Below are 68,513 nucleotides of genomic sequence, written 5' to 3' on the forward strand. Positions count from 1 at the left end.
TGCTAGCGGTTTTGCTTATTTTCCCGCCACTTGTGTTTTTCATAGGCTGTGTCCACCTCACATTTAAATAAAGCTTTAATCTCCTGTATTAGAAAGAAGAAGACTATTTTATTTTCAATCAATATCATTAGTGATAGTATAGATCTAAGGCTTGTTTAATGGAAGCCCTACATGAATACAATTAGGGTCTTGTTTAATTAGGTTTTCTACTATCTATCGCAGTTATTACTTCGACCACATCGAGAGAGAGAGAGTGAGAGAGTCTGAACATTAGACTCAGAGTAACATTAAAACATCATTGACTGGTGAATAAATTAAACAGGGCGTATTCACACCAGGAAAGTCCTTTAGTTTGCTGGCTTTGGTCCGGACCAAAATACAATGTTTATATTTTTTGTTTTGGTGCAGTTCTTTTTCACATTGCAGTTTATGTGTGTTTTCCAGCATACTTTTTATGTGGGCGTCTGCCCAAATAGCCAATAGACATTCATTCCCCTCTTTGCTCCATGTTGGGCCACGACTGATTTTCCCCCGACGGTCCGACAACGTGCTGCTAGTCTTGGAGTTATTGCTAATCAAACAATAATTCCCATAATGCGCGCAGCTGAGCGGGTGCCTTCTCCGTCCAAAGAGGCGCATGATTTTTAGACCTGGATCGGACCGAGGTGGGATTCAGGTCTCTTTCACATCTCAAGCGGACCGCACCAGGGTTCGTTTGGAAGCGAACCGAGACCACCTCTCCGGCTGGGTCTCGGACCGGCTGTCACACCAGCCCAAAAGGTCCACACCAGGGAATTTTTGTGTGTAGTTCGAACCAAACAAGGCAGGTGTGAGTTAGCCCTAAGAATTATCCTCAGAGCTGAAAAGCTTCAAAATAGGGAAAAAATACATTTTAAATTCGACCAGAACAGATGTTTGGACACCCTCTTGGGGTATTTTAAAGACACTTTTTCTCAAGGCAGTATGGTCACAATCTCTTTGAACTTTATGGATCTAATAAATGAACTGAATGTTTTAATTTGTTCAATGAAATTAAAAACATGATTATGATTAGTTTATTTTATGTTAAATATGATAAAGGTGAAGTGTAGATAGATATTTTTATTGTGTTAAAAATACCAAAAAAAATACCACAACCCTAATGGTAGTGAAAATGACCTATTTAATTAATTTAATGTTCAATGTTGTCATTGATTCACCAACTCTGCGAGGCAGGATTTGTCAGGGTGGGTCGTACATGTATGCATAACATGCTCTCCATTTAAGCTTACTTTCAAAATGTTTTTGCATTTACCCTCCACTTTTTATGCACATTTTTGACGGACAGCTGTGACTTTTGTAATCCCCCTGGAAGAAGTGTCCCCTCTGAGGCCCGCCCCCTCTGAGGCCCGCCCCCTCTGAGGCCCGCCCCCTCTGAGGCCCGCCCCCTCTGAGGCCCACCCCCTCTGAGGCCCGTCCCCTGTGACGGCCGTCCCCTCTGAGGCCCCGCCCCCTGTACGGCCCGCCCCCTGTGAGGCCCCGCCCCCTGTGAGGCCCCGCCCCCTGTGAGGCCTGCCCCCGTGGGTTCCTGAACGCACCACCAATCAAAGACTCTGATTGAAAGTAACCAATAAGCACTCATCCATATATACCCTCTGATTAATAAGTAGGTGCTGATTAAAATACATTGTTTATAAATACAGTAATCTTAGCTTTGGGGAGACTTGTTTTGAAATATGTGATTGGGTATAATTAAAGTATGTTTGATTAGCATTCAGAGGTAAGGCTGTTGTTACCATTGCCAAAATACATTTTGATTGCCTTTGAGTAATATGTTTTATTGGCAGGGAAATCAAAGGGAATATTGAATTTATATAGTTTTTGTAGTATTTAAATGTAACCAAAAAGAAGAAGATCTACCTTTTGAACAAGCCTCATCTTTTCTTAAATGTCAATATAAAAAAAAAATATCCCTGAATCTTTTATAAGATTGACAGTGTAAGAGAGTGACAACTAAACACAAAAAGAGAAGGCTGCCTGCTGTTGCGCATCAGCCCAGTTTCTACTACATGATGCCAAAATGTTTTACACAGCTTACGAAAACGTTGCAAACTATGTGTTATCCCATTCCTCACACTTGCTTGTTCGTGGACTTCTTCCCCTTCCCTCCATCTCCATAAAACCAACAGAATCACGCTTGGCTTTCAGATTTTGATCATCCTTGAAATATGGTATTCAAGGCATTACTCTTCATCAGAAAGGCATCCCTGTTGCTACTGTGCATCACATGACCACCATTCAGTCTGTGACTCTAGACTAGAGAGGCAGTCGTACTGTTCCGTTGTACCCGGTACACTCACTACATACGAAAGCCTGTCTGCAGATTGCAACAGAGGAACACAATCCCGGCAAAAAAGAACCCAGCTGTTTGCACCATGGTTTCATCATTATTTGTGGGCAGACTGTAGGAGATGAAATACCACACTGGTGCGCATTCGCTCGATAAAAATGATCATGGGGGTGCAACTTACAAAGTACTTATTAAAAGCAGTGTGTCTTGGAATCCGTCGGAGTTGGAGATAGAGCAGCCATCTCCCCTCTTGTGTTCACTGAGCTGCAGTGACACCAATGATCCATGCCCACAACCCATCCATCTTCATGTTGCATCACTCAGTGTGTGTGTGTGTGTGTGTGTGTGTGTGTGTGAGGGGAACGCTTGTAAATGCTAGACCCTGGTGGATGCACGCTGCTGTGCTCCTCGGTGGAAGCGACGAGGGGGGGCCGACATGGGGGAGCCATCTCTCCAACCCTCCCCCACCTACCAATTAATACTGCTACCGCTGGTGGTTTCAATGGGGGAAAACATCTCTATCTCTTACCTCTTACATCAGACCTCCCACGACCACCATCACCACCACCACCAGAGAACCATGAATCCTACCTGCCAGTCCCCTGTCTACGTAGCAGGGAGGCAATGTTAGTTTATATCGATCTGGTAGCATATGTGGCACAGCTGTTGCCGGGGGAAACCCAGCGCTGGCTGAGGGCTTCTCTCGACGCTCCCCTTGGCAGCGGTACAGTTGGCAGGCAAGCTGGATCCGACGCACTCTCTCCTCCGCAATGCAAACACCCAGCATGGAGAGAGAGACATGTCAGAACACAGGGGTGAAAGAGAGAGAGAGAGAGAGAGAGAGAGAGAGAGAGAGAGAGAGAGAGAGAGAGAGAGAGATAAAGGGGAGGGATAAAGGAACTTTTACAATGCCTGCCACTCCATTTGGCGACCCAACTTTTCCATTTCTGGACCTTTTTTTTGAACAATCTCAATCTTCAGGCGAAGGACATGAAGGTTTGAAATATCTTTGAGTGATTTGTGCTTGTACTTGTGTGTTTACGTACGTGTGTGTGACTGTGTGGCTGTATGCGTGTTAAAAAGTATGAGAATGGCAAAGTGGTATAATGGGGGGTACACCAGCCATAGCTCAGGATCTTTAAGGTGGGCCCACCAATGCGTGGAGAGAAGTTAGAACCATATGAGCCTTAGTCTATGGGAAAAGGTCACATTACGGCAGCATCTGCTGACGATTAGTGGCCATTAATTGGTATTAATCGGCACTACCAGTGTTAACAGCATTGAAAGATAATTAGCTTGAAGGTCAAACAGGGGATCAAATATACATGTCAGAGCTGTGCTACATCCTCCTGACTGCTTGAAGAGGCGGTGTCGGCAGAGTTGTGGTGGTGATGGTAGTTGGGGAGTGTATACACACCCACACACACACACACACACACACACACACACACACACATACAAACACACACACACATACACACACACACACACACACACACACACACACACACACACATACACACACACACACACACACACACACACACACAAACACAAACATGAGGAAACAGTGAGCCATGCTCACATTAGACAGCACACGAGTACAAGACACAAATATGAAGATCAGAAATAGCTCTCAGCTGGCTTCAGGACTGGGGCCATGGTAAACAGAGAGCAGCAGGACTCTGGCCTTGGTGGGCGTGCATCCATGGGGAAGGAGGAGTGATTCGGTTGGACCCAGCTGCCACACCTGTACAAATACAGACACACAAAAACAGTGCCACTAGCCATCTTGCCCAGCTGTGGGACAAATCGGCGCTGGAAGAGTCTAACTATAGAGTGCAGCTTGAGTTCAGAGTTTTTGATGTAGTAGTGCGGGCGGATTGTGTACACAAAACCATGTTTCAATGGCCAATCCTGTATTTTGCAGTGGCAATTGCTGTGTACTAGTCCAGCAATATCCGTGTCAATAATGATATACAATGTTGTGTGCCTGTAATCTGATGGAGCATTGGCTATAATTCCCTAGGGTATATTGTGAATACAATACAGTTATGATACACTACCACTTTGTGTGGGGTCATTTAATTCACTGAAATGCACAAAAATGTCTCAGGAAGATTCTGAGACCATGGAAATAAACAACAAAACCTAGATGGATGAGCATAACATTATGTTTGGTTTTTAGCTTTGTTTATTTTCATTTTATGCATTCTTTCCATAACCCCGGCAAATCTGTTTCGGCCTCTGGTCATTGCCATCTGTACTGCTTCACAAAGATATCTCTATCAAAATAATTACAAAAACTCTTTCCATACAAACATAATTGATAAAGAATGTTCGATCAATTATTAATATTGCAAGACTGAGTGTAAAACACTCAGTCTTGGTGTAAGTGAGACTAATATATTCTTTACCTCCTATGAGCAATGATAGTTTCTATCGTCCATGTGAGGAACTCTGAAAGATAGAGCAGAAGGGGGGGTTACAAATTCACTGCACACTGTGGGCCCTGCAGCGAGCCACAGATAACAAAATGAGACTGAAGATGTCCTCCTGCCAATCCAATCATATGGCTGAGAGTAGGAATGAAAAGGAAGGGATTCATACATGGGATCGTACACGAGGGCTCTATGGTTGTGTGTGTGTGTGTGTGTGTGTGTGTGTGTGTGTGTGTGTGTGTGTGTGTGTGAGTGTGTGTGAGTGTGTGTGTGTGTGTGTGTGTGTTGTGGAAGGGACAAAAAAAGGGAAAAGTCGATATTGGGGAAATGCTAGTACATTAACATAAAAATGTATAACTTCCTAGCTGTATATACCCCCTACTCCTTTTTTATAATAGACCAGTTGGGTTGATTTGGGTGAAGAATCTTGCTGGAGTACATTGGAATTGAACTATGATCTTACTCTTTTATATTTATCTCAGCCATTGCTAAAATATGCTGAACTAAACCAATTGCGAAACACACTATAATGTTTTCAGACAAAATATCTATCCATTGAAAAACTAAACTAAATACATTATATACACAATACGCAATATATATACAATACTTAAAATAAATTGTTTGCAGTATTTGTATCTATTTATTTTAGATTATCCTGATCATTTCGTGCTTTACTTACATTTCTCCCACTTGCACATAAGGAACTTTGGCATAGCAAAAACAGCGCAGCTTGAGTAAGTAATAATAATGCACACTTAACAAATATGATTATCTTCCATACAAATATTCTTGTCTTCCCCACAGTTGGGAGTTCCATACTGCTCCGCATTCCCTTCAGCAGAAGGATTTATGCTGAAACATTGAATGCCTTGCATTGAAACAGTACAAGAAATAAACAAATGGCGGGAAAACATTTGCATTGTTTACCAGAGGCATCCATGAAGCTCTCACCATTCCCAACATTAATCAAACCACATGATGATGACTGCAAATTGCCCGAGATTTTGTTGACATGTCTCCTCTGCAGTGTCTAGCAGGGGTGTTGCTGCCATTTACCCAGTCAGAGGCCCAGTGGGGTGGGGGGGGGTGCTTCCACTCAGCCATTCCCTTTAATGTCTGGCAATTAAGGAGCATCTTACTGCAGAAAGAAAGGAGGAACGAGAGAGGGTGGTGGGGGAGAGAGAGAGAGAGAGAGAGAGAGAGAGAGAGAGAGAGAGATGGTGAGGGTGACTAAGCAACTGAAAATAAAGTGGTATTCAAAGTGAGGAGAATTAAGAAGAGAGAAAAGCATCAGAATGAGGCACTAGCAATAGATACAGACAGACAAACAGACAGACAGACAGAAGTAGATACAGATAGACAGACAGACATACAGACACAGACAGACATAAACTGATACAGACAGACAGAAAAAGATACAGATACAGATAGACAGACATATACATACATACAGACAGACAGACAGACAAACGGACAGAGCTCGACAGACATTAATGATCAAAATTAAGCAAAATTAAAGGGAAAAAAAGCATATATATGAGCAAATTATAAATATTTTAATGTTTAACCCATATGCCTTATTGATACTGTTACTGTATTTTTCTGCATAAATCCATCTTGACTCATTTTCCTTCTCATTAATGCTTTCCGTATCTATCAGTGTGACAAGCCCAGCATGTAGGTTTTTTTTTCCCTCAATGGGAGAAATTAATCACACACACATTTGGTATAACAAGAGAACATTTGAGCTTTTGTTCTTTTCTCCTCATGCTGCTTTCAGCGGCCATATCAAGACAACACTTTCTATATTCACTCATTTAAAACAAAGCTGTTGCTTTGTTTTAAATGTCCGGTTGGTTATTATAGTCCGGGTGGTTAATATAGTGGCTCTACAGTAAAACACCTTAAACGCGCCTTACTTTTTATTTTCATAAATCATCGGATACATTTTCAATTTCTATTCATATGAACAGCAAAATATCTATATTATAACTGAAACAACAAAAAAGTCCCCGAGTGCTTGATGAAGTGTTTGTGAGCCCACCAGCTCTGCGTGAATCTGTCTGCTCTAACTAACCAAACTAAAACCTTCGTTTGCTCCACCTCAAACCAACTGAACTCCAGTCGGTCACTGCCTTTAGCCTTTCATTTTAAATACTTAAAAATACAAAGAGGCTCTTTGTATTACAGAGATTATTTTCAGTAGGCGATAGAAAACAATATATAAAAGGGCACTTACATGTAATTTCATGTCATCCATGTCATGTTGATAAGGCCTTTTAGTTGAACTCGCTACAAAGTTCCCCTGTGTCAATTTCCTGCACAACAAAACCCTTCATTGACAAATGTCACTTGGGCACTTGTGCTCCCATTAAGGAGTGGTGTTAAAGGGCTCACTATCGACCACGGTCTCATAGTAAGTAATGCATTAGCCGGCACATTATGAGAAGATTACATCTAGGTCTATTAGTTACTGCTGTGTGGCATGCAAATGGCCTTCCCAGGGGAGAGCAGGAAATCATTTTAAAACTCCAATAAGTTGCAAGCAGGGGCGAGTTACCCAGTAATCTACACCCCGGGCAGCAATGAGGCTGCATGCAATTAACGGGAAATAGACTTCAACACAGTAAACAAAAGAAAAACCCAAATCTCACTGTTAAGTGATAGGAAACAGAAAAGAGCAATGACATGGGAAGATTGACCAGCGGATACAGATCAGGGAGAGTCACAGCCATGGCCCAAGCCAAACCATTGGTTTAATAAGTTACTAACAAAGGAATAGTCAAATACTTACACAACACAGATAAATCTACACAAAAACGGCTTTCTCTTCAACTGCTAAATAATTATTGTTTTCTTCTCCTTGAGAAGGAAACAGGATAGATTAGACATCCCTCGGGATTATTTACTTTAGCATTATTTATAGATTTTACTTTTATATTATTTATTTTATATTTCTTATTTGAAGAGTAGTACATCATTTTGGTTTCCTTCTGAATAATTTCCAAGGGGGGTGGGCCATCATTGTTGTGACGTTTTCATGGTATTCAATGTGCTTGTTTTAAAACTCCGCCCATTCCTCTGAATGGAGGAAATACCCGTCAGTCGTCGAGGCTGACGTGTAAACCAGGAACCCGACTTCACTACGTGGAGAACTGGTGTTCAAAGTGGAACAAACCCGTCCGTCTGTTTATCATGAGAGTGACCAAACGTTAACAGTTAATTTATAATGCAAAGATTCACCGCGTAGACAACACATACTGCAAGAACCAGTAGTTTCAGCGTACGTATGTTTCTGATTGCAGTTCTATTGCTCGTTTACGTTTTAAGGTTATTTAGATATGACCGATGTTGCATTGGACTAAGGGAATAATCATAGCACATTCCATTACAATAATGCTCATTAATTAAAACGTGTGTGTTGTGCGCACAGCTGTGATAAGCCTACAGCCTTAAAATGCCTGTTTAGAAAGACGACAGTTAAATTAAGATACCAGCTTGTTATTACTCAGAGGGCGTTAATCATGAACAACGGCAGCAAAGGGCTGTAAACAAAACAATAAACTCTTGCAAACTATTTTAAATTCTGACTGAATCTCTAGTGGTTGTCCTTTTTTGAAATGTGTTTCCCCTCGAAAAGTAGTGTTTGTGCACTATTAGCCTCCTCCAGCACACGTCAGGTCCAAGTGCATCCTAGGTAAGTGTGTGTGTGTGTGTGTGTGTGTGTGTGTGTGTGTGTGTGTGTGTGTGTGTGTGTGTGTGTGTGTGTGTGAACTTGGCCAGCCATATTGAGTGTGCTCTGACCCTGTTGAACAAACATTACATCATGACCAAGAGGAGATGCCCCTTTCCATTCGGTCCTGCTGACTTGACATTTCTATGGTTTTTCCTATTTTTTTTTTTACCTATTTGGACCCTCACCTCCTTGCCTGTCAGGTTTCCTTAGGTATTCATGTCATCATCTATGACAGCTTGGATCAGCCAAGTGTCAATTGATGAGGTTCCTTGATAGATAATAATTTTTAGTTTGTTGTTTAGTCTACAATAATCATTATAAGGTAGGTTCTACCTTACACATACGATGGTGTTTATGATTAAACATTTGTCAGTTCTGGCCTCTGTTGAAAGATGGTGGGCTCTGGGGCCGAGGAGACCCTCCACATGTCGATAAAGGGTGCGTTCCAAGGTAACGCAAACACATACAATTCCTTACTTTAATGGGATTATACACTTTCTAAAACATACGTATGAATATTATATTCCATTTCTGCCAAGTAAGTTCTGCTAGATGCCACTAATTTCAATACACTGCACCGTTAAGGTGTGATGAAGGAGCAGGCTGGGTGTTGGGACGTCTTGCTCAATGTCCACAGGTAGACTTTGGGGTCTTCACATGATGGCCGGGAGGAGCCGTCAGCTCACACCTGATGCCAGCCACGCTTCTTGAACATGCAAATTCATTTTCTCTCTCTCACTCTCTCGCTCTCTCTCTCTGTCTTCTATTTCCCGGTCACGTCCCCAGACCCTCAATGCCACCCTCCCGTTCTCCTTGAATGTTTGAAGATACCTTTTTTTTTTTTTTTACTTTCCTTTCAGTTTTCGCTCTTCTCGTCTTTCACAATTTCTTTCTCTGCTGTGTGCACCTGAAAAGATTTATTTTTCTCTCTCTTGCTCTCAAATGGAATTTCTCTTACTTTTAATTCTAAAATGCATACATAATTAAAAGGGGGCAGTTGTCCTGTAATAAATGCTGAAATGATCAGTTATCAGATCAGCAGAGTGTTGAGGTCAGCAGTGTTTTCAGGTCCTTCATGTCAGCAGTGTGTTGAGGTCCTTCGGGTCAGCAGTGTGTTCAGGTCCTACAGCTGGAGAACAGGTCAGGAGGGTTTCAATATCTCCAGAAACCGCAGGCTTCAACTCACACTCTCTTTTTCCACTATTTTAACAAAAGGCCAGCAGTATAGATCGATGAGGTGTTGTTGCTGAGCCTGTTCAAAGTACAAAGAGCAGTGGTCACTTAAAAAGCAGGACACACTGAATGAATGTTAAAGCACACACATAATACTGCAATGTCAATATGCAAAGGGGAGTGCTGAATAAATATTGGCCCATTTGTTTTGGTCTACGATCAAATGCTTGTTATCCAAAGGGCTTCAAGTGTAATCAGATACATGTAATTGAGGAGCAGGTTATGCTTCTTGTTCAACAGATGCCTAAGAACTAGTTAATATGTGGATCAAACCCAGTTCCTATCGGCTGGTAGTTTAACTCCCTAGCCACCAGACAATCGCGCAATGTATTCTCTAGTCACCCGTTTAAAATAGATGTGGGGGAACCATTGTTTTGAGCGTGTTCTTTCGCCCTCCTCCTATTCCTTTTGATGTCGCTTGTGAGTTGTCACGGTATTCAAAGACAGTGTGAATAGAAGTGATGTCAGGGTAAATGAAATGGATAGGAAGTAGGCAAAACACATGGATCTAGCAGGTGCATGTCAACTATTAGCCATCTGCTTCATCAAAAACAGAAGAGTCTCTCTGTTTATAAATTATTGTGAATCAAATTAACTGTGGTTAGTTGTTGGTGGGGTATTACAATGCTGTTTGGTTTTCTGGTCACTGTTCCATATTGGGTTTCCAATCTATTTGTTATTAGTCCACTTCTTTGTAATTTCCCAGAACATATTCAAAGTCTTTAATATTTGCATTTTTATTTATATTGCGATGCAGTTGTATCTGACATCTCATTTAACAACAACAACCATCTGTGCATTAATTTGCAGCAATACACATGTGAAAGACATATTATAAACATTTGTGTCTTTTTTCACCAGATTTCTTTAGTTCACAAAGTGAGGAATGAAAATGGGGAGGAAGGATGCCAGTGCAACCAAATTACAAGTGGATCAGTACCGCAAACAGATCGGTAAGTCTACTACACTGTCCTCCTGTTATTAGTTTCATAGAATGTGTTTCACCAACAGGGGTCGAAGCATATGGCAGATGTATATTTATTAGTGCTGTCAAGCAATTAAAATATTTAATCGCGATTAATCGCATTAATGTCATAGTTAACTTGCGATTAATCACATTTTTTTCTATTCTAAATATCCCTTGATTTTGTGCTGCTAACCTTTTAGTGAGATCAGAGAGTGTTGAGAAGGACAGTAAGAAGAGAGACCCACAGTGAATTCAACCCGGTCCACTTGACATCGGGTAGGACAGTGGAAGGCCTACCGTAAAACTTCAATAGCCCAGGCTTTTATTTGTTTCAATCACTGAACTTTCGAACAAAACTCTTGCTCAGCAAAGATGAGAAATACTATTAAATTTATTATTTAAACCAGTATGAATATTCCTACCGTACGTAGGCCTATACACATTACCAGGCTTTCGATTAACGGCCACACACACACACACACACACACACACACACACACACACACACACACACACACACACACACACACACACACACATGGTGGCGGAGTGGTAATCGGGAGAGTTCCCGGTGGGCCGTTAACGTTTCGGGGCTGTCGGGCTGATTACTGCGGGATAACAATATTGCTTTTATAAAAGTTCCTTGCAGCGCCATCCGGCAGCCTGAGCTGTGCGCCCGCAACCTCTCACTCACTCAACACACGCAACACTAACAAACTGTCAACTTGCAACCAAGTCGATTTTGTCTAGAGGGGAGTTACTGAGCGGCCCCTCCCGAAGTGGTACAGCCCAGGTGGGCCGTGAACTGCAATTGGTCAGAAAGACATAACAGCTAATGACAACATTGAACTCTTGTGCAGGCTCGAACAGAGTGACACACAAACACACACACACACTTTTAAGGGTTTTTTCACCCGCTCCGTATCCTTGCTTGCCCCAACAAGTTTTTGCGGCGTGCTTGTTGTTTTTTTTCCGGTGTAGCTAGATCCGGTATGGTGTTGTAGTTTTTCTAACGTGACTAGTTGTTGCTAGACAGCAGTTGAAAAAACTACAACGTTTGCCAAGCCAAAAGAGCGTTAATCACACGATACAATAAATTAACACTGTAAAAATTGGTTTGCGTTAACGCCATTAATTACGCGTTAAACTGACAGCACTAATATTTATATATTTCCAGGCCTTTTGCTGCTTTTATTATCCTCTGCTTCAATGGATGTTTTGGTCATACGCAAATGAAGATTGAATAATTCATGCATTGATCTGCAATATGATTGGTGGCTTAGATGTTGCTATGGGTCATTTCATGAGTTCTATGGGAGACTAGGTTTGACTTCCTTTGCTTTTCTTTTGTATATTACTAAATACAAAAATCAAATCTAATGTTGGTACTACAGAATACCTGTCCAGGTTAAAGCAAACCATCCCGAATTTCGGCACTTTAAAGGCTGAGAGTGAATCTGGTGGGTGAGAGATCATACTGCAGATTCAGTTCATGGGTGCATTCCAAAACAGTCAGGGCAGTAGTGAACCTATCTGTCTGAAGTGTTGTTGACACTTTTAAAACTGGACGCAGACGATGCTCGTTGCTAGATGCCAGATGCCAAGCTGGCCAGGGAATCACGTCTAAACTGAAGAAACACCGGGCCAAATCAAATTAAATCGAAATACTAAGTATTCTGTATTTGACAGCCTTAAGTTTGATAGGCGGCAGCTGCGGGTAACGTTAGCACGCCTGCAGCTAGAAGAAGAAGTTCAACCCTCCACAGATAAGGAAACAGAGGCATCGACATCTCCAGGTAATTCATTAGATAGTTGGATCAATGGTTGTTGCAGATAACTGTGCTCTTTAACGTCTCGGTTGACGTTAGCTTAGCATACTTACAAGTGCTAGCCAACACTCCTGATATTCAAACAGGCTGTTTAATACTCTAAAACAATGTGAGACTTTTGGATATGTCGTCTGAAACTGTCATATATCTATTCAATTCAAATATATTATTGTTGTAGTTATAAGCATCAGTAATCATCAGCTGGGGAGTCGTGCTGTGAACACTCTTGCTTTCATCAACAGGTCACCATGTCCCACTGTCAACCGGCACTGGTGTCACAGTGGGAGCCTCAGAGGTTACACCCTCAACCAGGCGCCGGAGACGTTGTTCCCCCGCCAGAATCACTCCATGTTCCTCCTCGATCTTGTGGAGGATATCACTTGTACCTGAACATGATCCACACGACAGCAGTCCCGTGCTTCAGGGACAGACTGTGTCAAGCTCCAGGTTGTAGAGACGGGTTTGGGTGATGGAGAGGGGTTTTATTTTGTGTGGTGTTCAAAAAAATGTAAATAAATAACAGTATTGAAATTGAAAAAGTTTGAACTTATCTTCTATGACTGAAGTTAAAACATTTGTTTTACAGAGAGATCAAAGTACCAAAGGAAGGTATCGTTGGGTTCTGGTACTGAATTCCAGGTATCGGTAACATTATCAGTTAAAATGTGATGGGTACCACCCAACCCGATTGACTTGTTCGGCTCATTAGTGCTGTGGTGCTCGAGTTGAGGGGTTGTGGACAAATATGTGAATCTATGTTTTCCCAACTGATAAGCACGGCTCCACTGGGCATAGCGTCAGAGTCTGTTCTGTCAACGTTAAATACTGCACTGATCCAGGGGACATTCGCTGTCTTCCATTTGCCTATCCGATCACAAGAGCAATATGCTGGGAATCAATCACTGGCGCTGTCCCCTTCAGCGTGCCAGCTGTGGCGTACTGGAAACAAGGGCTCAGATCATATGTATATGTCTCTTATTAGGTTGTTTTTGTTTTCGCTGCACTGCGGTGAGCAGCCACGGCTTGGCCAGTAGCAAACTGGAACATGTTGAAATGCAGAGAGAAAGGGTTTGGTTAAAAGTCTTGGCTGTGTTTTTCCGTGAAGGTCATTCTGTCATATGCAGAGTGAATATGAGGGGCCACCTGGGACAGAATTCATACTTGGTCTTACAAACACTATTATAATCTCGCATATGCACCACTATACTCATACACACACACTATTATACTCATTTTACATGTATGTATGAGAGAGTATAGTAGTGTATGTGAGAGACAGGGGCGTAGGAATGAGTTTAACATTGGGGGGGACACATATCGGAAACCTGACAGATCCGGTATAATTTTTAGGTGGGACAAATGCGGGGGCGGGCCTTAGCGGGGGAGATCTTGTGGGGATTCGCCTTCGCAGGATTTGTTGTGGTTACCGGCGTTGTCGTGGTTACCGGCCATGTGTGTGTTCCAACGGTTTATTAGCGGTGGTATCTAATACATCGCTGTCTAAGCAATACTTCATTCACTGCCTCCTCCGTGGCCATTACAATTGAACCACGACATGGAGGAGAAAGGGCGTTGTTGACGTTTGCGGACTCCCGGAGCTCCTCCGGCGGGGACCGGGAGCTCAGCTCCGGGGGCCGGCGGGTCCTCCTGCACCTCCTCGCAGGAGGAGCTCCGGGAGTCTGCAAACGGCAACAATCCCTTTCTCCTCCACGTCGTGGTTCAATCTGGACTTCAGATTGATGTGGAAGGACCAGAGACGTCCGAGAACCCGACGCAGTTGTTAAGATTCAGGATCATCATCCGGAGGCGTGCACAGCTTTTGGCCGTTATATATTACATTATATTATATTATGGGGGGATTATTTGTTTATCAACACGGCGGATGCGCGCGCAGGAAGATGGCGAAAAGAAAATTTGTTTGACCTGTTGCCATGGTTATCTCCGTGTGGTTCATTTGCAGTTGCGGTGTTAATTAGCGATTTTGTCAGCTTACTGTTAAATTAAACTGTAATCAGACAACGCGGTTATATGCTATAGACCCTATAGTATCTGTGGTATAAAGGTTGGGACGAATTTCGTATTATAAATATGTACACTTTATGTTGAAAGTATAGACCAGGGCTGCCCAATTTGGGACCGATTTCATTTGGCCCGCGCCTTACCCACTGTATATATTATTGTTTTCCGCCATCAGCGCTCGGAATCTGCGCTCGCTCTCATTGAATATTATTTATTGGTGTACTTCCATTCCTGACCCTAGAATAACATTGTGATACATTGATGGTAGGGTAGCGCTGTTGAGCTCCTATCCTGTTCAGCTGCCTCCCACATATTTGAGTAAATATACTGAAAATTTTAAATTTTGGCACACGAGCCTCCCCATGATTACATTTTGGCCCTCCACTGGGAAGAATTTGGGCCCCCCTGGTATAGACCGTATAAAATTATAAAAAAAAAAAGTATAATTTTTTTTTTCTAAATCCCTGTGTTTTGAAAGATCTTTTAATTATTTTACACATTTTAAACATCTATGATCATATCTTAAACATCTCTGATCATATTTTACACATTTTAAAGATCTCTGATCATATTTTTTTGAAACATTTTTGAAACATTTTAAACATATTTTTGAGACATTCCAAACATCTTTGTGCATTTTTAAGTACATTTCTTAACACATTTTAACATTTTATTTAAGCATGTTTTTGCTTAACGTTTTTAAAATACATTTGAACATCTTAATCTGTAAACTGCCAGTTTAGCCTCCTTTTTAGCTCACCTCAACTTTAGTGGGCGCAATGAGTTTGCGTAGCTGTGTTCGAAATCGTTCCCTCTCACGGTTACAGTGCACTATATAGGGTGCTCGCCATTTTTTAGTGGTGTTCGAATTATCAGTGGTAAATTTCATGCACTATATAGTGGACATAAAATACCCAAAATGTTAGTGAACATACGATTTTCCCTACATGTTACTCCCGTATACCACAATGCAATGCAGTCGTGTTTTTCCGGAGGAGAAAAAGAAGCTGAATAACCGCGAAAATGAATAGAAATGTCAACAATTTATTTGGGATTTAACATAGAAAATGTAGCATTCAAAATTAAAAAAAAAAAACCTTGATCAAGGAAATGTAACATTCAACATCAATCCGTTTTCCTCGTGGGTGCCCGGTTTGTTTACATGATGTGGGCGCAGCTGTCTGCCTTACACAAATACCCGGCGCATTTACTAAATTACGTTTAGAAATGTTCAGCGTAGTGTCCGAATTCTCGTTTGTTCGTTCCCTATATAGTGCACTATATCATAAACACTATATAGGGAATAGTGAGTGAGTGAATAGGGAATGATTTCGAACACAGCGCGTCTTCGTCTTTGCGTTTTTTTTGCGTTACTTTTCCTGGTATCTTTTTTTCTCACGTTGCGCCCCCCCTGAAGAACTCTGGCGCCCCCCAGGGGAGGCGCACCTCACAGTTTGAAAACCCCTGCTATAGACCCTAGAGCAGGGGTCGGCAACCCTAGGCACGCGGTCCACCACTGGCACGGGGCAGCATAATCATTGGCACACTTTAAAAAAAAAAAAAATCTACATATATATATATTTTATTGCTAAAAAAATTTCACAGCACAATGCGGCAGCATAATCATTACTACTGATTTTTTTTTGCACTTTATTCTGTTGGGCATTTCCTCCCAGTGCAAATATGTTTAAATTAGTTACAGAAAGCAGTGTTCTGAAATGGGATCCATTAATAGTTTTTAAACCTATGTTGTGAGAAGCCTAATAGAGAAGAAAATATTTCAAATATTGATAAGTGGCCTGTATGCATCGCCTGCACATGGTTTTGCAAAGCTGTACAAGTCTTAAAGATATTGATGTGGATGGTTCCAACATTCTCATATATTCTCGTTTTTTCTATTTCTCACAGTGCAAATATGTTTTTGAATGAGTTTCTGAAAATAGTGTTTTAAGATGGGACATATGTAATTATAATTTGTAAGCCCATGTTGCAAATATAACAACCAAAAAAACATTTAGTTTATGGAAATAGTACAATTCCAGGTCTTCTGGAAATGTTTTTGGTCGCTGTGTCATGATTCAGCTTAATTTTTAATATATTGTTGCTTAAGGCACACTCATTAACGAGAAAATGTCAAACTGGCACTGCATGTTGAAAAGGTTGCCGACCCCTGCCCTAAAGTACCTGTGGTTCAAAGGCTGGGACGAATTTCGAATTATAAACATGTACAATCCATAGGGTTAGCTCTCTGGCTCATAGCTCAGCGGACTAGAATACCTCCCGTTGCCAAGTCGTAGCTGTGGTCCGTCCTTTTCATGTGAAAAACTTTATATTTGGATTGTAAAACACATGAAAATATAAATGAATGATCTTAATTTCTTTTCCTTGGCAAGTGACCATGGTATAAGCGGAATAAAGCCATTCGAGATGTCAAAAACATCGTAATTAAAGGGGACTACTTTTTGAGGGCGATGAACTCAAACAGAGAATACATTTAATAAGCATGCAATCCGAATAAGAAAAGGCATAATTATTAAAGTGTTTGAATTGTTTTAATATGGTGGCTAGCAAGAAGTAGAATAAATGGGATAATCAGTCTTATTAGAAGGGTTTGTGCAACCAACCGCACAACAAGACATGATTGCGGCTCTTGTCGCTCTCATCTCTTTCTGCCAACGACATGCGCTTAGAGCGGGGAGTGACGTAGAGTGACGTAGACTGATCATCCCTGCATACAGATAGATAGAGAGCTCCAGGACCCCCGTTGGAGCTCCCGGAGTGTTCTAGATTAGAATATTTTATGGAACGGATGATATTATGACTGCGTCAGTTTTTCCGATGTCTCTGGTACTTCCACAACACGTAGAGACTGGCCATGGTTGAGAATGAATTTGGCGGTCACAAGAGGAAGCCTCTCTCAAACTCAGGCGGCCACGCGAACAAGCGACTAAATATTATTTTGATGCGAACGCAGCATACCAACATCGCTGGAGATTCAAGAGTGAAAAATGACAGTGCAGTATTTTGAGCGCCAGAAGCTACCGCCTCTTCCGTCAGCCAATCAGGAACTGAGGAATCAAACTCACTTCTGTTTCATTCAAACTCACTTCCTCTCTTGCATTTACAACTATACTCTCTCACACACACTACTATATTCTCTTGCATAAACATACTCTCACACACACACTACCATTCTCTCTCACACACACTACTATATTCTCTTGCATAAACAACTATACTCTCTCACATACACTACTACTCACTCTCACATACACTACTATACTCTCTCTCACACACTACTTCATTCTCTTGCATAAACAACTATACTCTCTCTCTCACACTACTATTCTCTCTCACATACACTATACTCTCTCATACACGACTATACACTCTCGTACATACATGTAAAAGGACTTTAATAGTGTGTGTGTATGAGTATAGTGGTGTACAGCGAGATTATAATAGTGTTTGTAAGACCACGTATGAATTCTGTCCCAGGCGGCCCCTCATAGTCACTCTGTGCACACGACAGAATGACCGCCACATCTGGTGGACTTTATAACGTGGAGCTGATGTGTCTTAAAAATGTACACATTTGAAATCCTCCTCAACAAGTCCATCTGTGATCTGCTCTATCTATACAAGGGGTCTCAAACTCGCGGCCCGGGGGCCAATTGAGGCCGGCGGGATGATATTTTGTGGCCCCCTACTTGACATCAAAGTTTAGCGTTAGTGTGGTCGCGCGTTGTTGTCAAACGCACATTTTTGCTGAGTGGCTTGCCACGCTTTTTTATCACTTGTGATAGGGTGACAAGATGTCCCGGTTTTGCCGGGACAGTCCCAATTTTGAGTTGCGTGCCTTGAGTGTCCCCGACAAAAGCCAAAGGACGCTTAAATGTCCCGGTTTCCACCAACCGCTATGAAATGTCCCCTGTTGTCAGCGATTACATTAGCCCGATCATTAACTTGGATTGGGTCAGTTGTGCTCTTTTTTTTTGTGGAATACTTGATGCGGCCCAGCCTGACCCAGACTCTACCTCCAGCGGCCCCCAGGAAAGCTGAGTTTGAGACCCCTGATCTATACTATGGGCACAAACACAGCAGGAACTACAAAGCAGGCCAATCGCAGGCCTTATGGCTGTCAGTCAACCAGACGTATGGCTATTCAACACACAATTCATAATTAAATCCTTCGAACACAACGATGGTATTGCCAGCAATGACTTCTATTCCCTGTTTTTGTTGTGCACTAGACAAATAAAGAACTCAATCTTCAGGTTTTTTTTTTGGAAGGTTTATTCTTAAAGATGGAGGATTACGGAAGTGACATATTGTGTTGCAGGACGTTTATGTTAATTTATGTATTTGTTTAAACATAGAAAAATACAAAATTGTCCAAAGGACACCAAACACAACGTTTTTGGCTGCGTCAACTTCATAATACCCCATTGAGTAATTCTTCATCTTGTTTACTCTTCCAAACAGCAAGGGCTTGATTCTCATAATGCAGCCCTAACGGTTTTCCAGGCTCTCATTGTGGCGGCAAAATGGGATTATTTAGCCCACAGAGATCCCTTAACCGCACGGCATTGTGCTAAACTCGGCAGGTTCGCCAAATACGAGACAGCACATAACAAGCTCATCCCTACTTCAGCATCCCCTGCCAGCACTACTGGATGTCCCTTGCTTTTCTTTCTTTCTTCCCTCTGTGTTTTTATTTTCTTCTTCCAAAACACATCTCATCAATTTGAAAAATCAGGGACAGGGTCAGGGACGTTTAGGTGCTTTTTGTCATTCTGCCTTTCTGCCGACTCCCCATGTTGTGTTTTTTTCTCATTCTTCTCCTTCGTTTTCATTTGAAAAGAACGCAGCTTACAGGCAATTTCTGTGAACTGCTGAACAGCAGGAAATTTAAAAAAGGAATGATAAAACTAGTTGGGGTGGGGTAAATAGAGCGAGCGAAGAAGATGTCATGAGAAAGTGTTGTTTTGTGTGTTGTTTTGTACAGCAAGAATCTGTGTCGTTCCAGGAATGAAACGGGGTGTACGTGGTAATTTGAAATCATAAATGGGAGGGTAATTCGCTGCCCATCAGCGGCAGTCGGCGTTAGTTGTTGAGCTAAATCACCGTCACCGCCAGAGTCCCTTTATCAATTCACATCATCATCAGAGACAGAACTCGACACACTAGTTAATACCTACTCACTGTAGTGAGCTTCTGGTATCCCCCTTGGGCACCCTCGAAAAAGACAGAAATGCTTTACTCACTGGGTTAGCTGGTTGGGCAACCATTGTTGTTATTTACCGAACAACTTGTAACTACAACTTTGGAAATAGTCCAAGCCTGTCATTTATATATTTCTTTCACTCTTTTAAATGGAAATAATAAAGTGATGATAATTAAAGACCAATGTTCTATTTCCCCCTGAACAGTTAATGACCAAATGAGGCGCCCTGGCTTAATGTGAATTAGACACAGACTGTTGGGCAAGTCACAAGTCCCACTTGTGAGGTCGACATGTTGCTCTTTGGGTTCTACTAATAATACTAATAATCAAGGTATTGTTCGTAGTAGCTTTTTAACAGCTTATTATCTGCAACTGTGTTTTTAGGATTTTTTCGACATATTCAACTTTTTGACATATTCAAAATGGCTCCCGAAATTAGATTTTCCGACGATTATTCCGGCCGTTGTTTCTCAACCTATAGAAATACAGACAGCATCTCATCAAGCTATCAAGACATCATGAACACTCATAGTCATGGAAGGTTCTGTAAAAAAAAAGGCAAATAACCATTGATTTCAGTAAAACTGTCTTTAAGCTACTAGATATTAAACTACAACAATGGAAACATTTTTGTTGCATTTCCTTCGTTTTTTTTTTTTTTTCGTTTTTACCCGCAAGCGTCCTCGTGTAAATGGGGCCTAAATGACACACACTATGGTTAAATATGGACTCATCTTTTTGTAAGTATCAGTGGCGGCTGGTGGAATTTATTTGAGGGGGGGCTGAACGTTTGCATTCCAATCCCCTGTAGGGGGGTCTGAGAGGATCCTCCCCCGGAAGATTTTTTGGTGATTTTCACAACCAGAAGCATTCTGGGGCATTCTGACAAAATAATAAAGGCAAAATAGAACATTTACTTACAAAGACAAATGGGGCCAGGGAACTAAGTTTTATGTTAATTTATTTGCCTTGTAGAATTCAGCAACATTAAGAGTGCAAATACATCAACAAAAACTGTGAATTACACACAAGGTAACATTCTCTGTGTGTGTGTGTGTGTCTGTGTGCGCGCGTGTGTGTGTGAGTGATTGAGAATGGGTGAGTGTGTTACGGCCAAGCCATTGTGTTGGTAACACAATGGCTTGGCAATATGGTAATATATCTACAGTATGCATTAGTATGCATTTAGACAAATACAATGAAATATTCCACAAAATTCATGTAAATGTGCAAACTTTTGTGTGTGGTTGTTCAAGACACACTTAAGGCATGATACCGACAGAGGTTTGCAGAGGACTACATACAGTACAATATGCACACTGAAGGCCTGATGCCACCATAGGTTTGCAGAAGACTATATGCAGCAGGCATCTCCAAACGGCGGACCGCAGTCCAGGTCCGGACCAAGTGACGGTCCGTTTTTTTATTTTATTTTTATTTTTTAAAATATTTCACTATACAAAGCATGATTATGTTAATACAGACATTTCTCACTGAAATACAAATTGAAAGGCAGAATAGTCCGTAATACAGCATAAAAACAGCAAAAAGTAATGATCTTCACAGAGCGAAGATCATGCATTCGAACTCCCCCCCTCCCTCCGTCTGTGACGGCATGTGTGTAATAGCGTCACTCAAAAAATAACCAATCAAATCGTTTATTTACCGGAAGAGCGATTTGGATTGAGAAAATGGCTTGCTCAAAAATAAGGAAAGTTGACCACGAAAACAGACATTTTAAAGATGAATGGACTGACCAATACATGTTCATTCTCCCGCAAGGCAGTACTAAACCTTTGTTGTGTCTTTTATGTGTTGAAACCATGGCACTGATAAAAAGCGGGAATATTAAGCGGCATTACGAATCCAAACACAGATCTTCGAGGAAAAGTATCCCCAGAAGTCAGAAGTAAGAGCATGGAAAATATCCGAGCTGAGAACTCAGTATGAGAGGTCTACACGAGTCTTCACACACTCATTTACAGGCCAGCAACGTGCAAATGAATGCTCACTTAAGATTGCATGGATTTTGAGGTAACATAAAAAAACTTTCAGTGACGCGACTGTTGTGAAGGAGTGCTTGAACGCCGCTGCCGAGACATTACTTGAAAGTAAACAAAGGAAATGAATTGTGTGAAAAAATAAGCAAATCCCGATGTCAGCTGCAACGACAACCAGAAAATCCGAAATGTTATCAGATGACGCACTGTCACAGCTTGATGCGGCTGTTCAGAGTGCCCTATCCTTAGCCATTGATGAGTCTTCAGATGTAACGGATAATCGCCAGCTTTTGGTTTATGTGTGATTTTTTCATCAAGACAAGAAAGAGATCTGTGAGGACCTGTTGGGTCTAACACCACTTGAGACACACTCAAGACGAGAAGATATTTATGAGGCTATTAAGGAGATGCTGTCAAAGAGGGGGATTGATCTGTCAAAGGTTGTCTCAGTCAGTACAGATGGGGTACCTGTTTTGCTTACTTGAAATGTAGGCCTAGTGTACCTGTTTTGCTTACTTAAAATGAAGGCCTAATGCTCTTTTTGTGTTTATTTGAAATATAGGCCTGGTGTACCTGTTCTGCTTACTTGACATGTAGGCCTTATGCACTTTTCATGTTTACTTGAATTGCAGGACTTATGTACCTGTTTTGTTTACTTGAAATGTTAATATGCGTTACTTTGTCTTACTTGTTTTTCATGGTTAAAAGTAAGCTATTTGGAAATTGAAAATAAATGCATCTGAAATTATAAGGAAATATGCTGTGTTGATTGTATTTGACAAAAGTAGGCTATTAGGACGTGGTAGGTTAGAGGTTCAGACCTTTCTTGGAAGGTATTTTAGTAACTGGACCTTGTTCAATTTTAATTGAAGACCCCTGATATACAGTATGTACACTGAAGGCCTGATGCCACCATAGGTTTGCAGAGGACTATATACAGTACAATATGCACACTGAAGGCCTGATGCCACAATAGGTTTGCAGAGAACTATATACAGAATGTACACTGAATAGGTTTGCAGAGGACTATATACAATATGCACACTGAAGGCCTGATCCCACCATAGGTTTGCAGAGGACTATATACAGTACACTTGAAAGGGGTGGGGGGAGGTTGTGAGGGTCTGCAACCAGCGTCCATCTCACAGGATAGAGGGGGGTTGGGGGGTTGTGAGGGTCTGCAAACAGCGTCCACCACACGAGTGTGAGTTTTTTCTCTATAGATAGCATAGCCAGAGCATTGAGGCGATCTTGTGCCATAGTGTTCTTAAGGAAAGTCTTTATCCTCTTTAAGGTGGAGAAGCATCTCTCTGATTCTGCTGTTGACATTGGTGTGGTGATGAGGATCTTGAGAAGACTTAGTTTCGCTGAATGTGTCTTGTGCCCAGCCCTTGAAGTCCTCATGCTCGTAGATCAGGGACAGTTCTGTTTTAAGTCTGGCTTTGTCCAACATGGGATAGGCATCAACCGTGGTTTCCAGCGCTGAATCTGGGAACTTTCTGCTGTGTTGTGGGAACAAGTCACCTTGCAACAGAGTAGCACTGATGAGATGCTTTGTGAAAGAAAACCTCTCCTTGGCATGGCTCACAATGGTGTCACAGACCTATAAAATAATAACCGCAGAAAACATGTCCCAGTTCAACAATACAATAAAATCAGCATATTCCTACCAGTTATTTTTTTAGTAAAGCTTACAGTAATAATTAAAAAGCATGAATGTGGGAAAAAAAGACAGATGTCTGCATTCTCCAGTAGATATACAGTATGCATAGTATGTCTAATAATGACAACTCTGAATACAAAAATGTGCAAACAAACACAAATACATATAGGCTAGTGGAATACAGAAATAGAAGTTAGCATGGCCGGCTTCACACAGTTGTTCATATGCATTCTTGCTCACTCGTGTTTTTTTTATCTGTTCTGACAGATCTTTCAGGTCTGTCACCCCTGTCTGTGTCCACGAACTATCACACACACTTGTTTTAAAAAGTATACAAGGAAAGCAAAAAATTGCACCGGCATACCCACAGCTAGTTAGCCAAGCCCGAACCAAACTCTGGAAAAACTTCTCTTGTAGGCTCCGTCCTTTTCTCTTGCTTGTTGGGTTATGTTCACTTCTGGCTTGTCTGGTCTGAGTTCTTTTACTTGCAATTTTTCTGCAAATGTTCTTCTTTCGAAGGGATTCATGAGCAAAGACTTAACTGAATTTGGTGCTAGCTGAACTCACAGGGAAACAGTGGTAGCAGTACTCAAAGTCGCCATGTTGCTGATCTCTGAGGTAATGGCAAATGCGCAGTAACGTGCAGTGGACGGTGCACTGTGTTGGGGGCTATATTTTCATAGCCCACCAGCCATTAAATTCGACGACGCTGATTGGCGAAATTATGTTCTTTTCTGCTTAGCAACCGGGGAACCATTGGCTAAAAATTCAGGCTTGTTGTGCTGAGCGAACTGTAGCCCCAGGGAAGACACCTACTTCACCAAAATGATAACGTTGAACATGAAAGTGAATGAAGATGTAATTATGGAGGATTCTGAAGATATTCTAAAGTAAATGCATTATTCGAATGCAATTAACATAGATTATTTCTCAAAATGAGAAAAATTATTAAAAAATATATAAATTAAAAAATAAAAATAAATAAAAATCCAACAGGGAGGCAGGTCGGCGGGAGGGCGGTGCCCCAGCGCCCTCTATAGGCGAGCCGCCACTGGTAAGTATCTATTGTTTCTTAATGACGCCTTCTTACAATAACTGAAATAGTTATTTTTGTTTTCATTCCATACCAATGGTATGGTAGGATCACAGTTTTTGCTGAAGAAACCTTTGAAGCTGTTTAAAAAGCTGGGTGAACCAAGCTTGGTTCACCCGGGTAAACCAAGCTGTCATTCCTGGTAAATGACAAACTTTCCAATGATCGCCTTGCTCAGGTTTTTTTTTTATGGATTCATATACTGTATAGTATTCATATACTATACTTAGTAGGTAAAGGGGCAGCCATTTCAAATCTGGAGCACAAACAGCGACCTTAACTCCATCCGCCCTGCTGAGCGGATGAATAGCATGCTATATCGAGTATGGACCTTTGATTGGGGGTTCAGTGAGATCCATGTAGCTAATGACACATAGCCACCAGAACCTCCGCAATCCAGCACACACCTCACAAACCAATGTCTAGAACGGCAAGTAAGCAAATCTTTAACAGGGTGGTAAAGGAAGGTGTAGTGGCCGTTGGAGACGATGATGATAAGAATGATGGCGGGAACAAATACCAGCTACGCTTTTGACATGCACAGTGACACACACACACCCACACACCAACACACCCCCCCACACACACACACTCACACTGTTGGCAGGCACTCTCCAGGCTGTCTGGCGAGGGGGTAATGATTCCTCCGGGAGAGAGGAGTAGAGCTGTATTGTTGGCTGCCGTGGCGGAGGACAGCAATGCCTTTTCAGCGGAGCGGGCAGAATGGGAGCAGGGTGTTAGAGGGGGGTTGAGGCAGGTAGATAACGGCTGACAGGAGGTGCCTACAGAGCCGATGCGTCAACAGGAATCAGGGGGGATAGTGGTGACAAATAGGAGTGTGTTTGTGTGCATTTGTATGTGCGTGTGGCCACTTGTGGATTGAATAGCCAGTTGAAAAGATCTCAACAAACGACGAAACCATCCCAATCATCCTGATTGGGATGGTTTCTTTTTTACACGTAGCCCCAGCGTCTGCCATCCTCGATGGAAAGGGTTTCCCTGCAAGGGTTTACCAATCACACTGTTAACAGTATAGCGCAAAGTTGGATGAATCTAACTCATCTCTTCTTCTGGGTGGATAGAATTTTATCCGTGGTACTCGTGGGAATGCATTTGACTGTGAGCTATTTGTCATAGTGGGGTGGGGGGGGGGGTTTATCGGGGTTTCACAGAGACACCATCCGTTGTTCTGCATGTGTTTTCACAGCAAACCACCCGCCAACTGAAAAACCCTTTCTGTGAATGGCCTTCAAACACCTGAAGCGCCCCTTCAATAACATCCATCCTCTCCCCCCCACCCACCACTACACTTCCCTCCCTCAATCCCTCCCTCCATCCCTCCCCCCTCCCTCCCCCCTCCCTCCTTCCCTCCCTCCTTCCCTCCCTCCCATCCACCACTACACTACTGACTGATTCTCTCTACTTCTTTCTTTCTTTCTTTCTTTCTTTCTTTCTTTCTTTCTTTCTTTCTTTCTTTTTCTCTCTCTTTCTCTCTCTCTCTCTCTCTCTCTCTCTCTCTCTCCTTGTTCACTCCATCTATGCAAATTAGAGCCTAATTGCCTTGGAGTAACAACTTGAAATGGTCCTCGCTTGTCACTTCAGCAGCTTGGTGGAAACCTTAAGGCTGACCCTGAGTTCATGTATGTTTGTGTGTGTGTGTGTGTGTGTCTCTCTCTCTGTCTCTCTCTCTCTCTCTCTCTCTCTCTCTCTCTCTCTCTCTCTCTCTCTCTCTCTCTCTCTCTCTCTCCCACAAACACACTCTGCTCGGCAAGCTGTCACCTTCCTAGCCTATTGTTAGCAAAGTTCCTCTTCCTGGAGAGTGTTTGTTCCTAATTAGACGGAGACAGTCTGTTCTGCCTCTTGTATCTCTCTCTCTACCATAGTACTCATACACACAGACACACACACACACACCTCTACCTGCATATGGTGCCAGGTGGCCAGTTTGCCCACAAGATGCTCCTCCCGGAGATGAGTTAGCGGGAAGGCAGCCAAGCCCAGGTGAAGCCCAGTGCTGCCCAGGGCGGGGTATGGAGGCATTCTGTTGAGCATCTGCACAGTAGCACACTGCAGGACTGCTGGAAGAACACACAAACAAAACATCCTCATTCAAGTATTGAACCTATTTACTGGCATAAAAACGTGATCATTGAAACAAATGGCTTCTTACTGATTGTATGGTATAGTCTGCGTTTCTGAGCTGGTGCATACTTTGATAGGTGCTCTGTTCTTTTATTTAGATTAGGTTAAGGTCATTGCAGTGATGCAATTCAAGTGATTATATGTATCGAACGGTTTGCTTAGTCATAAATCTTTCATGTATTGTGCAATGCTAAAACATTAGGGAAAGGGAGCTAGGGAATGAATGGCATCAAATGTGACAGTTAGGGCTGTAGTCAAGAAAAAATGAAAACTAATGTTCCACTAGGGCTGGGTAAAAATATCAATTCATCAATGCACTGCAATTTATTTGTTCTCAATTCAATTTCGATTCAGAATTTTTTTGAAATCGATTATTTCCATAAAGAAAAAAAAGAAGCATACTCAGTCATTGTGATCTAGAAGCGAGTATGCCTAAATGTACATGCCCTTTTACATTTGTCCATGTTATGATTATTACTTTTATGCTGCAAGTTGAGCTCAGGAACAATACTATACCATGGTGCATTTCCTTTTTGCTAGTTAAAGCACAATGAAATGGTTAATTAATTTTGAAATGTTTAATTCTAAATAATATTTAGGTATTTTTGTCATCTACACGGATTATTGAATCGATATCGAAGCAATTGGATCAATATCGAATCGAATCGATATCGAATCGATTCAAGACCTAAAGAATCAAATTGAATTGAATTGCAAGGTACCTGGCAATACCCAGCCCTATCTTCCACCAATCAATTGGTAGATTGGTGGAAATTCTGCATGTTTTCTCTAGATAACCTAAGTCCTCCAACTCTATCATGGGCCGGATTGATAAACGGTGCTGGTCCCGTTCATAATATGGGTGTTTGGGTTTCCACGCAGAATTCCAGATGTTTTAAAACCTGTGAGTTGGGAATATGAACATGAACCCTAGACACCACACGTAGGCAGGGTTGAGGTCTGTGGGACATGGCTACACTGTGAGCAAAAGACGGAGGGAGAGAGTGCATGCAGAGACATTACGATATAGGCGCTTTGGAGAAGGCAGACGATGGGGGTAACTGACAACCCTTGGCCGTGTGATGCCCGGGATTGCGGTGGCCTTACCCTCCTAACTCCACCCTAAATTAGTTTCTTGTACACTGCTGCAGAACACGCCGACAAAGAAAAACGCAATTTGCAGTGGCAACCGGTTTTCCAAATGTAATTGAATCAATGTACTTTTTCGCCACTCTCCCCATTCTTTTACCTTCCTTTTGTGTTGTAAACAGATGAAACTAACACTTTCTGAATGAGAAATTTTGTTATTGAGAAATCCAGGCTTTTATAGGCATTCATAGAACTATGTTTGGTACATGATGGGAGTTGAAGGGGTGTGGACTCTAAGCTCCTTAATGTGCCAACAAGCTAACGAAAATTGATATGTACACAAAAAACGCCTACCATTGGGCTGTGAACTGTTTGAACGTCTGGGAATGTCCTAAACATATTTAAGTCTTGTTCTGTGTTTAATCACGATGGGAGGTGCTGCGATGGATGCCAAGGTGCCATTTTTATATGTTCACACTCAAAGCCATCAAGGGTTGAACCCTAAAGTGGACAGAGGATCTTAAAGGGGTAATATCATGCTTTTTCAATGTTTCCCTTTGCTTTAGACTGTTATATGACATATATATATACATGTTTCACCTCTGCTGAGCTGGAAAAATCAAAATCGTAGCCAGGGTGTGTATTCGTGCCCACAGAGAACGCCCATCAATAAGGGCGTGAAACAGCTTGCTTGCGCTCAAACTTTTCTTCCGTCACAGAGTGAAGTCAGACTGTTCAGTGGGCGGTGCTGAAGTGCCGAAGTCCCGCCTCCCGGCTGCCCGCAATTTTTACAACTTCTCGGGGGTGTGAATTAGCCAACGCACACGCAAAGTGCGTTGGCTAATTCTTCTGTGACCAATCACAGAAGAGTGGCTGTGCTGACCAATCACAGCAGACTGGGCTACTCGGGAGGGGGGCCTTAAAGCGACAAATAAAAAAAAATTAAAAGATGCTGAAATTGGTTTTGCAGAAATGAACAGTGTGAGAATAATAAGGGGTATTTCTAACATACAGGCAATAAACCCTATTCTAGTGGTACCCTCAAATGCAATTGTTAACCCTAAAAAAGCATGCAATGGGATCTTTAAATCAGGCAACTTGAATAAAAAACAAAGGATTGCTTTGTACCTTTAGATTATCTGCCGTGTTGATGGCAGTGATAAGAAAACTGGAAAAGTAGGCTTATAATTAGTTCTGAGCAGTGGCAAAGCTAGCCCTGTTTTGAGTTGGTTCATGCCACCCAAAATTCGTTTTGGCCTACCCCATCGTTTAGTCCTCGCATCTTATATTCTACCGTTAGTTTTTTTGCAAATGTTTTGCAAATCGTTTTGTATAGAAATGGAGAAAATAAACAGGATCAAATGGGCTGGTGAAGTCAAGCGCGACGTTCCTGCATGAATCTCTTATCTCTGAATTGTGGGTGGGCGTCTCCTGTTTGACAAAACCAAAAATGCAGCACAAGCGCACCTAACTTGCTTTCTGCTGTTCTATTAGTTTTCGTCTGTCTAAGAGGCTATCTTATCAGAACCATGAATTGACTATATCCAGCTGTGTTATAACACTAATGACCAGGTTTTGCTTAATTTTAAAACCGTGACATAATCAGAGGTCAAACGGAGGTTAAACTGTTATAAAAAAGGTCTGCTTATCTGACAATAAACCAGCAGACTGTTCTGTTCTCTCTCTCTCTCTCTCTCTCTCTATATATATATATACAATGTGTTGGATAGATAGATAAATAGATTGATTTAAAATGCAGCAGAATGCAGGAAATCACATAGAATATACTTTTTTTTTTAAAATTTTGTTTCACCAGTAAATCCTTGATTTCAAGCATTTGTTTGGTGTATATATTTGTTTACACGGATATAAAATGTGGATGTTGAGGTCATTTGCTCTTAGCAATCAATCAAACATCCCCTTTTGATTCCCTGTCTTTTGTTAGGCAAACAAGACAACAAAAAGACCAAGTCTGTCCTGAAGGCCACACAACTGAAGGCAGATGCCACGAGGAGTGCTTTCGGGATCAGGGTGAGAATCACTTCCTCTCTCTCCGTCTCCTTCCATCTATCTCATTCTCCATTGCCGCAATACTTCAAATCTATCTACCGATAAATGGTTCCTGCTCCCTGCCTGGTTTGTGTCTGACGTTGTCCCGTCTTGTTGGCCTGCCAGCCTCCTCTATGTTCTCTGCCTTCTCCTTGTGCCTCCTTGTCCTTTCTATGGACCTGAGTTTCCGTTGTCCGGTAATTACTGGTCATTGACCGGAAAAAAATGAGAAGGACCGAAAAATTTTAATGTCTCCGGTCAGAATGACCAATTCTCTCTGCGCAATTTGAAGTGTGTTTGAATATGCTACAGTGGTCATTTGTTTAGCCAATTCATGTAAAATAAAGAGGGTTTTGATTGTAGCGTAGCCTGTGTGATGAAATAAATAAGTTTTTACATTTCGTGCACTCGCTCAAATTGATCTCTATAGTCTACCATAACTTAAGGGCGGCAAGCTTGCGAAAGCCGGCAGCAAGCTTTGCGTGTAGGCCTACCGGTATTTAACAACCATGGCGAATCGAGCTATAATCACACACTTCTTCAAACCAACAAGCAGCAGCTGACATCACACACACACATCCGTTTGTGTCAGAAGAGGCGGCTGATGCTGTGCCCGTGGCTCCAGCAGAAAAGAGGAGGAAATCGCTGGCGTTCAGGCCGGACTGGAAAGAGAAGTTCCCCTGGGTGAGGTGCGATATTGTAGAGGATGAGAAGAGGCTGTTTTGCGCTCAGTGCGAAAAATCCGGGAGGAAGAATGGCTCACTCGGGGGGTCCGCAAATATGAGATTATCGAGTTTAACAGAGCACAGTCAGTGCAATGATCACATTTCGGCTGCCAACCTAAAACAGCTGCAAATGGCCATGAAAGGCCAATGTGAGAAAGCCGCCGACTCCTTCAAAAAAAAGATCTGCTCGCAGATGAAAGTTGTGTTTCACAGGGCCAAACGCGACATCCCGGGTCATCAGTATGTGGGGATGACAGAGCTTCTGAGAGCAGTTCAGGCCCCGGATTTCACCACATCTGAGGGGCTTTACCGGCACAGCGACTCCATCTGTGACATGGAAATGGCTCTCGAGGATGTGGTGTTGAAGGGATTGGATGAGAAAATACGAGCCAGTGATTACATCGGGATCATAATTGACGAGACCGTCAACATAACGGTTGACAAAAAGTTGATCCTGTATGTACAACTGCAAGTGAGTGGAAGTGTTGAGACGTGCTCTGTGGGAAAGTACGACGTACACTCCGGGACGGCACAGTGTATTTTTGAAAAAGTAGCGGAGGTTCTCCACGGCAGGAATGTGGATCTGTCCCGCGTAATCGGACTGGGCTCGGATTGAGGCGGCGTAATGATGGGGAGGCAGGCTGGAGTTGGCGCTCTCCTGAAAAAAGAGTGTGTTTTCCATTCAGGTGCACTGTGTTGCCCATCATACTGCACTGGCCGCGATAGATGCCACTAAAGCTGTGTACCGGGTAGGAGCCTACAAGCGCACGATTTCCGCTGTGTACTCCTTCTACAAACACTCTGCTAGCAGGACCAATCGCCTCCGTCAACTAACAGCAACTCTGAGCGTAGAGGACATGACGAGTCTGAAGCAGCCATGTGCTGTCCACTTGCTGTCATTGCATAGGGCAGTGGAGAGTATTAAAAAGAACTGGCCTGCTTTGGTGATGGAGCTAAATGAAGAAGAATGTGGGAGGAAATGCCCAAGCCCAAGGCATCCTTGGACAAATCAAGCCATACAGCTTTATCGCCTTGACGCACACACTGGCTGATGTTCTCCCCGTGATGACCAAACTGAATTTGTTTTTCCAGAAAGATCATGTCAATCTCGCCACAATCCGACCAATGGTTCAAGCATCCGTCTCGGCCCTCACACAGCTACGAGATGCACCCGGTCCAGAAGAACAGAGGTACCAAACGGACTCCCAAGAAGGCATGTACAAAGGCATTCAAGTGACCCATGCAGGCGACCGGTCCGTTGAAGCCTTCAAAAATGCCCGAGCAAACTACATTCAACACCTGATCGATGCTTTACACAACTGTTTCCCTGACGATTCCCTGGATCCGCTTAACTGCTTCGACGTCCTTCTTAATCCCTCCTGATACCCACTGACAGCTGGTAAGTAGGCTAGCCTATTTGATTACGTGTGATGTAAAACATATAGGCTAGCCTATATTAAATAGAATATTCTTTTTAAATGACCAAACATGCTCGCATATTCTGGTCAATAATACTAATTTGACCAATGGGATTTAATTTCATTATAATAATAATAATAATAATAATAATAATAATAATAATAATAATAACAATAATACAGGCCTAACAATAGCCTAATAATAACAGCCATGATGCAAACTATAAGGGCACTCGAGAGCTATACCTCCGCTAAATTCTAGTCTGATACGCAAATGTTCTGGGTTCTTTAGCCCATGCTGCAACAGTCAAAATTGTGGTAAAAATTGTCCATTCTGCCATAATAGGCTGCTGACCGACAATAAGGAAAAGCGAGACAGTAGGCTAAATGTAGGCCTAGCAAAACTGATTTGTACAGTGCTACATGCACGTTGGAGACACAAGGAATAATTTGTTTAAAGTTGTTTATTGGCTTTTCTTTAAAAAATACAAATAAAAAAACACTGACTCATGCTGGGTCATTTTGGCCAAGAAATTGCAAGCGAGGGCGAGTCGACACCAGCCACCACATTCATCGATGCCGCAACCGCAAGATGCCATCCCAATGATGACAGCCCTCCGCAGTTACGGAAGCTTGAATTTTTCAACGGCCTGCGAGATGCTCATAAGAGATTACGCGGAAATGTTCCCAGAGTGGGTCAAACTGGCAAAGGTAGCCTGTGTTAGCCCCGTCTCCAGTGTGTCAGTGGAGAGAGGCTTCTCCCTGCACAACCGCATAAAGACTGCTCAGCGAAGCCGCCTTGGGGAAGGAAGAGTAACGAGGCTTATGCACATTGCAAGCAGCAGAAACACTCTCGATACATTTGACTTTCAGTCAGCAGCGGCACGCTTCACAGATGGCAAATATAGAAAGAAGTAAAAAAAAAGTTGGCGACATTGTATTATTTTTATTTTCCGAGAGTCTTTATTTATTTTATGTAGGCCTAGTTCAAGTCGCGGCCGGCAATTCACTGTAGGCCTAAGCCTTTTTCACTTTAAAATACTGCAGTTTTTTGTTACACTTTATATAGTTTAATGATTTTAATTTAATTATTATCGTTACAGTCTGCATTTTATAATGTTATGCGCCAGTTTGTTTAACTGTACTTTGTATTGTTTTAGGCTATTATTATTCATGCCTTGCATGGCCTATAGACCTAAATTATTTTTGTTCAAGTCGGCACTTTAAAATGAAATGTTAAATTTTTCTGTCCTCCACCTGCCAACATTTAAATATAAAACAGCAGGCTGTAAATCTACATGCCTTGATGATATTATTCTTTATATAGCCTGCCTATCATTTTTTTTAAGTGCAATACACAGACAATATCCAACTCTTTTTCCATCTTTCCAATTTAACTGTTAAAATGAGACCTTCCAGGTCACATGACCGGCACCAATTTTTTCTAGCGGAAACACTGGTATGAACGGTACTGCATGCTTATCAGATTAATTATAGTCACATGTTCCTTTGATTGTATGTCCTCTATGATATGATGATGGTGCCGTGAGTTCCAACCTGGTAAACCGTCTGGAGCGAGCGTGGTTCGTCTTCCACTGCCCATGGCTGTTCTCTCCCCTCCTAAGTGGCCAGGAAGGGACACAAGGGTACTGGCTACTTAATGCGGCTCCTGGAAGCCACGATTTACCTTTTAATAAAAGGCAGTATAAAATGAGTCACAGAGAGCCGCTAAGGACAAATTTAATTTCCTCGGGAGGAATCCAATTCAAAAAAAGGTTCTTATTCAGAGAGGTAGTTCGGGGGGGGGGGGGGGGGGGGGTAGGAAAATAAGTAATGGTACAAAAATAAAGGAGAGAGAGAGAGAGAGAGAGAGAGAGGGAGTGTGGGGAGACATTGGGAAGGGCTTTTAGTGTCTTCTCTCCCATTCTCCATTCTTAGTTTCTTTGTCTCCCAAGTTTAAAATGGTGCGAGGCAACTCTGCAATGACACACTGCAGATATTATTCATTAAGTTGTGCCAGTTATGGAAGCAAGGATAGCTGACTCTGTCACATAAAACTCATATATATTTCTGTGTATATATATATAATATATATACTCATTGTCTTGTGTCTTGGTTGGCCTGTTTAAACACCTCTCAGAATGGGGGCAGATGCAGCACCTTTTCCTTTGAAGAGATTATTATTTTTTATATAAGCTATTTACCTAGTTTAGTCTTTGCCAGCTTCTAATATGTCATCTTCATATGAAGTTGTATATGTATATAGGCGACTCCTTTCAGACTTTATAGCGTGGAGTAAATGCATCAAGAACAGAACAAAAATGAAAAAAAGAAACACTAAGTTCAACACACTTTGCGTGGAAGTGAACCCTCTGAGCTGAACTGGTCGGATTTAATAATATGCGTCTGTTAGACACGCAAGAGCTCATTAAGAACATCTTTAATCCAATTAGATTAGTCCATATCTTGAAATATTGATATTTCTCATGAATAATTCAGCTTTTTATTTTTTTTCATGCCCAAGATGAGACGAATTTGCAGAGGTCGGATTAAAAATACCTCTGGGATTTGGCTATTAAACTCCCATGGACCTCTCATTCCCCTACCCCCCGCCACTTCCATTCAAAATCAGTCCACATGAAAAAATTATTTTGGATATGCTCCGCACATTTTCTTTATTCTTCCACCAAAATCCTGAGTTGTGATTCCAACAAAGTTTAGCCAGGTAGACGGCGCATTAGCCAGGTAGACAGAGAACCGTGGAATCTGCCACTTTCTCCAGAGCACCAGTGGAAGTGTCTTTGTGGGAGTGTGGCGGTGAGGAAGCAAGCGGCCTGCCTGTCTAATTGGCTCACCACTGCCTTCTGTTGCGCTCTGACACCGCTGCTCCCTGGGTCGCGTTCAGCCCAGAACGGGGAGACCAGCTCCAGTTGGGGGGGGGGGAGAGAGAGAGACGCACCTTGCAGCTGTCATTTGGCTCAATAGAACAGGAATAAATCCACAGTAATTCAGTTTGCTTATGGAACATATGCATTTTACTCGTATTATTTTTAACATGTAGACCCTCCCCTGGAGGATTGTGACCGTCAGGAACGCTGTTTGTCCGTCTGCAGCGAGGGGATCTGGATTATAACTGACCCAATTAGTCTTTTTAGATTACTTCAGGTAAAGGTAAATTCTTCTTTTTCTGTTAACCTTTATGGGGGGTTTCGAACAGCCTATTGCGAATGTGTTCATAACGTCTTAATAACTCAGGGCGGCCGCGGCCCAGCAGATATTTAGTTACTGGTTTCATCCTGCAGATGAAAGCAATTACACCAAATGTTCCATGTTGCATTAAACCGGTGAGGTGTGTCTGCCATCTGCACACATGCGCGTGCACGCATGCACACACACACACACACAACACACACAACGATCACACAACACACACATACACGCAAGCATGCACACACGCAAAGACACACACACACACACAGCAAAAGGAGAAAACAAAAGAACAAAAGGCAGGCCATATGAGGGGATGTCTGCTGAAGCCTGGCTCGTCGCCACGGTGACAGAGACCCAACTCCCAGCATGCCGAGCGTGCTGCAGCTGTCGCCAATACGGAGGAGACAAACGATGATGCTGGTGGTGTTGAGGATGTGCTCTGGTTCTGTACCGACGTCTTACTGAAATGAAGTGTATGCTTGTGTGTGCGAGCTTGTTTCTGTGTTAAGGTTCTGAACCGACATCTTACTGTAATGTATGTGTGTCTGTCGGTGAGCGCAGTTTCTGGACAGATGACTTACCGATATTAAGATTGCATGTGTGTGTGTGTGTGTGTGTGTGTGTTTGTGTGTGTCGGTTCTGTGACACATTCTTAATGAAGTTATGGGGTATGAGTTTGTGTACATACAATCTTGTAGGTGTGTGTGTGTGTGTGTGCGTGCGTGCGCAGAGAGTTTCTGTAACAACATCTTATCAAAATGATGTGTGTGTGTGTGTGTGTGTGTGTGTGTGTGTTTGTGTGCGTGCGTGCGTAGGGCCGTTACCTCTGTCTTACCCAAGGGACGGGGTGGGAGTATGAGCTTGCGAGTGTGCACGTGCCACTTACCTCGTGTGATTGTGTTTGTGCGACAAACAAGAGTCAACACAGTGGGCTCCGCTCTCCTCCAACGCCCTGATCTCAATCAGGTACAGGTGCTCTACCACCACCGGCGTTCACCAGAACCCCTCCACCCACCACACTTCTTGATTTTTTTCTTTCTCTCGCTCTGCTCAGTCGCTGACTGAAACAGAAAGAGTAAACGAAGCGGTTCTAGCCCGGCGCTTAATATATGAAGCTGAAGTGCATGAAATTTTAAAGTTTTCCAATTAAGCGGGGGGGGTTAATGAAGACCTGCTGATGACTAGGCTCTACAGCCTCTACACAGATAGCTGCAACGCACTACCGCACACACAATTATTAGTACCCCTTGTGTCTCTGCTTAGCCTTATCTCTGCCCTTGTTTTCTCCCCTTTATCAATGTTCATTGCCTTGACCTTTTTTCTGTTTTTCTGTTTTCTCTTCTGGATTTCACTCTCTATGTAACGCTCTCTCTTTGTGCCACTCTCTCTCTGTGCCACTCTCTCTGCAGACGCCTGTTATTTGCTCAAAACGTCATCATCCAGGCTTTTCTGCTTTTGTACCTCTGTGTGTATTTTGTGTTTGTTTGCGTGATACCTCTCTACAGTTTGGCTTTCATTTATTTTTCTCACCTCACTTTTCATGGCAAGAACACACAAATTGTGGATTAGTATACATTGCTTTGTACAGCCAGTGTGCCTGGAGGATTACCTGAGGATGTATAGGAACGTGGAGTCAATGTTTGGAAATGATTGATAGGAGATCTGAATTATTTGTCAGATTTTTACAAACAAGACACAGTGTGTTGACACATAAAATATTCAGTTCAAATTGAAAAAGTGTATGTGTGTGTGCGTCTGTTTGCATACAGCTGTGTGCATATTTGAGTGTGTGTTTGTGAGTGTGCATTTTTGTGTGTGTGTGTGTGTGTGTGTGTGTGTGTGTTTGGTGTTCTTGCATGCATACATGCGTGTTTGTGTGTGTGTTTAAATGTCTAATCAGAAACTCCTCGACACCTTCTTTAAAGTTGTGCAGGCCCTCAAGTGTTGATTAGCCCGTTTGTTGCTAATGGCTTCCCTTGACAAAGAATAACTGGCATTGTTCAGCGCTGTGGAGTGGCCTAATGAAACTCCAGCTGATGAAGATTGTAATGGTGTAAGTGGCTCGTAATGAACAAGTGCTATACACCCGCCTTTTTCAAGTTAAATGCCACTCCTTCAGACAGCCTCTGGCTCGTTCAACAATAAGGAGCAGGAAATTAGGCCACTTTGTTTGTTTATTTTTTTATTTTACTAGAAAGTGTAACTTTCTGTCATTAGTGTACTATTAGGGAAGTTTGTTTCATAAAGTCAAACTTAGTTCAAAGAGTTCAAAGATGTCAAATTCCATGATTCCTTTGTAGTTTTAAAAAAATAATAATTCAACAGGCATGCTGGGAGTGGGTGCTTCATAATTAATCATTTCTAATAAAAGTGTCATCATTATGGTCCCTTTTGTTTCCCCTTGTGCTTAATTTTGATTGTCGTTTCTTTCAACTGTACACGGCCCCTTGCCTTCCACCTTCCACAAGTGCATTGTGGGTATTGTGAAGCCTACAGTGAAAGACATTCATTCACAACACTGGCGTTTCTAACATGGTGACCTTTTTTGTGTACTCTGTCAGGATGTTTTCCTGATGCTGGTGGCCATCTTGTTTCTGCTGCTGCTCGTCTATGCTTTTTTCTACCTCAACCTGAGCACCGAACTCAACCTGGACCTGGACATGGACTAACATCTCGGAGGAGACTGCCTGAGACATTTCAACTCCTGGAGATGGACCGAAGGAAGATTTTAAATCGATTATAATTCAGTGTATATAGAATATAGAATATGTCAACACTACATGTCTTAATGTGGAAATTGATCCAGTAAAACCTTGATTCTGTGCTTATATGTTGGTTCTCATGGGTTAGGTTGCTCAACTGAAGTTCTAAGATTATGTTTGAGATTTTGAGTGCCCAGTAAGTAATTAATTAGTAAACACAATGCAAGGAATTGGAATTGTTTACTTTTGTAATACAGTTGGGAATATTTAAAACGAAAAAGCATAGACCTTGTCGTGGCAGTCTAAAACAATACAAAATGCTCATTTGATAAGAGTGTTTCTCTGGTCAAGGTTTTGTTCTGCTAATCATATTTTTCGGCGGAGTGGCAGCCCTGCTGTGTTCTCTTCTGAGCAGAAGAATATGCATATACAGTCAACTGAAGAAGCACTGCTTGCATTCCTCCACTCTTGCAGACCTCTCCTCTCTCGCCTGTCACTCTCTTTGCGTGTCTGTAGAGATTCCAAAGTGTGAGATTAGAACCACATAGCCCTGGGTTCTAATTTAACCCTTGTGCGGCATTCGCAACAAAATGACAAAAAGATACATTGAACATGTGGCAACAAGCGGCAGGATTAGCATTACAAATGCAGACACTCTCCTTTTTGTATGTAGTATGACAATTAAAGCCAGAGATGGGCTGAATCAAGGAGGCAGCTGTCGACTTTTCCGATAATGAACACCTGGATATTGTTGATATTTTGCTCCACTCGCGCACCGTCAAAGTACCGCATGTTTTTGTGCGTGTGTTCATGCATGCATGCGTGTGTGTGTGTGTACGTGAGTATGTATGTGGTACTTCGATGCACATATCTAAAAGGACACCGAACAATTGTCAAGGTCAGGTATAAAGGAGATTGTTTTGCTCTTCAAGGAGTGGAGAAAGATTAATAACCTTCCCATGATGGCCTGACTGCTGGAGCTTTCAATAAGAGAGGAGCTTTGTGAATAATGAGTGGAGTGGAGTCCCATTTTTTAAGTCCATCTGTAGCTTTCATGTATGTCTTTTATCTTTCTTAGAAAAACAATCTTTTCTATTTACATTTAAATGTTATCATTAGTATTTGAAGTTGCGTTTTTTTTTTAGCTATTATATATTCTTTATTTTAGAAAATGATCCATTAAAATTTCCCCAAAGTGAATGATATCTTGTTGTCTGTCATGCTGATGCTTTCAACAGAACAAAGGCCATTTTGCTTAAATGACGTCAGACTGAAAAGAAACAAAGTAAAAAACAAGACACTATCGTAAAGCCAGTGTTACCCATTGGGTTGTACGAGCCTTGGAGAATCCAACTCCTTCTCCACCGCTCAGAAGGATAACTATAGAGCCCCTTAATCGACCTCTTCCCAAACATGACACCTGCTACCTCCAGGCTCAACATCACATGCAAATTCAGGGACGTATCTCGTGATGTGTCCCTGAATTTAGCAGGGTATTAGAGAAACTAATATTTCCTCACCTCCGTTTAGGGGGGGGGGGGGAACAACATTGTTTCCAAAAAAGTTGTAATTTACATCAACCCGCATAAATACGCCATCGAGCGCCATTATAACTATGGCAAACCTATGGGCGGCAGTGTAGGGAGAAGGACAAAGCCATGCAAGCTAATCAGAATCCTCTGAATCAACAACAACGAATAACACCAGCGACTTCCTGTTCCTTTCCTTTTCAACAGTTGAATTAATTTTTCACAATTTACCGGCTCTCATTTTGAAGAATAATCACCGCGCCATTCGTTTCAATGGGCATCGAGACGGTGTATACTTTCAACATAAAGTGTACATATTTATAATTTGAAATTCGTCCCAGCCTTTATACCACAGATACTTTAGGGTCTATACCATATAACCATATAACATAACGTTTTCTGATTACAGTTTCATGTAACAGTAAGCTGACAACATCGCTAGTTAACACTGCAACTGCAAATTAACCCGGAGATATTCATGGCAACCAGTCAAACAAATTTTCTTTTTGCGATCATTCTGCGCGCGCATCCGCCGAGTTGATAAACAAATAATCCCCCTATATGGCGCAAGGTTCGTTCGTGTGGACAGACAGCGGGCGCTCACATGACGTTAAGCATTTTCTGGTGCATACCGTGACACTTGAAAACCTAAAACCCAGGTTCTCCCAGTTGATACGAGAACACATAACCGGCGTTATCAGAAATCTCCACTTTGGCTGGAGTTTTTTTAGAAATAATTGTTTTCTGTGATAAAAACTGGGTTTTCGTGTATATTAGTGGCCAAACCGAGTGGAAATATCTGCGTTTTCCCTTCATGTAAACGAGGCCTTAAAGGCGGCTCTTCTCTTTCAGAGAAATGTTGGTATCCAAAACACAACTAGCATAACAACTGTACATAACATGTTATTAAAAGCAACCAATATTTAGTCGGGAATATATATTCAGTCAGTGCTACATCGGCTTGTAGCATTAACTGATCGAGATGAATGATCAACACATATAACATAGAGATTATTATTAGTCTATGAACATGGTTTAGCAATATGGATGCCATAAGAGGACTGTGTGCGAAATGTAAAAGGCTGATACTGCTGCTGATACCACTACAACATGTTCGGTGTCCATGGTGACGAGGATAAAGATTGGGATTTGTTAAACAGATTTATTCGCAGGCTGAAACGCCATAAAAATTGATCTTGGTGACATAAGAAGTTGTGTCAATTTATCGCAAATCAGAAATTTCCACTTATGTGTACAGTCCCATTCAGCTCCGTAATTATTTTATTGACGTGGAAAATTAGCACAATGAACAATCGCGTTAGTTGCAAATGGACCTATGGTTTTACGTTTACAGACTAAATAACTAAATGCAATTCAACTCCATCAAAATCATTGGTCACTCATTTTGGAAGTAACCACAGGCACCTTTCATACTGCAGTACAGGCCGGTGTAGTCGCTGGAAAGCCTCTGCCTCACCACTAGTGGCTACCTTGATTTTTTGGACCGTTAAAGATCCCATATCATGCTTTTTCAGGGTTAATAATTTCTACTACTTACTATTACTACATTAGGGATAATGCCTGTATGTTAGAAATACCCCTTATTATTCTCACACTGTTAATTTCTGCAAAACCAATTTCAGCATCTTTCAAAAGCGTTCTGTTTTTTTTGTCGCTTTAAGGCCCCCTTCCTGAGTAGCCTAGTCTGCATTGGTCAGCACGCCCACTCTGTTGCGATTGGTCGAACTCTTTGCGCATTGGTCGGTAAATTCACACCACCGAGAAGTTGTAAACGTTGCGGGTAGCCGGGAGGCGGGACTTCTGCACTTAGGCACCGCCTGCAGTCTGACGTCACACTGTTACGGAAGTAAAGTGTGAGCGCAAACAAGCTGTTTCACATACTTATTGAGGGGCGTTCTCGGTGGGCGCGAATACTCCCCCTAGCTCGGACTTCTAGTTTAGCAGACGTAAATCATATAACAGTCTAAAGCAAAGGGAAGGGTCGAAAGAGCATGATATCACCCTGTAGGAGCTGCATTTAAATATTTTATGTTTTGATTGACCCACTAATTTCTCCTTCTTTCCCACCTGTGATGAGTGAACACCTGCGACAGGTGCTGATGGTGCACCCTTTAAATAGGTGACGGAAGTGTATGACGGGGAGAAGGCGGACAACCAGATACAGTTATTGACCGTTCTGTTTGTGAAACACATTGATATAGATTCTTGCTTTGCAACCTTATTTTGTTATATTTCATTTACAATAAATGACGGCCTTGGACAGTCAAGCTCTCACTATTCTTTTGGACACAAACTGCTCGTCAAACAATGCCATCACCTGCTTTCTCCGTGTGGCAAGAGGATTAAAACCTTGACTCTTGGGGTTATAGGAAAAACCTGACCAGGTTTTTTCGCCATTACATACCCCTTTAAGATGAATATGCAGTTCCCCTGCTGACGGTTACCGGGAGACCTTGGGCGTCTCTCCCCAGAAAGACGCCTGGACCACCCTGCCCAACTCCTCACTCTCAACCTTATGAAAATATGGTTTTATTCCTTATTCTCCTAAGTGTAATGCAATTCACTACTCTTGCATTGAGTTTAAATGTAATAGAGAATAAATACATTATATTCAGACATGACTAGACCATACTCAAATGGTCTAGTCACTACGTTTGTGTCGTCAATATGTCAGTGATTTTTTATCATAGATCAATCTCAAAATGTGTTAAAGTGGGGCATTTATGGAACAACTCCCTCCTCTGTAGGATCTCCCCGGCCCGCCCTAACCTGCTGGAGGTAAACCGTAATGGGTTGTTTGGGGGGTGCTCTTTGGTGGCATAATGGTCTGAAGGCCTATGATCGGCCGTAAACAGGTGGTAAGGCTATGAACAAGCTCTTATTGAATTTATACAAACCTTTGGCAAAGAAAAGCAGGAAGGGGCTTTACACAATTACAATACACTTTACAATACAATACAATGGCAATACAATCTTTATACAGTTCTAAAACCTTTTGCAATACATAGAGCATAAATGTCCTTTGTTTAGATGTGAGTGACTTTTCTATCAGTGCACTAGTAACAATATAATGATGTAGCAAAGTAGTAGTTAAAGCAGCACTTAAAGAGCCCTGTATACAGTAAACATAATAGTCCTATTTTCCACCATTTGTAAGGAGGTAAAAATGGAGTACGATAGAGTGACCTTATTATAAAACATTACAGAAAGGACCGAACCAACAATTCATTTGATTCTTATTATTTTTTACAGAACTTGATGTTGCAACTCATTCTCTTATTGACTAGATATTGATAAGGTTTTTATTTCCTAAAATAGTTATTCCTTAGTTCCACAATTTGTGTACAAACAAAAGTACTTCATTCAATGAAGAAACAAGTATAAGAAAACCAAAGGCCCCGGCCCTAATGGCAGGTAGGATGGTTTGATTGCTCCAGGATAAAAAGTGAAAGTTCTGTCAACATGATATTGAAAATGGCAACAATGAAAGTCAGCGTTCAAAGCATCGATTTTTGGGTCTAAATATCACCAGCCTTTTTTGCAGCAAAATTGATTTTCATTTACCCTCACCTTTTTACACACATACACACAGACACAGCTGCCTTTCGATACATACAGTAATCCACAAAAGCAAGGATTTGGAGAAATGTACCCTCTTGTTGTTGCTGAACCGTCAGCTATGTGACACAGAGCATGGCGTTTGCGATGCGTAGAAAGCTACTCCAAGTGTAAAGTACAAGTCTCAGTGTGACCTTATAGTAGCCATGTTCCCACTATTCCTCCCTCTCAGTGACAAACGACCTGGCTGCTCAGAGCCAAATCACACCCATTAGTCACACAAGATATGTCAGCCAGAGTAATTATACCTTAAGCGAGAACGCACACTAGCACACACACACACACACACACACACACACACACACACACACACACACACACACACACACACACACACACACAAACACACACGCACACCCATACACTAACATGAACACATAGATGCACATTCAATTTAACTTTCCCACAGTCCCGTTTGAAAAAATATTGAATTATGAACTCGATAAAGAAATGCCATTCTCATGTTTGTTGGTGTGCACACAGACATGATTCATGATCATTTCCTGTAGGAAACACTGAATCTACACATGCTGCGTTTCTTGGCAATTCCCTTCCTGCTATAAACGTGTGTTTTCTGTGATATTTTACGGTATTATGGTGTAGACTTATTTCACACGGGCGTCCGTGTGTCTCTTTAAATGACGATTACTCTTTGTTTTAAGATTATTGTGTAAATCAAAGGGAGGGAGATTCCATGATGAAGGTGGGGTTGGGTTGCTTATCTGATGGTTTGTGTGCGTGTGTGTGTGTGTGTGTGTGTGTGTGTGTGTGTGTGTGTGTGTGTGTGTGTGTGTGTGTGTGTGTGTGTGTATGTGTGTGTGTGTGTGTTCAGGTCAGAATGCACGGCGCTTCGAAAATGTTGCTCTCAAAGTAATTTACATAAATTGACTCGGAGTGCTTATTTGTTTAATTATAGAAGAGCAAACAGAGGACCTTTTTTGGGTTACGTGTATTTTGTGGAAAGCTAAAACCTTTTACATTTCTTTTATTTGATCAAATTACGTAATACTAATACAATTTAGATTTTGTTTGCACATTGGTTTGCGTGAATCTGTGTGTGTGTAGGCGGACAAAATACACCTCGTTTCCATCGTCTCTGCCATGTGAGCATGGTTTGTGTTTCTATGTGTGTGTTTCTATGTGTGTGTTTCCATGTGTGTACGTGTGTGTGTGTTTCTATCTGTCTGTGTTTCTATGTGTGTATGTTTCTATGTGCGTGTGTTTCTATGTGAGTGTGTTTCTATGTGTGTGTGTTTCTATGTGTGTGTGTGTGTTTCTATGTGTGTGTGTTTCTATGTGTTTGTCTCTATGTGTGTGTGTGTGTGTGGTTCTATGTGTGTGTATTTCTATGTGTGTGTGTTTCTATTTGTGTGTTTGTTTCTATGTTTGTGTGTTTTTATGTGTGTGTGTTTCTATTTGTGTGAGTGTTTCTATTTGTGCGTGTGTTTCTATGTGTGTATGTTTCTATGTGTGTGTGTTTCTATATGTGTGTCGGGCTATGCTCCAGTTGACTGCTAAGCGGTGGGAGGTCACTTCTACCAGGAGCTAATTTAAACACTATAGCCTAACACATACAAACACACACACACAAACACACACACACACACACACACATACACAATCACATACACACACACACACACACACACACACATACATATACACATACATACACACATACACACAAACATACATCTAATGACGTGTCGCCAATAGAGCTGTGTTATTGTGTTTCGTTGATGCCATTTCATGTGGCATGGTTTGCCACATGTGGGGCAGATGTGGTCTGTACATGAGAGGGGGGCCTCTGGTCTCTGTGCACGCCGCTGTATTCGCCTCTCAGTGGTCTGCTCCTGTAGGTGTGCTACACCCTGCTGGCTGAGCACCATGTGAGCTGGTTGGCAGCCAGGCTTTCCAGGGATGTTGGCAGGATGTCACAGCGCTTAAGGAGGGTTTTGAGGTGGTCCTTGTATCGTTTTTCGCTGTCCCCTAGCAGACCTACGACCTTCCTGAAGTTGGCCAGAGAGGATCTGGCAGGGGGAGTCGCTGGGTGGGCATGCGGACTACACGGCCCACCCAGCACAGGTCTCTTTGGGCAAGGAGTTCTTTGCTGCTGGGTGTTTGGGTGTGGTTGAAGATGTCCACATGAGGGACTCTGTCCTCCCAGGACACGCCCCGGATACTTTCAGGCAGCGGATGTGAAGTGCCTCAGGCGTTCTTATGTGCCTTTGGTATGGTGTCCAGGCTTCCGAGCTATACAGCAGTGTGGCCAGACAGACTGCTTTGTATACAGCTGCTTTAGTAGAAACTGTCAGGTTTCTCTTTTGGAAGACTCTGCTTTTAAGCCTACCGAAGGAGAGGCTAGGGCTATGCTGACCTGGATGTCAATGTCGATGTTGCAGATGAGTTAGGGCACTGCCAAGGTAGGTGAAGTGTCGGAGGATTGTCAGCTTCTGGCCGTCAATGGTGAAGATAGGCACTTCCGGTCGGTGGGATGATTGTTGCTCAGTGTTTTGGGTTCTGAAAGGTTTGAAGGGAACTGTATATGGAGGTTACCACATTTAGCGCCCATCGCAGAGCATCTGGTGTGTCAGCAGGTAGTGTGCAGTCGTCAACGTACTTGAGCTCCATTATTTGTTGTGTGGTGGTTTTTTTGGTGGCCTTTAGGCACTGGAAAGATTCCGTCCAGTCGGAACTGGGTGTGAAGATAGATAGAATAGAAGCTAGATAGAATACTTTAATTGTCATTCAGATATACACATAGACACAGTGCACATTGAACAAAGTTTTGTTGCATTGACTCAGCAGTGTAGCAGCAAGAATATCAACATAATAATCAGGCGATCAGTAAAAGTGCTTGGTGTATATATAAAGTGCTTCATGTGCATATAGTTAAAAAGAGATCTAGAAATAAATAGATATATAGATTATGTTTAAAAAGTGGCAATGTATAATAAAACAGAAGTTCTAGCAGCAGTTTATTAGGAGTTCAATAGTCTTATGGCTTGGGGAATGAAGCTGTTGCAGAACCTAGTGGTTCTGCTCTTCCTCCTGCTGAACTCCTCCCAGAGTTCAGCAGTGAAAACAGTCCATTTTGTGGGTGTGAGGGGTCTCTGATAATGCCCTTAGCTCTTGTCAGACAGCATTTGTTACCAATGTCCATGATGGAAGTCCCGCTGTCCTAATCACTCTCTGAAGGCACTTACAGTCCGTAGCTGTGCAGCTGCTGCACCACATAGAGATGCAGTAGGTCATGATGGTTTCAATGGGGCTGTAGAAAGTGGCGAAGATAGGAGAGGTTTGATCTTCTCATCCTGCGGAGAAAGTACAAACGCTGCTGTGCCCGTTTTACCGGAGATGTGATGTTTGTTGTCCAGGTTAAGGTGTCAGTTTTATGCACTCCCAGGAACTTGGTGCTTTCCACCACCTCCACTGCTCAGTTGTTGATGCACAGCAGAGTGTGACTGGGCTGATTTTTCCTTCTGAGGTTGACGATGATCTCCTTAGTTTTGTCCACATGTAGGAGAAGGTTGTTCCTGCTGCACCAGCTCACCAGCTGCTCCTCCTCCTCTCTGTATGCCTGGTCGTCGTTGTTGAGGATGAGGCCCACCACCGTTGTGTCATCCGCGTATTTGATGATATGGTTAGTCGTTGACCTGGCGACACAGTCATGTGTCATCAAAGTGAAGAGCAGCGGGCTCAGAGCTTAGCCCTGAGGGGAGCTGGTGCTCAGTGTGATGACCGAGGAGGTGTTCTTCCCCACCCGCAAAGACTGGGGTCTTTCAGAAAGGAAATCCAGGATCCAGTTGCACGGTGTGGTTGGTACTGAAGCCCAAGGGTGCTAGTTTACTCACCAGATCCTGGGGGATTATCGCATTGAATGCTGAGCTGAAATCAACAAACAGCATCCGCACATGGGTGTTCTTCTCCTCCAGGTGTGGTAGGGTCATTCGGACTGCAGAGGAGACAGTATCCTCTGTGGAGTGGTTCGGGCAATAAGCAAACTGGAATGGGTCAAAGCTAGAGGGGAGTTTAGAGACCATGTGCTGCTTAATAAGCCTCTCAAAGTACTTCATTATTATTGGTGTGAGTGCTACGGGCCGGTAATCATTCAGGTAGGTTATTTTTGACTTTTTGGGCACTGGCATGATGGCTGCTGTCTTGAAACATGATGCAACAATGGTCTGGTTCAGGGAGGTGTTGAAAATATCAGTCAGATCCAAGACCAGTTGGTCCGCACATCCCCTAAGCAGACACCCCGGTATTTTATCCGGTCCGGCTGCCCGTTTGTTGATGTTTTTCAGGATTCTGTGGACTTCAGCAGTTTCATAGACTGTTCTCCTGGTTGAGGCTCTAGTTTCCGTCCTGTAGTGATGTTCAGTTCCTCCAACCTGCCGAAAAAAATCATTGAGCTCATTGAGAAAGTCTGTGTCATCCTTACAAGACATCTGAGGGGCCTTGTAATTAGTTATGGCCCGGATGCCTTCCCACATGTTCCTGGTGTTGGTGTCTTCCTGGAAGAAACCCTGGATTTCTGTTCGTGGGCATGCTTTGCTTTCCTTATTTCACAATTGAGGTTGGCTCTAGCTGTCAGAGCCCCCAAATAACCAGATTTAAATGTGCGTTCCGTGCTTTTAGCATGGCACGCACCTCTGCAGTAATCCAAGGTTTGAGGTTGGACCGTGTAGTGATGTTCCTGATGACAGTGACGTCCTCCATGCACTTCTGTATGAATCCTGACACAGACAAGGCATACTCATCCTCATTGATGTTTTGGTTGTAAGTGGCTGCTGTCCTGAACATGTCCCAGTCAGTGCATTCAAAGCAGTCTTTGAGTGCTTCTATAGCGCCCTCAGACCAGACTCTAACCTGCTTCACAGTATGGTTCTCTCTGATCAGCAGGGGCTCATTGGCTTGGATGAGAATTACAGAGAGGTGGTCAGAGGAGCCGAGGTGAGGCCGGGGTGCTAGTCTGAAAGCCTGCTTAATGTTACTGTAGGCCAGGTCCAATGTATTCTCTCCACATATAGCAAAGTCCACATATTGATGGAAATTAGGGAGGACAGTCTTCATGTTGGCCTGGTTAAAGTCCCAAGCAACAATGACAACTCCCTCTGGATGATTTCTTTGCAGATCACTGATGGAACGGTAGAGAATACGCAGAGCCTCCTTAGTGTTGGCCCTGTGGGGGATGTATACAGCAGTAATGCTAACCACATCAAACTCCCTGGGCAGATAGAAATGCTACCGCTGGAAACAGCGGTAGCATTATTACACCAGCTGTCAAATGCAAACACCCCCACCCCTGGATTTACCAGTCAAAACAGTGTCCCTGTCGAGCCGGAATGTTGCTAGCCTAAGCTGACAGCCGCATCAGGTACAGATGAGTTTAGCCATGTCTCTGTGAGAACTATAGTGCAGCAGTCGCTCACCTCCCTTTTTGTTGTGGGATTCAGATGGAAATAATCCATTTTATTTTCCAGAGAGTGGTCATTCGACAGGAGAACTGATGGAAGCGGTGTCCTCCACGGGTTAGCGCTTAGCCTCGCCGTTAGCCCACCTCGACAGCCCCGCTTCTATCTTCTGTAGAGCCGCCTCCGTGTCCTTCTGTAGCGGTCAGTGTAAGGGAATGTCTCCGCGGCTCTGCAGGCCGCTGGGTCTTCACGGCGCAGCAATCCGAGAGAGTGCAGGCGTTCCTCAAGTTCAACGTCCACATAGTGTCTACTGCTTAATTGTTGTAATTCCAGGATTTATGATCGTACATTAACTTGCAACCGGCTCACTGCAAGTTATGAAGCCGGATTGTAGAAAACGTATCGCTATCGAGAGTGTGTGTGTGTGTGTGTGTGTGTGTGTATCTCTATCGAGAGTGTGTGTGTGTGTGTGTGTGTGTATCTCTATCGAGAGTCAATGCTGCCGCCGCCAAACAGGGCGCCGCCGTCTCACGTTAGTATTTATGATACCGGTAGGATATCCATCTGTGGTTTCCAGGGCTTTGTGTGAGAGGAGAGTTACTTCTGGACATGTTAAATATGACAGGGGCTAGGACACATCCTTGCCTGACCCCTACTTCCACATTGAAAGAGGGGTATTTCTGGCCTCCGATGCAAACACAAGCTTGCATTCCATTGAGGAGTTGTTTAAGAATGTTAAGGAACTTTGGTGGAACCCCCATCTTTCCCAGTAACCCCCAGTGGAGTTTCCTGTTTACGCTGTCAAACACCTTGGACAGGTTGATGAAGGCAACGTACAGATCCTTGTGATGTTCCCGGGATTTTTCTTGTACTTGCCTAACTACAAAGATCATGTCTGTAATACTGAGTTCTCTCCAACCACACTGTGATTCTGGCAGGATGTCTTTGGAAATATGAGACACTCAAGAGCATGACTCGGACTAACACTTTGCCTGCAACAGAGAGTAGGGAAATTACTCTGCTGTTGCCACAGTCAGCTTTGTCAACCTTTCACTTATAGATGGTAAGTATGTCTGAAACCAGTAAGTATGTCTGAAACTCCTGGGGGATGGTTTCCGAGGACCAGATGGAATTTATCAGATTGTGTAGTAGACGGGTGAGGAGGTATCTACCATGTTTAAAAACATCAGCAGGGATTCCATCGGAGCCAGGACATTGGTTGTTTTAAAGGCTTTGATGGCTTTGTGAACCTCAGTGAAGCTGGGCGGGGAATCCAGATGGTGTACAAGGGATATGTTTGGGAAATCTGCGAGTATGTCTTGGTTGGAAGGGTTTTTGGAGATGAGGAGATTATTAAAATGCTCAGCCCATCTGTCCAGGATCTGTTGTGTGTCCTTGTGTAGGGTGAGTCCATCATCCGATCTTACTGGCCTTGTGCTTTTCCTCCGTTGGCCATAGATGGATTTGATGGCATCATCCATGAAGTTGTTTGCATCACTGTAGGTTGGTTCTCGCTGGCTTTCCTAGTCCTCCAGTCATTCTCCATGACTCTGAGGGTGCGCTGGACTTCAGCTCTGTTGGAGATGTAGTGACTCTTTGCTGTAGTAGAGGATTGCGGGTTACCTAGGAGAGAAGCATGCGCATTGAGTTCTGACTTGAGGAGGTTGTTTATATCCGGTGCAGTGTTGTCAAACCAGTCTTGGTATTTATGCTTAGTGAATCCCATTTATGTCTCTGCTGCCTGATGAATTGCAGGACGTAGGGAACTTCAGGCCGTGTTGATATCGGGATGTAATGGAGTATCAGGGATTGCAGATTTGTTGCAAGTTGGACCCTAAACTGATCAACACAATGCTTGGATTTTTGTGCACCACAGTTGAGCCTTTCCTTTGCTGGTGTTTTCTTAAGCTGGGGATGAATATCCATCCTTAGTTTGGCTCTGATCAGTTGGTGGTCAGTCCAGCAGTCTGCTCCAAGCATGGTCCTGGAGATTAACAACTCCTTCCTGTCCACACTGCGGACAATGATGTAATCAAGTAGGTGCCAGTGCTTAGAGCGAGGGTGCTGCCAGGAGGTCTTCAGTTTGTCCTTGAGTTGGAACAGTGTTGGTGATGACCAACTGGTGTTCAGAGCAGAGTGTAAGATGGCAGAGGCCTTTATCATTGAACTTGCCAACACCGTGCTGACCAAGGACTCCCCTCCATATCCCGCTGTCAGAGCCTACTTTTGCATTGAAATCCCCAAGGAGGAGTCAGGTGTTCTTCCTATGGCGGAGTTTAGGGATGCATAAAATGTTTCTTTGCTCTCAAGGTCTGCCTCCAGGGCATTAGCACTGATAAGGGTGGCATGACGGTTTTTGGTGAGGGGTATAGGCCATATGATCAGCCTTTCACTGATACCGATTCTGGGATTTTATGCAACAGGCTGATCCTGATAGCAAAACTCCCTCCATGTAGGCGGCGGGAGCCTTCTGGTAGACCCTTCCAGAAGAAGGTCATGGGGAAGGAGTCTTCCCCATGAAACCGAGTTTCACTTAGACCTGCGATGTCAATGCTGTGTCTGTCTAATTCATGTGCATCCAGTGCCGTTCTTCGCTGTGGGTTGCAGGGGAGAACACGTGCATCCAGGAGGGTGCGGACATTCCAAGTCACAATTGTGAAGGGGATTTTGGTTTTCTTTCTTAAATGTTTTCGACCGCGTTAAGGGATGTTTTCTGCCCAGGCGAGAGGAACAGACCATTTTTCAGGCCACCTTTTCTAGGCCCTTCCCATTTCAGGGTGAGCAGGGTGGAGCTGCTCCGTCGCGTGGGGAGATGCCAGGGAGGCACGCTGTCCATCCCGCGCCTCAGTCACCATCTTCTCATGCCGCCTACTTGCAGGGTTGAGCCAGGGTTGTCACATCCTTGACCTGTATCCACTGCCCTTCCCCGTCGCCACAGGACTTGTATAGAGGTACGGGGAGTGAAGGGGGGATGGGGGGCAAATGCCCGCATGGTGAATTTTTTTAAAGTGATGGTAGGGTGCGCCGTCCGTATCCTCAATGTCTTTCTTTGGCCCCAATTGACATACTCCAGTGACATGAAAAGCTCAAGATGACCTTCGGCCAGGAGAGGTTGCAGAGGACTGCCGGATCACCGGTCCAATGGTGTCTGCCTAACGCGGGCCTTCTTCACAGATTTTTCGTAAGGGGTTTACTCTCGTAGCCATAAAACCAGGTAGTCAGGGCGTGTCCACACCAGGTGGGCCTAGGCTGCCTACCCCTGGGGCCCACTGCTGCTCTGAGATCCCCTACCAGTTCAGCCTGGTGTCGCAGTACTGCCAGTTACCGTGTACTGCCACGAGACACACATACACACAGACACACACATTTACACAGACCTTCACACACACACACACACACACACACACACACACACACACACACACACACACACACACACACACACACACACACACACACACATACGCACACACACACACACACAATCCTGATATAGGTATAATCAGGAAACAGGATTGATGGTACATCTTATGAAGTGATAAGACTCCCTGCATACAGTGGAGGAAATAATTTGATCCCTCACTGATTTTGTAAGTTTGCCCACTGACAAAGAAATTAATGGTCTATAATGTTAATGGTAGGTTTGTTTAAACAGTGAAAGACAGAATATCAAAAAGAAAATCACATTAAAAAAATACATATATAAATTGATAAATTGAAGTATTTGATCCCCTATCAACCATAAAAGATTCTGGCTCTCACAGATAAGTCCTATCACTTTAAGAAAGTACTCCTGATCTGAACTCGTTACCTGTATAAAAGACACGTGTAGTTACCTGTATAAAAGACACCTGTTCACAGAATCGATCAGTCAGAACTACACTGGAATCAGACTCAAACTTATGAAGGTATTATTGTAGCAAAAGTCTTTAGCAACTTTAACTGCAGATTTTGAATGCGTACACTAAAGTCACAGTAAATTTGAAGTCATATATATTTATTTTGCATGTGTACTCTAAAGTCACAAATGTGTAACAGTACATATGAAGTCGTAAATATTTTTTCTACCATTGTAAACACAAAATACGGTCTACGAGTACGCAAATCTGTGTTACAGGTGCACAAAACCTTTAACTACAATCATTGCAGCGCAGTTGGTGCAAAATGCGCACTGACATTTCTGAGCTTATGTTATGGCGACCATTAAAATACATTCAAGGACATTTGCGGCATGTTAATGCAATACTTTGGGGGGAATTTACTTGAACTAAGTCATTTCATTTAACATAATGTAGGATACCCACCTCCGTTCAGTAGGACGCCACTTCTCCAGAAATTAAGTATCCCTCACAAAGAGTATGCTGCCATCTTTATAGGTCCATGGCTGTCAAGCGATGGGTCCCAGTGTAATTTGAAAAATCCAGAGCCATAGAGAAGAGTTGCGACACTCTCTTATCTGGCCGGCAGGCTGGTCACGTGGTTCATGTAAGCCTGTATAGTTTCAAAACACGCCACGCTGCTGAGTTCTTCAATGGGACTGACAGCAGCGATTGCTATATTGAATGGTAAATATAAATAAAAAACACGTTTTTAAGTTTGAGGGAAAGCTTCACGTTCGTGTTAGCATGGGTAGCACTAGGCTACTGACTTTAGTGGCTTAACCTTAACTTTACCTTACATCTGTTCTGAAATCAAAGACGATTCAAGATGTTCATTTTTGCGCAACTGGACTATTGGATTTCCTTGATTTTGCTTGTAATTCCGATTCACGTACCCGTGGTCAGAGAGCGCTTCAGAAAGCAGAGTAGCAACAGTCCATTTAGCATTTATTTTCCAGGCAACTTCTTCTGATGAGGCAAGAGCTGACCACACAACCATGATACGTTTAAGACTAAGCCATTCACAAAGTATCACATATATTAAAGAATAACAAATCAATACGCTTGGATGAATGAAATAGTATGTGAATGTGTGTGTGTATCCAACTTGAAAAACCAGAACAAAGTGAAGGAACAGGGAAGAATATTGTATATATAAGCGTACAAGAGAGGAATACGGTGAGGAAAGGAGACAATTAAAAAAGCAATACAAGTAAAATGGACCACTGGTTATAAAACCCTCCAGCAAATGCAGATTCCACTGCCTAACATCTGCACGCTGCAAAGGAGGATGCACCATGTAAAGCTGGTCCCAGTGTTTGAAAAAAAAAAAGATTCTAAGAACAACGAAGCAAACATACAGTAAGTGTGAACAAGAACAGCAAAGTAGAGCCAGGGGGTATCAATACATAAAACAAAGTTAGTCATGTATGGAACAAGAACAACAAATGTGTAAACAGGTGTGCGTGTATATCTAACTTGTAAAACAAGAACAAAGTTAAGGAACAGGGAGGAATATTATAAGTTATTAATAAACAAAGAAGATACTCCGCATACATCAAAGAAGATAAATATGTACATAATTACGCTGTGCATATACAAATAAATATCAGTATATGCATCATAAAGGGCCTCTGATACAATATAGACAGTTGACAATTCAAAAGAGGTAGCTATTTAATGCACTTACCTCAGAAGTTACGCCTCGTGCCCACTGCATCCGTCCGTTGACTGATCCCCATTGACTTTGAATGGGGACGGACGCGCAATGCATTGTGGATCCGTGCGCTCCGTTGGAGCCTTCGGCGCCGTCAAAAAGTTGAAAAATGTTCAACTTTTTCGCCAGCGACGGATCCGTCATCCAATCAGATCGCATATGCAAATGTAAGCACTGTGACACTACTCGGGCTCTGACGACCCTGGAAAGCTCCCCCATCCGTCAGCCACGCCTTCCGACGTCCTTTGACTGACGGTGCAGTGGGCACGAGGCGTTTCTCGATGGCCAGTAATGGAATTGAATGATCTCCTTCGCCGTAAATGGATGTTTTGGAACTATACGAGGCTCCATACCCCGGAAGTAGGCGAAAAAAATGGAAAAATGCATCCCTGCCGGCGACTTTAATTGGATTAGGAAATTATGGGCGGAACTATTTTGTCCCCCCCATGGACGCTCTGCTTCTCAGGCATCTACGGATACGAATCACTTTTGCTACGCATCTACCACCTAGACGTGTTGCAAAACGACCTGCAAAAAAAACCCACAGCTGAGACTTGCAGGAGCAGATTCAAGCAGTTGTAACGATGGACTTGTGCTTGTTCATTAAAATACTGAATCAACATAGCGTTCATTATCATCTTATTTGTGAGGAATTTTTTCACAGATGTGCAACTTCTGATGCATTAGTTCACATTCGGGTTTACGAATGCACACATTTTGGGCATGTTCTCAGATTATGGGTGTGCGAATGTGTTTTGCACCAACTGCACTGCAATGATTGTAGCAAAAGGATTTGTGCACCTGTAACACAGATTTGCGTACCCGTAGACCCTATTTTGTGTTTACAATGGTAGTTAAAATATTTACGGCTTCAAATGTACTGTTACACATTTGTGACTTTAGAGTACACATGCAAACTAAATATATACAACTTCAAATTGACTGTGACTTTAGTTTACGCATTCAAAATCTGCAGTTACAGGTGCTTAAGACTTTTGCTACAATAATATATTCATACCAACTGCTCCATCATGGGTAAGACCAAAGAGCTGTCCAAGGACATCAGGGATAAGATTGTAGACTTGCACTAGGCCGGAATGGGCTACAAGACCATTTGCAAGAAGCTAGATGAGAAGGTGACAGCTATAGGTTCGATTATTCGAAAATGGAAGAAGCACAAAATGACCGTCAATCTCCCTCGGTCTTTGACTCCACGCAAGATCTCCCCTCGTGGGGTATCAATGATCATGAGACAGGTGAGGGATCAGCCCAGAACTTCACGGGAGGAACTTTTAAATGATCTGAAGGCAACTGGCACCACAGTTACCAAGAAAACCATTGGTAACACACTACGCCGTAATGGATTAAAATCCTGCAGCGCCCGTAAGATCCCCCTGTTCAAGAAAGCACACGTACAGGCCTGTCTGAAGTTTTCCAATGAACACCTGGATGATACAGAGAATGCTTGACTGAAGGTGATGTGGTCAGATGAAACCAAAATCAAGCTCTTTGGTATCAATTTGACATGCCCTGTTTGGAGGAAGAGGAATTCTGACTAGGCCTATGACCCCAAGAACACCATCAAGCATGGAGGTGGAAGCATTATGCTTTGGGGGTGTTTCTCTGCTAAGGGGACCGGTTGACTTTACCGCATCAAGGGAAAGATGGATTGGGCCGCATACCGTGAAATCCTGGCTGACAACCTCCTTCTCTCAGCCAGGACACTATAAATGGGTTGTGGATGGGTCTTCCAGCACGACAATGGCCCAAAACATACAGCAAAGGCAACAAATGAATGGCTCAAGAAGAAGCACATTAAGGTCGTGGAGTGGTCTAGCCAGTTTCCAGACCTTAATTCCATAGAAAATCTGTGGCGGGACCTGAAGCTTCGAGTTGCCAAGCGACAGCCATGAAACCTTAAAGTTTTGGAGAGGATCTGCAGAGAGGAGTTGTCCGAAATTACTCCTGAGATGTGTGCAAACTTGGTCATCAACTACAAGAAACGTCTGACCTTTGTACTTGCCAACAAGGGTTTCTCCACCAAGTACTAAGCAATGTTTTGATAGGGGATCAAATTATACTATTTGATCCCCTATACTATTATACTTAATAGTACTAATACACACTCAATCAATTAATATATTTTAATTAATGTGATTTTTCTTTGTCAATGGGCAAACTTGCAAAATCAGTGAGGGATCAAGTAATTATTTCCTCCACTGTAACTACACTCTCTCCTGGTATCCAGTTCGATATTAACGAGAAGTTGTTCAATCTACAAATACAACTGCGGCCAGTCTGTCCGTGTGTTTTATGCATAAGGCCTCTCTCCTCCTCTATAAACCCTTTAACTCCCAGTTGCCAAACTGGCTGTTGCCTGCCCTTCCTATTCTGTCTGCATCAGCAGGATTGTGCTGTGTGTGGTTTTGATTATACTTCCTCCCCCTATCTTGAGTGTGTTAAAGTCTGATTTAGCCAAACCTCATCCCCTACCCATCTTCCTAAACCTTGATACGTCTCGTCCAGAGAGAGACTAAGGAAGACTAAAGGAACCCCTTAATGATTATAATCAAATCAAAGCCACGCTGGGGGCCTAGTTTGGGAATGGTCCGAGTTGGCATTGACGTGCGTGTGTGTGGGTTAATACCCCTGACAATGTGTTGGTATTACCAGGGTATTGTTGTTTGAAGAACAAGTTTACGTAGCTGTTTTGTGTGCCCCATCCTATGTGGTCATAGCGGTTTGTGTGTCAGTGTGTTTATGTTTACAACTGTTGTCTACAACCAGTGGGTATTGGGAGGGTAGACCGGGCAGGTGCAAAACAGGTGTGCTCTCTGATACCAGACCCCCCCCCCCCCCCCCCCCACATTAGCCTGTCCATCGCTTCATGTTTGCACACACTCATTGTGTTCACTGAGGAACCACCTGGACTCTCTACTGCACCTGGGCTGGCTGCCCAGTCCTCTGTCACACACACACACACACACACACACACACACAAACACACACACACACACACACACACACACACACATACACTTTAACACACACATTAACACAAACAGACAGACACACTCACATTAATAAACATGTGCACACGTTAATAGGCACCCACACTGATACACACACACATACACACTCACACACACACACACACACACACACACACACGCAACCAGTTCCTGTTCCTAGTTAAAGCAGGAAGCTGCAGCTGACATCCTATGGCAGAGTCCCCATGGGAGGCAATACCCTGTGTAAACCATCTGAGAGAGCGAGAGAGAGAGAGAGAGAGAGAGAGAGAGAGAGAGAGAGAGACAGAGAGAGAGAGAGAGAGAGAGAAAGAGAGAGAGCGAGAGAGAGACCTGTGACACAACAGATGCAGGGGTGCAGGCAGAGACTAGAGTGCTGGGGTTACAATGGCCTTAGCCCAGGCTAGCTAGCGACGAATGAGAATGTTTTCCCCTTACCTCGAAACCTGGTGCTACATGAAACAGCATTCGGATGTTGTTGTTCTTGTTTTGACTTTCAAATACTGTCTGTATTTATCTCCAAAAGTGTCTGTTGTCAATTTATACATTGGTATATGACGATACCTTTAATGTACCACCCATAAAGAATGTTTTCAGTGTGCCGACAACATTTTCTATTACAAATTTAAAACCTAGCTAGAACACCTTTTTACAGTCAGACGGACGGGTTGAGTGTGGGTGGGGGGGTAGATCGAGTCAACCCATGTTCTTGACGACAAAGGAAAGCAATAGGAGGTGAAATAGACCCCCACATTGTGCCAGACAGATGCGTCCCCCCTTGCTTCCCTCAGAAGACACAACCGAGTTAGAAGACATGACAACGTTTTCAAATTCCATTTTACAGATTGCTCCCTAACCCCATCCCCACCCACCCTCCCAAGCCCTCCTCACATCCTCATTGTGTCCTTTAAGTGTGTGTATATAGCAACAAACAGACAAAGTGGTAACCGGTGAGCCGTCAAGACACCCCGAGGAACGGGAACAGATTTGCTGGCGTTCCCACGGTGACGCGCCTGGCCACGGGCGAGCGAGCGTGGGATTACCTGAGGGAATAGCACATCGCAGGTTCACGCAACACACGAGAGACTTCTCATCCTTTTGGTTTACTTCCTGTTGTTGTTTTCAATGGTATGGCTCTTTCTCTGTCTTTGTGCGATACACTAGATGGATTTTGGTGATCGATGGATGATCTTGATGGATGACATCAATAGATCATTCTATCTAATGATCAACAAATAGTCAATGTTTAATCAATAGGTTGTAGGGCGGACCATACATTTGTTGAATTGTTGGAACTATTATACATGAGTTCATTAGAATACCTTTATTTTTGTACTGTCCCTGGAGTAAATTATATTGCACCATTTTAATCGTCAATCTTTTCATTAAGAGAAAATCCTAATAATTTAAAATACCTTTCTCAAGAGCATAAACATTAATATATGTATATGTTTATATGTACAGTGTGAGGTTAGTGGACATAGTGCAAAGGATGAGTGCAGTATTGATCTTTGTGTGCATGGGTAAGTGTATTTGTTGTTTGTATGTGTTTAAGCATGCAATGTGATGTGCTTGCGTGTGATAGACGCATAGAGAGAGAGAGAGAGAGAGAGAGAGAGAGAGAGAGAGAGAGAGAGAGAGAGAGATTGGCCCACACCAGGTAATATTACTAGCTCCTATGGGGAACACTTTACAAATCAGGCCGGTTCGCTAGAACTCCCTCCCCCTCAGACAGATGGAGGAGCCTCTTCTGAGAGACTTGGGAAAATGTGAAACACAATGATTGGGTAAATAGTAAAAGGGTCGTTAATGGCCATGAAAGACAGAAAGGTGCGGGGGGGGGGGGGGGGGGTAAACCCTCAGGGCTAATGAGGGGACATAGGACACACACTCCCCCTCCCTTGTTGCTCTCTCGTCTTACTTCCTCTTTAAAATCACACACTGGCCTCTCTATCTGCTGGCCGCTATGGACTCTCATACTGGGCTTCATGAAGCCAGAGGTCATTGGATGTCAAAGAAGATATCACTGGGCCGGAGCGAGTCTTTAAGAGGAAGAATAAGAACCATTCAGAAAGACATTTCTCGGGTTTCACATTTTTCTCTTTTGTCCTCTTGCCTCTGTCATTTTAGATATATGGCTGTAGAGAACCCGGGAGCAATTGAGGAGATTCAAAGGGACCCTCGGAGACAGTCAATGGTTTTGATAAAAACAGTTTTCATCAGAATAGTTCAGAGAAATATTAAATTAGTCTTTTATCCTTGCGTTTCAGTGAAGTATGTATTCAATTCTAGGTTCTGGATTCTTGATCTGTTGATCATGATAATCTACTGAGTTGAAATACAACGTACTTAAACAGAAAGTGTAACAAAACAACCCTGAAGATAATCTGATAAAAGTGTGCGGATTAGTGAATGAATGCAAGTTCCGAAGAGTTTTCTTAAGATGAGCCACAAGCCACCTCGAAATGACACCTTGATCAACATCACCTTGTTCACCGGGTCACAGGGCTTACCGTAGACACAAACACACACACATCACGCACACACCACAGTTTGCACAGGTTTCTCATTCTCCAAACCAGGGGGAGAGCAGTGTCTCGGTATGTCTTTTAATAGCTTGAGCATCACAGAGCGCTGGAACCATAGCGCGTTTTATACATTCTCTTTGAGTACAACAACAATTAAGTGGTTAAGCGTCAGCGATCCTCGGCCCTGCATATTAATCATGGGAGGAAATACACTCCTGTGGGTCGGTAATGTCTAGGAAATAGTAACACTAATGTTTTTTGTGTATACCTATAGAGATGAGATGAGAGGAGACCTGTTTACCTGTGTAATCTCATCTGCTTTGGTCTGAGCTGTGTGCCACTTGTGTTTCCAGCTGTTAGCCATTAAAACACACACTAGTGTCCCTCCCACACCCCACTGACCGGCAAGGTTGAAGGACGCATGCACATACCCACAGAGCCACCAACATTCACTTAGACTCTGTATGCCCTCCCCATTCACATCCACCCACACACACACACACACACACACACGCACACACACACACACACACACACACACACACTAATACATCCCCATTCTTTCCATGCCCCCCCCTCCCCCCCCAACAAAACCCCCCCTAACCATTCCGGTGCCCAGCTAACCCCAGCCTCACCTCTCCCCCCACGGCCATGGACAGAGATAGTGGGTGAAGCCCAGACATGTCCCAGTCCCCTGATCTGGCCGGTAACATTGAGCATCAGTCAGCAGCATCCCTTGCAATCTTGCCCCCTGACTCATACCCCACCCCCTAACCTGGGGCTGGTCTCATCCATCTCCCCCCCCCCCCCCCCCCCCCCCTCTCTGCAGCCTCCCATGCACCCTCTGTTGCCTTTACTCCATCACTCTTACCTGTCAGACCAGGTCTTTTCTTTGTTGTTGATCCCCAACGCTCTGACGCCACACACCGCTCTCCTTTCTCTCCATCTCTCTCTCTCTCGCTCTCTGAATATTCGTGTTGGAGAGTAAGTGAAAGGAGAGGAAAGGTGTTTTTCTGTTGTGATCAAACTCCTTTGTGCTATTTTTTGCTTCTGCCTTTTCTTTGATCCTTAATATGTTTTTGCTTGGCGGCATTTCCTCTCATGGATGATAATGACATGCAAATCAGAAATTAAATGTTAATATCATCAACATATGGGGACATATTAAAATTAGCATGCATTGCTAATTTGCAAGTATGTCAGTTATCACCCAAGAAAAAAAAACAATATATGACAAAAAAAGTTCAACACATTTTGTCAACACATTTCTAATGTAAACTTTGACTGCTTTGTCAGATTTTGGTTAATAATTCCTACTAATGTAATAAGTGACATTTTCAAACCCAAAGGCTTAAACCTATAATTTCATGTTTTTTTTTTATTATTTCTACGTCTGCATTAAGCAGCCGTGTGAGTAGCCTAGTTTAATGTCAACTTTTCAAAAGTCTTCAAAGCCTTTCAATTAGAACAAGTAATTTTAGCTACATTTTATTTGTGGAGCTAAAACATTTCAAAGATGAATAGGTGTTTAGAACTCAGGGGTTTGTGTGTGTTTGTGTGTGTGTGTGTCTGTGTGTGTGTGTGTGTGAGTGGGAGGGGGGGGTTTATGTGTGTGTGGGGGTGTGTGTGTGTGTCTGTGTGTGTGACAACCACTGTTTCAATTAAATTCACTTTTAGATTAATTTTAACGTTGGAGGCACATGCAGAAGTTTGGAAGTCTGGGATGATATAATTTGTTGTTTCTGAATGTTACTTGATATTTTCAAGACATTATCGATATCATATCTAGAGCTATAAGCGAGCAATTGTCAGCTACTTATTATGCTGTAAACACAGGTTAATATGCAACCAACATTTTCCCCAACATTTACAAGGGAAGGTAATGTTTTTTATCGACGGCAGGTGATAGTACTGATATCGCACACACACTCTCTCTGACACAAACACACACACACAAACACACACACACACACACACACACACACACAGACAAACACACACACACAAACACAGACATACAAACACACTCTTACGGTAGCACCGGATATTGATGTTGACTCATTTACCATTTATAGCACTACGAAAAACCTCTCTGCTCGTAGGACATGTTAACCATTTGGAGAGACGGCCATTTGCCATGATAACAGCATTCAAGTGAGACACACACACACACACACACACACACACACACACACACACACACACACAGGTAAATTGGATTCCTGTGGTGTCCCGATATTCTCTTTTCAGAACCACAACTCAACCTCCCATTCATCCTCACCCGTGGCATTTTTGCAGAGGAAAGGCATCAGATGAATATAAAATCATCCCCCAAAATTTGTTTCTCTCCAGAATTGCATTTATTATACTTTATTGTTAACTGATGCGTCTTTGTTAAAAAAAAAGGAATGTTTTTTAAGTGGACCAGAGATGAGAGAGAAAGAGAGAGAGGGAATATAATTTATGTTTACCCAATTGCAGCCTCAGAGCAATTTTCGTTCAGAGCCCTTGCGCTGCCCTGCGTCACAGTTTTTTCTGCGTCGCAATTGATGGCCTATTCATCTCATTTAATGTTGTTATTCTGGAAGGCTGAATTGCTTGCATGAATGGAAATGGATTACGGGGTGTTCACAGAAGTTGCACAGACACAAAGAGCCCCTAAGAGGGCCCCTGGAACAGTGGGGAGAGAATAAAAAGGAGAAGAGATACCGAAGCAAAAAGCGATTTCACCCGCTGTTCCCATTATTTCACTATGAGCCTCACTCAAGCGTTTGACACCCAGACGACTTCTGACAAATCAGTTTAATCTCCCATCACTGTAACACTGTTCTCTGTGGGAGCGTACAGGGATGACTCCTTTTACAGTTTAAATACCATTCCTTTTACTGCGTATGCAAACGTGTGTATAATGGCTTCACCGTGGATCTGTACAAAGATCCACGTCTTCTTTCTTCTCTTCTTTTGGGGGGAACCATTTTAAGCGTTGAGTAATAGTCTGCCGACCGATTGTAATTGACAGCACAGAAATGTGACATACCCCGAATGATTAAAAGGCTACGGAAAAGGGTTGTATGGCGGCCACTAAATGCACTATTTATTTGGATTCAATTCATTTTTACTTTTTATATTCGCAGGCCAATTTTTTCCACGATTCAGGGCACATACAAAACTCCCCCATCAGTAAAACTGATGGGGGAAAAAAAAATTGTATAGTCTTGAACATATGCTGTCATTTCCATTTCCCACCTCTCGACAGCCAGGTATTCAAGATTCCAGACACCTGATTGCGTAAAAAAAATCTAAAGTTTGAAGAGTTCTATCCGCCTGTTGAAGGGCTCCTCCAGGCCGATTGACTCTAATTGGAGGTCTGGATGTGGGGCGGTTTGTTCTCCAGCGGTAGGCAGTGTGCCAGATGAGGGCGATACCCAGCCCTCTATCGGCTCGTGACTGTGGAGGAGAATCCGCCCCCCTCCACCTCCTCTTCCTCCTCCACTCGTCGCTGGTGGAGGAAGCCAAATGGGCTTGAGAGCTTGTTTAACATGTGTTAGAGAGAGAGAGAGAGAGAGAGAGAGAGAGAGAGAGAGAGCAAGAGGGAGAGAGAGAGAGTGAGACAGGGACAGAGAGTGAGAGGGAGAGAGAGAGAGAGGGCGAGAGCGTGGACGTGGCGTGGCGGGCGTAAGGGCTGTGAAGGAGGCCTCGCAGCATGCCCGTTTTCTGATATATGTTCTGGTTTATTTGCGCGGATCTAAGTTTTGGTGAAAGTGCAATCTAGCCTATGTAGCGATGTGTGCTGACTGCATGTGGAGGCTGCTTGTGTGTGTGTGTGTGTGTGTGTGTGTGTGTGTGTGTGTGTGTGTGTGTGTGTGTGTGTGTGTGTGTGCGTGTGTGCGTGCATAAGCAAGGTTTTTTTTCCTGTTGCATGCACACATGCATATCATTACATTTAAATAATGTTGTGCAGTGTGTGTGGCGTGTGTGTTGGTGATTGAGTGTGTCGCATTTTATGACTTCCCAGAGTCACTTCCCTCTGTCTGGGCCGCCTGGCTCAGCAGGGGTAAATTGGGATAAAATAAGGACTTGTTCACTGGACTCTGAAACATGCTGTAAACAATCCCACACTCTGCTGGCTGGCCTAGAGCCAGCCGGCAGGTTGGTTGGTTGGATGGTTGGATGGTTTGATGGTTGGTTGGTTGGTTGGTTGGTTGGTTGGTTGGATGGTTTGATGGTTGGTTGGTTGGTTGGTTGGTTGGTTGGTTGGTTGGTTGGTTGGTTGGATGGTTGGTTGGTTGGTTGGTTGGTTGGATGGTTTGATGGTTGGTTGGTTGGTTGGTTGGATGGTTTGATTGTTGGTTGGTTGGTTGGTTGGTTTGATGGTTGGTTGGTTGGTTGGTTGGTTGGTTGGTTGGTTGGATGGTTGGTTGGTTGGTTGGTTGGTTGGATGGTTTGATGGTTGGTTGGTTGGATGGTTTGATGGTTTGATGGTTGGTTGGTTGGTTGGTTGGTTGGTTGGTTGGTTGGTTGGTTGGATGGTTGGTTGGTTGGTTGGTTGGTTGGTTGGTTGGTTGGTTGGTTGGTTGAAATGTTGATCGGTTTATTGGTTTGAATGACTATATGGCTGGTTGGTTGGTTTGGATGAATATTTGGTTGGTTGGTTGGTTGGGTTTGGATGACTATTTAGCTGGTTGGTTGGGTTTGGATGACTATATGGCTGGTTGGTTGGTTTGGATGACTATATGGCTGGTTGGTTGGTTTGGATGACTATATGGCTGGTTGGTTGGTTTGGATGACTATATGGCTGGTTGGTTGGTTTGGATGAATATTTGGTTGGTTGGTTTGTTGGGTTTGGATGACTATATAGCTGGTTGGTTGGTTTGGATGACTATATAGCTGGTTGGTTGGTTTGGATGACTATATGGTTGGCTGGTTGGTTTGGATGACTAAATGGTTGGTTGCAGGGGCGTAGGGATGAGTTTAACATTGGGGGGGACACATATCGGAAACCTGACAGATCCGGTATAATTTTTAGGTGGGACAAATGCACCTGTCTCCGATATTGGAGGGGACACGTCCCCCCCGGTTCCTACGCCCTTGGTTGGTTGGTTGGTTTGGATGACTATATGGTTGGTTGGTTGGTTGGTTTGGATGATTATATGGCTGTATTGTTGGTTTGGATGACTATATAGCTGGTTGGTTGGTTTGGATGACTATATAGCTGGTTGGTTGATTTGGATGATTATATGGCTGTATTGTTGGTTTGGATGACTATATGGCTGGTTGGTTGGTTTGGATGACTATATGGCTGGTTGGTTGGTTTGGATGACTATATAGCTGGTTGGTTGGTTTGGATGACTATATAGCTGGTTGGTTGGTTTGGATGACTATATGGCTGGTTGGTTGGTTTGGATGACTATATGGCTGGTTGGTTGGTTTGGATGACTATATGGCTGGTTGGTTGGTTTGGATGACTATATAGCTCAGGGGTCGCAACCCAAGGCACGTGTGCCACCACTGGCACGGGGCAGCATAATCATTGGCACACTTTAAAAAAAATATCTATATATGTATATATATTATTATTAAAATAATTCACAGCACATTGCGGCAGCAAAATCATTACTAACGATTTTTTTTTGCACTTTATTCTGTTGGGCATTTCCTCCCAGTGCAAATATGTTTAAATTAGTTACAGAAAGCAGTGTTCTGAAATGGGATCAATTAATAGTTTTTAAACCTATGTTGTGAGAAGCCTAATAGAGAAGAAAATATTTAAAATATTGATGCAAGTGGCCTGTATGCATCGCCTCCATGGTTTTGCAAAGCTGTACAGGTCTTAAAGATATTGATGTGGATGGTTCCAACATTCTCATATATTCTCGTTTTTTCTATTTCTCACAGTGCAAATATGTTTTTTAATGAGTTTCTGAAAACGGTATTTTAAGATGGGACATATGTACTTATAATTTGTAAGCCCATGTTGCAAATATGACAACCAAAAAAACATTTAGTTTATGGAAATAGTACAATTCCAGGTCTTCTGGAAATGTTTTTGGTCGCTGTGTCATGATTCAGCTTAATTTTTAATATATTGTTGCTTAAGGCACACTCATTAACGAGAAAATCGTTAATGAGTGTGGTGGTTGGTTGGTTGGGTGGTTGGTTGGGTGGTTGGTTACGTGCTTGGTTTGGTTTTGGTTGATGACCTCAGATACCTAGGCTCATGGGTTAACTCACCAGGCATTGCTCTGAGGGCCGTGAACGGCACGACCAGTGTATGGAGCTCCAACCTGGAGTTCCAACCTCTGTGGAAGTCTCCTTTTGAATGGCAGGGATGACAGGCTCAATATGGACACCACACAAAGACACTCTTGGCTTTATATTAGACTATGTGGGGGGTGTTTTTTGTGTTAGCGTAATTTGTTTTATTGACCCATAGTTTTTGTTTTTTTATGAATGCAACAATCAACGATTTTATATGTATTTGTTCCTGAGCTCTCAAGTTTTGCTTCAAACACGTTTGTAAACCGTGTTTTATAAATAATTTGTAATTAATTTCAAAGGTTACAGCTTTGAGTTGTCACAAGATAGATGTTGAATTCAAAGTATTATATTTGAAATACCGTACTTTTAATTAAGGTTGCAAGGATTTAATTAGTGAGGTAAAGGACGTTGACGTTTGAATTTAATTATCTTTGCGTTATCCTTCAGACACCCGGTATTCAAGTATTTGTTTGTGCGTTTGTTTGTTATTTTACCTCAGAAAAAGGTTTTCTGTTTGCCGTCACATAAGCAATTATGTAAAATAACTATAACCATTTATAATTCAATCCCAGTCTTTATTTCTCCATGCGCTCCGTCATATTATGAATGATAAACAATATAACACGTTTCACATAATACTGTCTCTTCCAATGCAAACCAACCAGCCACAGTGCATTGTCACCCACAGGGTTTCAAGGTCCATGGGGGCACAAAAAATATAGATCATGCACACATAATTTCAAAAGCATCTAATTGAATTGATTTGGAAAAGAAAAGTGATTTGAACGCCTTCTCGCTAATGATTAATACATGTCTGGAAATATCTTGAATTCCCTTTTCACCTGTTCTGCATACTATTACCAGTATGATATATATTTACTTCACATGGTTCAGGGTCATCACATGTAATGTCTTTCCTGTTATATATTCCATAGTCCTTCAATAAAAAAACAGACAGACAATGAAGCTTGTTTCCATTGTCCTAGCTTGGTTTTTGATTCTGTGGGTAGGTGAATGAGTTGGGACCATAGACTGTAGGTGGAAGTACTGTCAGTGAATTCATTGGTTTGCATATGGCTGTAGTGAAGCCATACATTTTGCGTTACAGGTGTTGACATTGCTCTTTGCAACTAGGAGGGGAAACCATCCATTTTTTAAACATTCAAGGCGGGAATTGAACGGCTGCCTCATCCAAATCGCACTAATGTTCAATCCTTCATAGCGTTTAAATCAAATAAAACAGTCAAACTGGATCCCTCAAAATACATTTTATGGAGATAAACTAGCCACTGAGATCCTTACCAAATGAGTAAAATAATGAAATGGCTTTTTATAAAGGGAATGAAATAACATTATTCCAATTGAATTATAATGGCTGCCGGTCTTCCTGCATCCCACCACGACGACCACCTTCAGACCGCTTCAGCTCCTACAGTCACGGCTCCTTTGTTTGGAACTTTGCTTTCTTATGAGGGACACAGCAGGAAAAGATGAAGAGTAATTATCACATTCAAACACTTAAATATGAACGCAAAAAACATCACTAAATACCGCTTATACTGTGCATAAAGAATGCTTTTAAACACTTTGTTTATCTTAAACGAATCAGGGCAGTCAGTTCATACATTTCTACATAGACCTGTTATACTTCAAGTATTACTTTTCTTTATTCAATAAATCCATTCACCTCAAAAGTTAAATTCAAAGCAGATTCGATAACTACTCTTATAATTAACTATAATAATTGTTTAATTATTTAATTAATAATCATCGTCTGGGACAGCTAGCATGCAGCTGGTTTATTTTTCTTTACCAAGGGTACATTTTTCTTGACCAAGATCCATGCAACATGAGTGAGCCTTGTTGTACATATGGGCACATAAAAAATATGGGCTTTGGTCCAACATTACTATATCACTGTTACAGAGTCCCCCGCATTTATTCTACATATGACCATGAAACGGTTTGAAATTGGACAAAGTTGTAGCTGGCCCAGAAACAGCATTTTTTGGAGAATGTATGTCCTAATAAATATTTAGCTGCCAGCCGCCAATTGAATAGGCCTGGACTACATTAAGCAGCTTCCATAAGGAAGCACCCGTCACACCCTACACCCTACACCCTACACCCTACACCCTACACCCCACACCCTACACCCTACACCCTACACCCTACACCCTACACCCTACAGCCCAAACCCTACACCCTACACCCTACACCCTACAGCCCACACCCTACACCCTACACCCTACACCCTACACCCTACACCCTACACCCTACACCCCACACCCTACACCCTACACCCTACACCCTACAGCCCACACCTACACCCTACAGCCCACACCCTACACCCTACAACCCTACACCCTACAGCCCACACCCTACACCCTACACCCTACACCCTACACCCTACAGCCCACACCCTACACCCTACACCCTACACCCTACACCCTACACCCTACAGCCCACACCCTACACCCTACACCCTACACCCTACACCCTACACCCTACACCCACACCCCACACCCCTACACCCTACACCCTACACCCTACACCCTACACCCTACACCCTACAGCCCACACCCTACACCCTTACACCCTACACCCTACAGCCCACACCCTACACCACACCAACACCCCACACCC

General features: G+C 42.9%; 1 protein-coding gene across 2 annotated transcripts; it reads left to right on the top strand.

Annotated features, from left to right (window-relative positions):
- Positions 1-7,916: 7,916 nt before the first annotated feature.
- triqk (triple QxxK/R motif containing) lies at positions 7,917-39,060 on the top strand. 2 transcript variants are annotated; one of them, XM_079748963.1, is made up of 5 exons: positions 7,929-8,056; positions 8,417-8,470; positions 10,604-10,695; positions 29,717-29,802; positions 37,735-39,060. In XM_079748963.1, exons 3-5 carry the CDS (start codon positions 10,629-10,631, stop codon positions 37,840-37,842), a joined length of 261 nt encoding a protein of 86 aa, XP_079605089.1. In that variant the 5' UTR covers positions 7,929-8,056; positions 8,417-8,470; positions 10,604-10,628; the 3' UTR covers positions 37,843-39,060. The 2 variants fall into 2 exon arrangements, with proteins under 2 accessions (XP_079605088.1, XP_079605089.1); XM_079748962.1 differs by lacking the exon at positions 8,417-8,470 and having other exon boundaries at positions 7,917-8,056.
- The last annotated feature ends 29,453 nt before the right edge of the window (positions 39,061-68,513 follow it).

This window comes from Pollachius pollachius (genome assembly GCF_949987615.1).
Source record: "Pollachius pollachius genome assembly, chromosome: 13".
NCBI lineage: Eukaryota > Metazoa > Chordata > Actinopteri > Gadiformes > Gadidae > Pollachius > Pollachius pollachius.

What these genes read in the sequence shown, in the direction of transcription:
- triqk (XM_079748962.1), top strand. Translation starts at nt 10,629, where the DNA reads ATGAAAATGGGGAGGAAGGATGCCAGTGCAACCAAATTACAAGTGGAT. An exon ending in TCAGTACCGCAAACAGATCG is followed by an intron (nt 10,696 to 29,716) that starts GTAAGTCTACTA and finishes GTCTTTTGTTAG; the next exon opens with GCAAACAAGACAACAAAAAG. An exon ending in GGAGTGCTTTCGGGATCAGG is followed by an intron (nt 29,803 to 37,734) that starts GTGAGAATCACT and finishes GTACTCTGTCAG; the next exon opens with GATGTTTTCCTGATGCTGGT.